The sequence below is a fragment of the Trematomus bernacchii genome, unplaced genomic scaffold, assembly GCF_902827165.1.
Source record: "Trematomus bernacchii unplaced genomic scaffold, fTreBer1.1, whole genome shotgun sequence".
In the NCBI taxonomy this organism is placed as follows: Eukaryota; Metazoa; Chordata; class Actinopteri; order Perciformes; family Nototheniidae; genus Trematomus; species Trematomus bernacchii.
Genome location: NW_022987803.1, coordinates 186,332 through 258,420, shown reverse-complemented (window position 1 = coordinate 258,420; position 72,089 = coordinate 186,332). Strand labels below are relative to the sequence as shown.

Genomic DNA, 72,089 nt, shown 5'->3' with positions numbered 1-72,089 from the left:
ATTATCCGTGATGTTCTGCTCAATGGCATCTATGACTCGGACATACGCCGCGAGACGCTGGGGACATCTGATGTCCTGGTCAAGCCAGTTAACGATGTAATTGCACTCGTCGAGAACAAAGAGATGGCCCGTAACGCTCTCCCGTCGTCCTCCCTATCAGCCATGTCGTCATTCCGGCGCCTGCAGACGACTCCACAGACGAGCCCCGCCCCGAGCCCTGCGGCCGGGGCTAAACGTGCCTCGTGCCCGGAATGTAAGAGCGTCTTCAACGTCTTCACGGAGGGGCCTCGCGGGTGGAATCCGAAGCCTCACCTGGTGTGCATCGGCTGCTACAGGGCCCGCCGACGACAGAGGCGTCCACAGCCGTCATCCGACAGTCAACATGCCGCCATGGGGTCGGAGCTGGTCTCCCAGGTCTCATCGGTGCGAGCTGGAGCCCGCCCTGGCCGACGTCACGGGAGCCATCGCCGACTCCGCGCCCCTACGTCGCACGGCTGTCTCAACAAGCCTGCACCTATCAGACTCGAGCACCACATCTTCTCCAAAGGCGAATGGAGACGAGCCAGGATGAGAGACCACCCCCGAGCATTGATAACCATCTCGATGGACTCGCCAGTCGGGCTGAGGGATGGCACCAGCAACCGGGGCTCGGCCGACGGAGCTCGGATATCCGCCGTCGCGGACACTGGCGCGCAGTCGGACCTTTGGTCTCTGGAGGAGTTCCTGGCCTGCGGTTTCGCGCGGGACGACTTGCGACCCGTCAGCCTGTCGGTCGCCAACCGCTCCCCTATAGCCATCGAGGGAGCGTTCTTCGCCAGGCTCTCGACGACCTGCAGCGGGGGGCGTGTTACATCCTGCCGTTCCATGGTATACGTGAGCAGCTCAGTCCGGGCCATGTACCTATCCTACGAGTCGTTGCTCAACCTCGGCCTCTTGCCCGTGGGCTTCCCATCGGACGACATTGCAGGGGGGCCCCAGGACGGGTGTGGCCCTGACACGGCTGACACGCCAGACCAGCCCTTATCCGTCAATGCGACGAGGTCAACCAACGGCGGCTGCGTGGGGCCAGGTGACCCCCAGGACGCCCAGTGCTCATGTCCTCAGCGCACGGTCCCCCCGGCGCGCCCCGCAGCTCTGCCGTTCCCTTGTACGCCAGAGAACAACAGCCGGATGAAAAGTTGGCTGCTCGGGAGATATGCCTCGTCGACATTCAATACTTGCCCCCATCGGGCACTACCATGCATGGAGGGGCCACCTATCGAGATGCACGTGGACCCCGCAGCTACGCCTAAGGCATGCCACACCGCGGCTACAGTGCCTCTACACTGGCAGCGGAGGGTCCACGATGACCTCCTGCGGGACGAAGCCCTCGGGGTCATTGAACGCGTACCATACGGCGAGCCAGTGGCGTGGTGCCATCGCATGGTAGTCACTCGGAAGCACGACGGTTCCCCCCGCAGGACCGTGGACCTCTCCCCCCTCAACAAGTTCTGCCAACGTGAGACCTTCGCCACTGAGTCCCCGTTCCACGCCGCGTCCCGAAGGGCACCTGGAAGACCGTCACGGATGCCTGGAACGGCTACCACAGCGTCCCCCTGCGTGAGTCGGATCGCCACCTCACTACCTTCATCACGCCCTTCGGCCGTTGGCGCTACACCAGGGCACCACAGGGTTTCCTGTCATCAGGGGATGGCTACAACCGTCGGTTTGACACCGTCCTCTCGGACTATGAACGCAAGGAACGTTGTGTGGATGACACCATCCACTATGACACCGACCTGGAGCAACACTGGTGGAGGACCATCGACTTCCTGACGCGTGTCGGCCGGTCGGGCATCGTGTTGAACCCGGACAAGCTTCAGTTCGCGGAGAGGTGCGTCGACTTCGCCGGCTTCAGGGTGTCGGAATCTACCATCGAACCGCTCCCTAAATACTTGGACGCCATCCGGGACTTCCCCACCCCAGGCTCCACGACGGACATCAGGAGTTGGTTTGGCCTCGTCAACCAGGTGGCTAACTACGCCCAGCTGCGTGACACGATGGCCCCATTTAAGCCGTTCCTCAGCCCGCGCTGTGTGTTCCTATGGTCCCCCGTTCTGGAGGAGGCCTTCCAGATGTCCAAGCAAGCCATAATGGAGGCCATCCGCGAGGGCGTGGAGATCTACGACATGCAGAAGCGTACCTGCCTCCGCCCTGACTGGTCCATGCGTGGCATTGGCTACTTCCTGCTCCAGCAACATTGTCACTGTGCCTCGGGCATACCGGACTGCTGTCCAGGAGGATGGAGGATCACCCTCGCGGGTTCGCGTTTCCTGTCCCCTGCGGAGCAGCGTTATGCGGCCGTCGAGGGAGAGGCCCTAGCTGTGGCCTGGGGTCTGGAACAGACGCGGTACTTCACGCAGGGGTCCGACAACCTCGTCGTGGTCACCGACCATAAGCCATTGGTGAAGATCTTTGGTGACCGTACGCTGGATGAGATAACAAACTCGCGTCTGTTTAGACTCAAGCAGCACACCCTCCCATGGCGCTTCGACATTGTGCATCTGCCTGGCAAGAGCAACTATGCCGCTGATGCCACGTCAAGGCATCCTTCCCCCTCGGGCTCAGCGAACGGCCTCTCACTGGGGCTGCCGAGCGGGCCTGACGCCGTGGAGTCAGCACTCATGGCCTCCATCCACGACGACGCACGGGAGCTCGGAGCCGTCTCTTGGCCCCTCCTCGCACGGGAGACAGCGGCTGACGGATGCCTCGGCCACCTCCAACTCATCGAGCAGGAGGGTGGGATTGACGTTAACGACCCTGCCCTGGCGAGTCTGTCATCGGTCTGTGAGTCCGTCTACGCACAGGACGGCGTCCTGCTCTATCGGGACCGCGTCGTGGTCCCCCCATCCCTCCGTGGGAGAGTCCTTCGGTATCTCCATGCCGCTCACCAGGGGACCTCAGCGATGGGGCAGCATGCCCGAGCCATAGTTTACTGGCCCGGGATGTCCGGGGACATTCAGGCCACCAGGGACGGGTGTGCAGACTGCAACCGCAATGCTCCGTCACAGGCGGCTACACCCCCCCTTCCGTCACCACCCCCGTCCACGCCATTCGAGGCGGTGTTTGCTGACTTCTTCGACTATGGGGGCCGCCACTACCTAGTTGTCGGGGATCGGCTTTCGGGCTGGGTAGAGGTCCTGAGTTCTACGGCGGGTACTGCCCTGGCGGGCTCAGCTGGCCTGGTCCAACACCTCCGCTCGTTCTTCGCTACCTTCGGCGTACCGGAGGAGCTCTCGAGCGACGGTGGTCCGGAATTCAAGGCGAGCCACACTGAGGACTTCCTCCGCTTATGGCACGTCAAACACCGTGTGTCCTCCGTTAGCTTTCCGCAGTCGAATGGGAGGGCGGAAGTTGCGGTTAAGACTGCTAAGCGCCTCCTGATGTCCAACACCGGCCCGTCGGGCAGCCTTGATCAGGACCGCTTCCTGCGTGCTATGCTGCAGTTGCGGAACACGCCTGACCCCGACTGCAACCTCTCGCCGGCGCAGATCATCTTCGGCCGCCCCCTTCGTGGCTCGCTCTCCTTCGTGAACCGCCTCGAGAAGTTCTCGAACCCGCATATCCGCCCGCTATGGCGCGAGGCATGGGCGGCGAAGGAGGACGCCCTTCGGACCCGTATGTCCCGTACCACCGAGTCTCTGGGGACTCACTCAAGACCGCTCCGCCCATTGGCACTCGGCGAAAGGGTATTCCTCCAGAACCAGCAAGGCCCGAGCCCCCGCAAATGGGACAGGTCAGGGATCGTGGTGGAGTCGCTGGACCATGACCAGTATCGGATCAGGGTTGACGGTTCGGGACGTCTGACACTGCGCAACCGACGGTTCCTCCGTGCCTACACGCCGGCCACACCCTGCGCCCATGAGCAGTCGGCCACGCCGTCGCCGCCGCCCGCTGCCCTGGGACATCAGCCCCCACCTATCCGCCCGGGCTGGGCGACGCCCCAGGGGCTTGCTCAGCGGCCGGCTGATGGTCCCCGCGACTCGGCTATGGGCGCTTCCCCACCGGCGCTTGATGAGGCGCTTGATGAGGCGTCCTCTGACCTCGCCGTTCCTACGGGTGCCTTCCTGGGCGCACCGCTCCCGGTGCCGCAGTCGCCGCCGGCGCTGCCCCAGCCCACTCGGCCGGGCCGCGTGAGGAAGCCGCCGGCACGCTACGAGCCCGAGTCCGGCAGCTGGATACGGGATTTAGACCGTTAATCTATTCCAGCCTATAGCTTTCCGGTCTGGGGGGGATGAAGAGTTTATCGCCGGCCACTAGAGGGCAGCGTGTCACTGCTGTCGCACAGGATATGCCGTGCTCTGACCCGGTAGTACTGAGCAGCCATTTTAGTTCAAACATTGTTCATTCACTCCGCCTCGTGTCGAGACGTTCATCCACTCACACATGTAAGACTGTTCCCACTATTGTTGGTGTATATATACGTGGTGTCGTAGCATATATTTGTGTTGTGTTAATGATGACATGCATGTATGTAATACTTTGTCAGCTTACCTCGCTGTATTACTCTGTTTCACGGTGTCGTCATCTTTGTCATTAAAACACTGAAACTGACATTGAGGAGTGTGTTTCTTCAAAACCGTTAGCAAGTAGCTATAGCTAGCCAGAGATATTAAATAAACACTTTGTCATACAATCTAAATGTAATGTTTTTTAGCGTTACCTGGTGATTTCAAAGAAAGCTCTCTGGGAAATGTTGACTTACTGGTCGACATGAAGCTAGAAGCTACCTTACAGTACACAGTTGATCCTGAGTCCTGTCAGTTAAAGTGTTTCATAGTTAGCTTAGCTAAGCATCAACCTAGCACTGAAATATATGGATGTTATGTGACAGTATTTCTGAGAAAAAGTCAGCTGAAATGGTGGCATAGTTGCCACTGCGTGTCAACAGCATGTTTGAACGTATTTGCAGCTGTAAATGTGGCTGTTTGGCCACTGACGTTGCCATAACAACACCTGAATTTAAATGGGCAACCTCTTTTTGTGACAGATTTTTGCATGAAATTATAATTCTTCTGAATGATCTTCCTATTGACAGCTAGTTTTTATGTGAATATTATGAGATGGACAGCCAGAGAGAATAAATGAAAAACAGTTATGAAGTACTATATGACAGTAAAACAAGAATAGAGTTTAAAAGGGGAGTGATTTGTAAAATATCCATAAAGAAAAAGAAAATCTGCTTCCAGTTCTGTTTCATATGGGTGTTGAGAGAGGTATCCATAGATCTCTTAATTTTGCTCTCAGTGCACCAGATTGATGCTTATAACTTCAATATTTAAAAAAAAATCTTCCCGGGGGAGCATCCCCCCGGACCCCCCTAGAGGAGGTGAGGTCCACCCCCCACTCAAAAAAATAGCACTTTACCCCTGCCTATATGCGGTGAGCTGATTATCGAGCCTTCATTGTAACAGTCGCGGGTGTACTATGTGTATGCGTGTGGGGAGTGTTGCAGTAAAAAATTCCACTGTAGCGCCGCGGCCGCCGCCACTGTGGGCTCAGCCCCGAATGTTTTCAGGTCCAGGCGACGCCCCTGGCTAGCTATGTAGCTAACTGTTAGGCTACATAGCTTGCATTGTTACAGTATGGATCTAAAGGTAGCAAAAGCTAACTTTCATAGCACAGCTTTACTTCTCACTTAACACAATAAAGAAACAGACCGTATAGTACAGCACAAACAACACAAGGGTCATTCCAGAATTGGAGGACAATTTAGACACCAACATTTTTGAAAAATGAACCTTTCATTTTATTATTTTTTGTTATGTATTTAGGAAAAACAGATAATAAACCATAAAAAAAAGTGATTTGCCCAGCTAAGGCATCAAATGTATATTTTCCAATGAAGAATTAACCCTGTTACTCTAATTATAGTAACAGGGTTGCAAGTAACAGGGTTGAAAATCAATGCTAATTTTAGCTTTTACCTCAGGAATTAATGCTAGCTACACAATGTAATGCTATTGTCAAGGAATGGACACACTTAGATATTTAACTAAAGAAAGATACATTTGAAATTAATTTGTTTTAGTCTCATAATTTGAGTAACAGGGTTGCGTTTGTATGAGTGCCACACTCCTTCAAGAGTGACAAGATTGGAAATATATTACAAATAAAAGAGAGGACTTAGTTTTGGTCTACCCATGGTAGTAGCACATGGCTTGCTGATGTCCTTTCCACTGTGTCATGCGACAAACAGTTTTTTCACTTCCTCTGCCAAGCTAAAAAGGTTTCGGTAACAGGCTTGCGCGCATGTTGAGGGACACACCTTCTGTGCAAAATTACTGTTATTTAAAATGTGTTTATGATTTAACAAATTGATTTTACCATTACAAGACACATATATCAATAGAATAATACCAAAAAAGTAAATAAAAACCCTATTTTAAATGTTATATTTGACATGCAAGTTGGTCACCAAGAAGCTGGGACAAGAGAAAAGGGCAATTTTAGGGGGTGTTCGAGAGCTATTTGATATTTTAAATAATATTTTGAAACCACTTTTTCTACAACTTGATATGCATCTTGTCTCAAGACAAGTATATTTAACACAACAAGTGCATGTCTTAGCTTTTTGGGCATGGATTATTAGATTTTATATATCGGGGACAAGAAATGTCCTCCAATTCTGGAATGACCCACAAATGATTAATACTTAAATATATTTTCACTTGTAGTATTATAATAATTGAAATGCTGGTTCTTCTGGAGGTGTTCTATCCACGCTCAGCTACCGCACCGCAGCTGCCTGCACTGTACAATCGCTGGAGGACTGGGCTGTCACTCAAAAACTGAGTAGCCAATGGGGACGCACCCCTGAAAGTCCCGCCCACCTGGGAGGTTTGTGTCAGAATCTCAAACAAAAAGTGAAGGAGCGCAAATGAGAAAGCTGCAGCGAGAGCAAAAGTCTGATCTTCGAGAAAGAAGCAAAGAGAACTGCAAACAAAAACCTATGTTAAAACAAAGAAAAAATACTTATAGTTTACATGATTACACAAATGATTTGTTTGCAACTTATAGTTTTATTTTTGAAATTTATTTTATTTTGCTTGACTCAGTTTTTTTCTTCTTTTAAACTCATAGTTTTGCTTTATTCTGAGAACGTGTTGCTTTATCTTTATGATACAAAACTAATCCCATGGTGGGGCAGTCAGATCTACACCAGTGTCGGCACTTCAGGTAGAGGTTGGAGAAATACCAATTTCTTTGAGGAGAAAACAGTTAATTGTTCATTACTGGGCAAATCTACTGGGCCATGAAGATACTCACCCTACTAAACAAACTGTAAAAACAAGTTGGGAAAGTAACAAAATTAAAAAAGAAAGTTTTTGTGTGTGTGTTTTGGAAATATGTAAGGAATTCAAAGTTAAAGAATGGAATATTAGTCCGACGGTGTTGATATCAGCTGTTCCACCATGGTTGCTACCTCAACCTATAGTAGATTTATCATTATTGAAACGGTTACATTCAATGAAAAATAAAATCAATGTGCAGGCTTATGTGAACACTGTTCTACATGAACAATATGGGCAGTTTATACAAATATTTACTGATGGATCCAAAAATCCAGAAAATGGTAAAACTAGTTGTGCATTTTATGTTCCTGAATTAAAGGTCAAAGTGGGAAAGCGAGCGAGTGATCACATCGCAGTGTACACAGTGGAGATGATGGCTATCTCACTAGCACTTCAGTGGGTAGAGGAAGTACAGCCAATGCGAGTGGTCATTTGCTCTGACTCCAGCGCAGCTTTGGAGAGTATAAATAACTTCTCATCAGTATGTCGTCAGGATATTCTACATGAAATTTTGTACATCATGTTTAGGTTAGTTCATCTGGGAATTGTTGTTCAATTTGTGTGGGTTCCAGCGCATGCAAAAAATGGATTGAAAGCAAACCAGATTGTTATAATAGTACCCATCAGTAGAGCAGAAGTCAAATCAGTTACGAAAGTTGTTATCAAGCAACAATGGCAAAGGTTATGGGACAGTAACACTAAAGGAAGACATTTATACAGATACAAAGGGAAGTAGGAACGGAAAGCACTTGGGGGAGTAATAGAAGAGAACAGAGCATTAACAGCAGGATCACATTGGGTCACTCTGGATTAAACTCTCCACTGCATCTGATTGGAAAACATCCAACTGGCAATTGTGATGGTTGCCAACAATCAGAGACAATACATATATATTTTTTAGCTGCCTGGAATATAACAGACAAAGACTAATTCTGAAAACTGCACTGGAACAACATAACATCAAGGACATGGATTTCAAGGCAATATTCGCAAGTAACTCAAGAAATGAGGTAAACAAGCTGATCTTCAAGTTTCTCAAAAACACTGGTCTGAGGACAAGGATTTGATATGAACATTTAAAACTAACTAACTAACATAACTTAAAACTGTGCAGATTGAATACCTGCACAGTTTGAAACAGTTGAATTTTTTTTTTTTTTTAATAACATACCCTACAGCAAATGAGGACTGGGCCAGCAAAAATACAGTCAGTGTAAACCAAAATAATAGTACAGTACAGTTCACGATATGCAAAGTTCAGTTCAAAGAAAAGATAATTGTTAAGATCCCAGATGTTTGTCGCAATCCCATTTTCCCCAGTGTTTATCCCCCTTCTCCTTTTGGAGTCGGAGAGTAAAAGTCATTTTCTCCATGGAGCGGATAGAGTTGATGATGGTGATTAGGAGAGCAATAGAGGGAGGGTTCCTCTGGAGCCAGCATTTTGTAATAGATGTTTTACTTGCAGCCATAATAACCTTCAAAAGGTATTCATCACTTTTACTAAGGCCTTCAGGGATTTGACCAAGGTAGAGAAGGGTAAAAGACAGGTCAGATTTTAGGTGTAGAATATTTAAGATGAAATGGTCTACCTCTTTCCAAAAGGGTTTAACATGTGCGCACAGGTCCAAAAAACATGTGTATGGTCTGCAGTAGACGATCCACACTCCCTCCAGCAAGGTTGTTGAGATCCACAGAATTTAGATTTTTGATTTGGAGTAATAAAGAAATGGGTAAGGTTTTTCCAGCAATAGACTCTCCAGAACAAAGAGTTAGTGGAAGTGGACTGGGTTTCCCATGCGTTTAGCCACATTTCTTCTGATATCACTATGTTTGTTTCCTTTTCCCAGCGCTGCTTTATGTAGCTAGTTGAGTTGTTACTCATTGAGAGGAGGCCCTTGTATAATTTGCCAATAATGCCTTTAGTGTTTTTTGAATTATAAGCATCAATAAATATCTGAGTAATTATTGAGGTTTCAGCAGAATCAGGGTCCCTTATTTCCTTATGAAATAAGTGGCGAAGCTGAAGGTAGCGGTAAAAATCCTCTTTACCCAGCTGGTAAGCCTGGCACAAGTCCTCAAAAAGATTAAGGTTCCCATTTTGTATTATTCGACAAAAGGCTGTAATACTTCACTTGGACCAGAATCAACTCCTGAACAACAACAAAAAAGCCAGCGTTTTATCCAGTTTGTACACAACGATGGAGAAACTTAACAAGCAGCAGTGGTCCACTGAAGAGACCAGCTAACTACTGGGAATCTGGTCTTCCGAAGAGGTACAGAGGCAGCTGGAGCACAATCGGCCATTGTTGTTGTTGTCGGTGTGAGCTGTTTCCGCGCGGTTTGGCTTTATGAAGCAGGCACGCAAACGGTTACGTCATGACGCAAACGATGACGCAATGACGCAGCACCAGTCGGACTCTGGGTGGTGTGAAAAGAGCCGGAGCTAAACCGAAGAACCGGTTCTGAACCTGAAAAGCTCTAGCACGGAGCTTGAACCGGAGTTGCGTTGGTGTGAATGAGGTATAACTCTGGTTGGGCAGCCCAACAGTGACTGTATAGGTGTGTCCATCAGAGATAACTCAATGTCTTTCCATCTGGCTTCATAGGTTGAGTCACACCAACACACAAGGGGCCTGAGCTGAGCAGACATGTAGTAGTCCTTAATGGGGCTTTCACACCAACGCGGTTCCAGGGCCGGTTCGGAACTAGAGCCTGAAAAGCACCGGTTTTTCCTGTTCACACTCTAAGCTCCGGAATCCGGTTCGTTTCAAGGACCAAAAATGTTTTGGTCTAGAAGCAAGAACTGCATACGTCACTCTTACGTCGGAGGGGGGCAAGATTAACCTGAGCTAACAGTTAAAGGCGAGTACGGCAAATAAAAGTTGTAACAAGCAGTAGCGCTGAGCAAAGTGACTAGAACGCAACCACACACTTATAAAAAAAACACACTTTATAAAGTCAGGCAACACTAACCAGGCTTCGTGTGATTCTGTTTATTTGTACCTTACTTTGACCATCCGTTCGCTGTTATTGATCATTGTGGAGAGCAGGCAGACGTTTTGTTTGTTATTATAGCAGCTATCGGATGGAATCAATACATGGGCTGCACAGGTTGTCATGTCCGACTTGTTACAGTATAACTTGAGTCATGACAACTGGCGGCATTCTATTATTTTCGTCACAGGAATCCGGGGCGTGTACAATGAGGACCCATTGTGGATTTACCAGGAAATAAACATGTCGATCGCCTCGTTTGTCGTTTACATTCATCTTTTGCTATATCTGCCTTCCTAAGATCACTTTGATGCACATTCAGTACTCCTATGTGAGGTTGTGGGTGAGAGGTTGATATCGTGACGCTTACAGGGAGGTATCGGAAATTACAAAGTAGGTGACTGTGTGGATGCCTGTTCAAAACATTGCAAACTTGAATAAATCATTTAAATTATATATTTGTGTCCGACTTTCATTTGTACATCGTTCTTAATGTGATGTATAGTAGCTTTGATAGCTGTCCATACCTTCAGACAGCCTAAAAGTAAAACACAAGTTGTTTATTCACAGCCCGAAAGCAGCATCGAGATGACTGGATCATCTGTGACAAGTTGTGATCAGCTCCGATTAAATTGTGATATCAATTCTGTAGCTATTCTTCAGCGAGCAAGTTTTTTTATGAAATACCTGTATCCCTCTCATCACAACAAGACTCTACGCTGTGCAGGAAAAACAATTACATACATGAAAATAACCTTGACTCATAGCTTGGAATGAAACAAACAATCTTCCATGGCTAATACTGATATGTCATAGTAACGGTAAACCACAGAAAAGTAAGTCCAGCGGGGCACAAGTTGAATCCATATAATACGGTAGTTCTATTATGCCTTTAAGCCTATACGTTTAACCTATAAGAACCCGGACCCATTTCTACTTTTGGGAAATTAAAGGGGAACGTCATTTAGACTAAATAGACCACCTTGAACACATTTCTGACAAGAAACCCCCCCTAGTGTCACATATCTGAAATGTGACATATTTCACATTGAGCTTTAATGGTAAATTAACTCTTATTTATAACTAAATTAATGAGGATGATTTTTTGGTTTACATTTGTTTGAACACACTTTGAATTGAATAATAAATAATAAATAATATATTAACTAAATTAATCCGTGTGTTCAGATACAAGTTTAAAGCAGGCAGAATTTGAGATCAATATTGCAACACCTATTTTCTTTCCTGTTCTATGTGATGAGAAAAATACATTTTTGTAGCCAAATTTCTTCAGTTCTTCGTGTTCTATGTCAGACAAATGTGTTTCTTGTAAAAAAAGCAATATTGATTTTTCTCCCGTTTTAATTTTGTAATTATTTTACTCCTTTTGATGGGATTATTTATGCCATTAACATCTAGTGACTGTATATTATAGTACTGTATGCTCATTAGTCACTCGAAGCAAGTATTTCTGAACCTGTGAGAGCCCAATCCTCAGAACACAAAACAGACATATTAGAACATTCATAACACTTTTAAACAAAACCATTATGGTATAGAACAGGGCTTCCAATCCAGAGGGTGCCTTGTCACCTCTCTGTATATGGAGGGGGAACTGCCACTAGGTGGGGCCCCTCAGCGGTGTAAAAGCAGGAGGGTTTGGTAAACAAACGAGAAAGGGGGTTGGGTGGCAAATTGTTCGTGCATAGTTTGCATCGGTTCATTAATATGGGCTGAATTTTGAGGGAAGCCACCTAAGTAGTAAGACAAAAATAAATCTGTGTAAAGTGTGCTCGGAAACAGTGCTGAGGGCTCCCCCCCGTCCGCCTATAGGCAGACAGAGAAGGTCCCCAGCCCTGTATGGGTTCACTATGCACCACCTCTCCCGAGTCACTAAGGAGCACGGGGAGAGCGCAAGTGCCCCCATGTCCCCCACACTCAGACACTGACCCCGTGCAGAGTGTGTGCAGACTATAGTGTGGAGGGCTCTCCCCTCCTGCCCCCAGGCAGGCGAGGCGAGCCCTCCAGCCCCGTAAGGGCCCAGTGCGCACTACGTCCCCCCGCGACCCTCCAGGGGCCCGGAAAAAAACGTAAGCGCATTTACGCCCGGGGAGGGGGTCAGATGCCCTCTGACCCACAGCCCCCCCCCCCTCCTCACCAGTCCTGTGTTGCCCCAGCAAGCACAGACGAGGAGAAAGAGCCAGACATGTCCAAGAGATAAAACTTTATGAAGGGGCCTGACCAAGACGCCGCCGTGCATATATCCTCCACACTCACACCGTCGAATAAAGCTGTTGACACAGCCACAGCCCGTGTGGAGTGCGCACGGACCCCCGCAGGGCAGGCTCTCCCCACCTGTCCGTAGGCGTGTGCAATGCCCTCGCAGAGCCAGCCTGCCAGGCGTGTCTTGGACAGAGCTTTCCCGGTCACCCCGCCCCCGAAGCACACAAACAGCTGTTCAGTGCGTCTAAGGGCAGCCGTGCGGTCCACATAACATGCTAGCGCACGCACCGGGCAGAGGAGGTGCAATTTAGCTTCTCTGGCCCCACTATGGGGTGGAAGACTAAAACCCCCTAACTGAATAGCCCTCGACCTGAACGCACTCCTTAGGCTCTCGGGCACAAAGGAGGGGTTCGGTCTGAGTGTCGCCCCGCTCCGGTCACCCCGAATCAACAAGCAACTCGGGTGCACCGACAGAGCGGTTAACTCGGACACTCTCTTGGCTGACGTTAAGGCAGCGTTTCTCAAAGTGTGGGGCGCGCCCCACTGGTGGGGCGCAGAGATGTAATAGGTGGGTCGCGAATGGACGCAATGAACGGGAGATTTTATTTTTTTAATAACATTTTTGGACCTCAGGCCGCAATCGAACCTGGGTCCTCGCGGGCGGTAGTGGACTGTTACAGCCGGAGACTCGCAACGGCGGTGGACTTTCACAGCGCCGCTGCGCCCGAGCCGCCGCCCACCGAAGGCAGCAGCCCAACGGGAAAAGTCCCGAATCTCCCGATGGCCAATCCGAGCCTGCTCACACACACACAACTGAAACCAAAATAATTTACAGACATATGTAAAAATCTTCCATACACACATGTGAAACACTCTCACTCACACACACACACACACACACACACACACACACACACACACACACACACACACACACACACAATCAATGGAGCGGAACCTCACCACTTCATACGGAGTTTAACCGTGACACTTTTCGAAATCCCGTTTGTGTCCCCCCACTTTACAAATAGGCCTATGTTTATTTTATTTTTTTAACGCAGCCGTCATCGCCACGGAGGAGCACACAGCCTCTGTGAGCGAGCAAGACAGAGAGAGAGAGTGATTAGTCAAATTAAATAATTAAATTGAATACATTTTATTTTAGTAAACACTGAAAACGGGCCAAACAGCACACAAAGGTTAAAGGTAAGCATATAATAATGTTAAAATGTGCTAAATATATACACTGCAAAAAAACAAAAAAAGAGGAGTAAAAGTAGCTCACGACTTGTTTTATTTTTTTAAAGTAGCCCTCATCCTAAAAAAGGTTGGAGACCCCTGTTATAGAACGATACATTTGACAACATTTGTTTAAGGCCTACCATTTTATTGGAGCGATGAGGAACAGGTGGGGCTTGAAAAGGCCCACCTGTTCAAAGTGGGGAATGACAGGAAAAGTTTGAGAACTACTGCGTTAAGGCAAGTAGCAATGCTGTCTTCCACGACAGTGCTATCAGGGAGGAGAGCTCCAGAGGCTCAAACGGTTCTGTGACCAGAGCCTCGAGCACCAACGGCAGGTCCCACTGCGGGGTGGAGGGGTGCACTACTGGGCGCAACCTCCTGAACCCCCGTAAAAACCGCGACATCAGTGGATGAGAAAAGGCTGACCTGCCATCAAATCCCTCATGGCAGGACGAGATGGCTGCTGCATACACTTTCACTGTAGAATGAGCAAGCCCTCTGTCCACCAGTAACCCCCGTGAGTGCCGGTACGCCGGTTCCACGGGGTGGGCCGAAGAGGTGGAGGGCGCTGCGGGCACGAGAGCTCCGTGCCGGCGCCTCTCCCTCTTTCTCACCGTCGCGCTGTCCTACATATCCAAGTCAAAGAATACATCGTAAGAGAATAAATACCAAATCCTAAGTAACAGGATCATCTTTCACAGTTCCAGATTTTTAACCAGATGCAAAGATCCTGCCAAGCTGACTGAACAAGATGTAAGTTATTTTATACGGAGCCCCTAAAGGTTCATGGAAAACAAAAAAGTAGGAAGTGGAGCGCACAGGAGACAACCGTTTCATTGCAGACTGATTGATTGATTGATTGAAAAGTTTATTAACAGCTTGTATATTGGGTACAGTACAGTACAGCTCAAAACATACAATTGTTAAGGGGATGCAGACCAGAGAAAGACTTTCGTCTTGTTTACATCAGGGTCCCCCATTTCCAATTCATCATATCATTTAAGACATATAAGACATATATGACATACAGATGGCTTATTTACAATTTACATACAGGTGGTTTTTTACATACAGATGGATTATTTACAATTTTCATTTTAGATTTCGTTCTAATACATCCTAACCGGACATTTAAGACATACCAAGTCTACAGATCTATGTTTATGTTTATGTTTATGTTTAACTGTTATGTTATGTTTATGTGGGGAAATGGCAGTGCATACATTATTTGAGATATATTTCAAACTCAGACTTCATTTTAGGGACATTTCGGCCAGGGGTGTAGAGCTATTTGTTTAAGCACCGGATTCGCAAAACAGGAGAGTCTGTAAACCAGTCTGCCTTGATCCATGAATTCATGTCCGTGACTCTCATGTGCACTAACAAACTAAAGACTAGGGTAAATAACTAATGTCGAATAAGTATGAACAAGCTGCTTCTGTGGAAGTCTGTCATATAGTTATTATATATACAGTGCTTGAATTGGGCCGGTACTCACCGGTACGCAGTACCGGTGTTATGCCGTAGATTGAAGCCTTGCCGTAGATTGAAGCCCTGTCCGCGGGGACGCGCACAGGTGACGTCATCGCCTGTATTGAGTTTCGCCGAGTTTTCAAAGCTTTTTTCTCTCTTTTGAATGATATATTTCACATCAGATTAAACAGCAAACGGCTGAATAAATAATGTGCATACAATTGCAAGGTTGCTCGTTTTAAGGAAAGGCAATGAAAGGATAAGATGTCATTTGTCAGTATAGTCCTATTTCTTAAAACCTTCGCTGTTGTTTAAGTGTCTGATACTTGATAACCACGAATAGTAAGCAATGATATAACAGTAATGATATAACATATATGATAATGTAAGACACTGTGTTATTTTCAATCAAGCCTAAAAGATAATTTGTTCAAACTAGCTCCACTCGCTTTGAATGTAATTTTCCTCTGTGGTTTCCTACTCAACACATTTTTGTATTGTAATGCCACTCATATTTTATTTTTTATTTTATTTTAAGGTGACATTGAATGTTTTGAAAGGTGCCCTAAAATAAAGTGTATTATTGATCTTATATCTGTGCCTATATCACACTATTAATGTTCCTTATTTTAGACTAGGTTAATCCTGGTGTCAATAGGGAAGATCTGCACTGTTCTCTACATAACATGTTCAGCAGAGCAGGTATTTCTCCTGCCAGATTTGGAACCCCCCCTATCATTTTGTCCAGGATGGTCATAGACTCACCAAAATCACACTGGTGTTTGCTGTTCCCCTCTAGTGTGTGCTCACAAAAGCATTTTACTCTGGGCCCAGCAGGTAAAAAACTAAAGAGGGGCTTCCAAATCCGGCAGACCAGGTGTTGTAGCTGCCGGATTTGGAAGCCCCCCTATATCTTTGTCCAGGATAGTCACAATTTCACCAAAATCACACTGGTGTTGCCTGTTCCCCTCTAGTTTGTGCTCACCAAAGCATTTTACTCTGGGCCCAGCAAGTGAAAAACTAAAGAGGGGCTTCCAAATCCGGCAGACCAGGTGCTGCCAGATATGGCACCCCCCCTACAACTTTGTCCAGGACAGTCACAACTTCACCAAAATCACATTGGTGTTTGCTGTTCCCCTCTAGTTTGTGCTCGCAAAAGCATTTTACTCTGGGCCCAGCAGGTAAAAAACTAAAGAGGGGCTTCCAAATCCGGCAGACCAGGTGTTGTAGCTGCCGGATTTGGAAGCCCCCCTATATCTTTGTCCAGGATAGTCACAATTTCCCCAAAATCACACTGGTGTTTGCTGTTCCCCTCTAGTTTGTGCTCGCAAAAGCATTTTACTCTGGGCCCAGCAAGTAAAAAACTAAAGAGGGGCTTCCAAATCCGGCAGACCAGGTGTTGTAGCTGCCGGATTTGGAAGCCCCTCTGTAGTTTTTCACCTGCTGGGCCCAGAGTGAAATGCTTTTGCGAGCACAAACTAGAGGGGAACAGCAAACACCAGTGTGATTTTGGTGAGTCTCTGACCATCCTGGACAAAATGATAAGGGGGCTTCCAAATCCGGCAGCTACAACACCTGGTCTGCCGGATTTGGAAGCCCCTCTTTAGTTTTTCACTTGCTGGGCCCAGAGTAAAATGCTTTGGTGAGCACAAACTAGAGGGGAACAGGCAACACCAGTGTGATTTTGGTGAAATTGTGACTATCCTGGACAAAGATATAGGGGGGCTTCCAAATCCGGCAGCTACAACACCTGGTCTGCCGGATTTGGAAGCCCCTCTTTAGTTTTTTACCTGCTGGGCCCAGAGTAAAATGCTTTTGTGAGCACACACTAGAGGGGAACAGCAAACACCAGTGTGCTTTTGGTGAGTCTATGACCATCCTGGACAAAATGATAGGGGGGGTTCCAAATCTGGCAGGAGAAATACCTGCTCTGCTGAACATGTTATGTAGAGAACAGTGCAGATCTTCCCTATTGACACCAGGATTAACCTAGTCTAAAATAAGGAACATTAATAGTGTGATATAGGCACAGATATAAGATCAATAATACACTTTATTTTAGGGCACATTTCAAAGCATTCAATGTCACCTTAAAATACAATAAAAAATAAAATATGAGTGGCATTACAATACAAACATGTGTTGAGTAGGAAACCACAGAGGAACATTACATTCAAAGGAGCAATTAAAGCGAGTGAAGCCAGTTTGAACACATTATAATCTTTTAGGCTTGATTGAAAATAACACAGTGTCTGACATATGTTATATAATTACTGTTATATCATTGCTTATATTCGTGGTTATCAGACACTTAAACAACAGAGAAGGTTTTAAAAAATAGGACTATACTGACAAATGACATATTATCCTGTCATTGTCTGTTCTGTAGGAAGGAGGAACATAACAGAGTGGACCATGGGCGTAGGAAGCATCCTGAATGTGGGGGGGACATTTTTAACGGGGGTGTGGGGGGGAAAAAAAATATAGATTTCCTGTATTCTGGTGCATTTTAACAGGTGGTTTGATACTTTTATGTGGCTATACTAGCATGAGGAAAATGATGGGTACATTTTGTAATTTCAGTAGTAAAGAAAGGAAACATATTTGATTATTAATTCAGAGCTGTCTTTGAATTAATAAAAAGCAGTTTAAATGCCCATTTTTTGTACATTTATATACAACAATAAATATTTGTGAGTGCATTGAGAGATATTGTTGTGGAGAGTCATTTATATATAAATCGCAAAATACATTTGTGAATCCTTCTGTGAGCATTTATTAATATTGAGACTGATCTGACTCCACACGGATGTTAAGTTCACCTAGGAATGGTATCATTGACTTAAATGTTCAAATAAATGTTGCTCTTCTGTCTATATTGGTCATATGATGCCCCTTGACTGAAATGTTTCCTGTTCAAGATCCCCACTGATTTCCTTAAAATCCTGGGATGAGAGTCCACATCACAATTTACTCTCAACTGTCATTTCCCTTTCATCACTCACCTCAGCAATGGACCTCTCTCCACTGTCCCTGTATTCTGCCTCTGACTCACTCTCAAGTGCCTAGATGTCAAGAGAGGTGGTGAAGTGATAATAAATACTGATAAATACTAGTAACCTGGCATTTCGATGCCTTTTCTCATCTAAACTATTCAGTATTTGTATCTCTCTATCATGACATAAAGACGAAACTCCTCTCCAGAAGTGAGACACCGCCATCACTGTTAACTGATTAACTGCTACCAGCTGATGACTTACTTTCCTCTTCTTTGAAAAAAATGTTCTTATGTCCATGTTGTCTGGGGGAGAAAACATATCAAACCAAGAGATCGTCAGCTTTGATTTTCGCTGTATTAACCATTTCCTGAACATTTGGTGTGTGTGCCTTACCTCCGCTACCGGCATCGCTTCATACAACAGATCTGAGCTGTCCAACTATGACATCACTCCTTGAACATGCGCGCGCTATGTGAGAATCTGCCTTGGTACAAAGTAGCAGTGAAAACATGGAACGGAGTTTCATTGATTTGGGCATTCTCTCAATAAGCAAGTGGAATGGATTTCATTTGATAGTGAAGCACTGACACAGCGCTCGACAAAGTGCAGCGAGTGGATAGACCGATTCACGGACTTTCCGCATAATAAAAGTGGGGGGGTCTAAACTAATCATTTGAAAAAGTGGGGGGGACTTGTCCCACCCTCATATAATGGCTGCGACGCCCATGGAGTGGACTCAAAAACGGAAGTTTGTTCCAATACGAAGATTGTGACAGATCTGAAAAGTGTCCTTAAAACGAGCCTCCACGCAATTGTATGCACATTATTTATTCAGCCGTTTGCTGTTTAATCTGATGGGAAATATATCATTCAAAAGAGAGAAAGTAAATAGTATCTTTCGTTTTTCCGCTTAGAAAACGAGGCGAACGCTCAATACAGGCGATGACGTCACTTTGCTCGTCCCCGCGAACAGGGCTTCAATCTACGGCAAGGCTTCAATCTACGGCATAACACCGGCACTTCTGATAAGATGCCGGTACTCAGCCGCTGGCATGACGCATGACAACAAATATGCCCAGCCGACTGCTAATACAGAAATGCTGTGCCTGTGTTAGAAATGTTGTCTGACGGGGAGCCTTCTCTGGTCGAGCCTCCTGCTCCAAGTTCTGTAGCACTAGCTCCCACAGAGCCTTCTCTCCCGTCTCTCATTGATTCCCTCTCTCCTTTCCTGCTGAAAGATGGTGAGTGTACTCAGGGACGAGGAGTCATTTAACCAGCCGCCAGTAGGAGTCAGGCTTTACTTTCTTTTATATCCATAAAGAAAAAGTAAATCTGTTTACAGTTCTGTTTCAGATGTTGAGAGGTATCCATATATCTCTTCATTTTGCTCTCAAAGTGCACCAGATTGATGCATTTAACTAAAAAATGCCACCTCAGATGCACCCTGAGTCATTTTCTTTAAAGCTCCCATGTCATGCTTTTCCGGTTATTACCCGTCCCCTTGTGTGTTATGAAGGTTTTTATGCATGTAAACGGTGTGCAGAGTCAAAACCCTCAAAGTACACCCTGTAGCGAGTAAAACTCTAACACAGAAAATACCTCCCCAAAACGCCTCATTGGAGATACGTCATTGTCCATTTGATTCTTCCATTTAGTTCCGGGTACGGCATGATGTCATGCGGTACCCGGAACGAAATGGACCAATCCCGAAGAGCTATGGCCACACCCAGCGGCGCTGGCCGCACCCTCTGCCAGCCTAACATTTACTGTTGGAAGCTCTGGTTCAGTTCACAATCGATCCAGTCATGCCAATGCCAAGGACCTGTTTCCTGAAATGTGAGGAGAAATCTGAGCTGTTTGTCCTACCGACGGAAGAACCACGACGAAGTCAGTGGTTGAAATGTCTTTTTAACACTGTTCCTTCAGAGGTTCGAAGAACGTTACTGTGTGCGCGGCATTTCACAGACGAAAGCTTCCAAAACATTGCCCAGTTTGAGGCCGGATATGCACAGCATTTGAAACTGAAGGACGATGCTATTCCTAGTTTGTTTGGACCGTTTGGAGCAGGGGAAGATTCGGGTACATAACCTGTAAGTTTGCATTGTTATTTGTGTATTTATCAAACAAGGTATCTACCACGACTGTTTAAATGTGTAAACATGTTTCGGACTGCTAAGCCAGTGCTAACTGTGCTAACTAAGTTGCTAGCGTTTCCATATCAACTCTAATATCAGCAGATGGCCTTATATACATGTATCTCATAGCAGGAGAATGTCTGCATTCACACACGAAATACTCATAGACAGTATACTCCAGGTGATTTACCGTACGGTCAGTCGCGAAACGTAATTACAATATAGCTGTCGTTTCTAGCGTGTATGCTACCGAGCTAAACAACAAGGCTACTAAGAGCTAGACATGAGTTTGCTCGGAAAAACATTTTTTTTATGCCAGCTACAATGAATGTAGCAGACTACCCATATAAAATTGCAATTGTAAACATGTGCTAGATAGCCTAATATGAACCACTATCTGTTGTTCATAGTATAGTATAGCATATTGAACAACTAGCAAACGTAGATTAGCATTGTAATCCAGCTGGCAAGCTGACGAACATCAAACAACTAAGTTTATTTCACACTTCCAGCAGAGACAACGGGGAAATCCCCTCTCTTTGCCCGCTCACAGACCCCCAAAGGACGGCCTAGAGACCTCCAAGAGGTGTCCCTGAAATGGGGACTCTGTTTATTTCACACTTCCAGCAGAGACAACGGGGAAATCCCCTCTCTTTGCCCGCTCACAGACCCCCAAAGGACGGTACATTACAGTTAGCTTTCCTCCGACGCTGATAGCATGTATAGCTAACGAGGCTAGCTATACATGCTAGCGGGAAACATTGTATGACCGAATGTAGCAGACTACCCGTATAAGATTGCAATTATAAACACGTTATTGCTAGCCTAATATGAACCACTAGCTTTTGTTCATAGTAGTTTTATTACACTCCATTATAGTTGCCGTTCCTCCGAGCTAACGTTCATATCGTGTTTGCTAAGGTAAACAAGAAAGCTAGGTTAGCATATTAGCTGGCAAGTTTACTGTGTTGATTATATAGATGGATTAGATAGATCCACACTCCTACCACAACTACTACTAACGAATCTAAAACAACTAAGTTTCTCTAATATTTTGTGATTTGCATTTAATTTCGTCCAGCCAGATCCTGGCGGAAAATACATCACGGGGACGGGACTACCACACTGATGCCTCGTCCTAAAAAGCCCCGGCTGCGCCCAGGCAAGATGCCGACAACGGGGAGGAATGGATGATATACCGTGTATATATGTATATTTATGTTCATTTTGTACATTTCTAAAAATAAAGTTTGATGGAAATACTTAGTAGGCCTATCCTTTCTTCCCTGAATTATTTGCTCCTATAACATATCATTCATATATAGCAAACCATGATTTGATTTCTCATCAAACAGTAGTAGTTTATTACAGGTAAAAATAACTTACTCTTCTATAACAACAGTTGTAGGTACAGTTCGGTTAGTTAGCGTATAAAATATACGGCTGTACCGACGCCATTATAAGACTGATGTTCTGAGAGCGAGCCGAAAAAAGCACTGTTAGACATGGGCGGAGCCTCTCTGGTGGTTGACTAATCAGAACAGAGTGGCCAAGCTGACCAATCGGAGCACACTAGGCTCACAGGGAGGGGGGGGCAAGAGCTCCAACGAGTCGTTTAGTGGAGAGAGTGAATACTGCTGAATACACATACTTTACAGAAATGCTGTATGCGAAACCAATGTGAGTTTGGAAAATTGCACAGTATAAATCTATTTTAGTATACCTCAACAATGTAATTATGATCAGTGGAAATGGCCATGACATGGGCCCTTTAAGTACAGTGAGCCTTTCTAAAATATACAGTAAAGAGACAAACCCACCAGCATTATAGGATACTATGTGACTTTGAGCCTTGTTTTTGGGCTGTATAAATAAATTGACTTGAAACAGTTGCTGATTTAGAGTACTGGCACCTTTTTTATTCCAATTCAAGCACTGTATATATCAGCGACGTGCAGTCAGTGGAGGCAGGGGAGGCAGAGCCTCACCTGTCATACTCCAATGTAACGGAAAAACAATTAAAGAAAAACTAAATAATAATAATAATAAAATGTCTCCACTGATCTTGTGTAAATGTGATTTCTGTATGATTCCAATCGCATTTTATAGTCAAAATCAGCAAATTTGCCGAGCTCCGCTACGGGAGCGATGAGAAGTGAGGCAGGCACGAGCTCTGCCTCTCGTAAGCCCACAGTAACTTGCTGGAGCGCGGGCACTAATTTAGCGCGGCCACTTATTTTGTGAGCGCGCTCAAGCCATTTACTGTGGGGTAGGTGAGGCACAGATGAGATCTGCCTCACTTCAGAATGCGTCACCCCACAGAAACTGGCTGGAAAGCGAACCCTAAGCGCATGCCTGTTCCCATCTCACTGTAGGTCACCAATGTAATGTTTGTAGATCCCTTTATTACATTTATCCTCGCCATCCATAGTCTCTAAATAACTTATTTCACGTATATATGATATTTAGGCTCGCTACACATATACAACGGCAATGAAAAAATCACAAGGGGAGGCAGCCATAACCTCTGCCGCACTGAAGGGGGCGCACGTGAGCCCACAGGTTCTTGTTGCTACTGTTATTCTACCGCAAACAACAAACTCGACTTTTGAAACTACAGGAAGATAAGGACGACTTTTACAAAACAGTAATAGAGATTGTTGTCCAGAAGGATAGCATGGACTTCTATTCATCTTCAAGTCAAGGTAAGACCACAACTGTAATGAAAATGGGATCTTACTTAGAAAGAACAATCCAATATTTAGATTTTGGGTATCCTTTTGTTGATCGGTCTGTTTAAAATTAATCATAGCATCAGACTAAAAAAGCTTTTGAAAATAACAGAATATTTCGATTAAGGTCAAAATAGGCTATAATATTTGTAAATCTGACTCTGAAAGAGTCAGTGCCTCACCAGCCATGAACCTCACTGCACGTCACTGGTATATATATAGATATACATATCTATATATACAGTATAAGAAGGACCCCCCAAAAACCCACTGAACAGCCTGTGGGACATGCAGCGGCCTGGGGGGGGCAGCAGAGCGCTGCTGTGCATATTACACAGAGAAACAGAAGAAGAAGAAGAAGAAGAAGAAGAAGAAGAAGAAGCAGGAGACGGAGACGGAGACGGAGACGCATCATCCACATCTGAGAGATCCGCAGCACCATCTCACAGCAGAACACACCGCGGGCATCATGGGAGCCGTGCTGGGACTGTGCTCTATGGCGAGCTGGGTGAGAGGGGGGTGGTGGTGCTGTGTCTGGCTGCTGATGGTGTCATGACTGCGCAATAACAAAGGCCCAGCCTGTGTGTGTGTGTGTGTGTGTGTGTGTGTGTGTGTGTGTGTGTGTGTGTGTGTGTGTGTGTGTGTGTGTGTGTGTGTGTGTGTGGTGTGTGTGTGTGTGTGTGTGTGTGTGGTGTGTGTGTGTGTGTGTGTGTGTGTGTGTGTGTGTGTGTGTGTGTGTGTGTGTGTGTGTGTGTGTGTGTGTGTGTGTGTGTGTGTGTGTGTGTGTGTGTGTGGGTGTGTGTGTGTGTGGTGTGTGTGTGTGTGTGTGTGTGCGTGCGTTATGGAGCTCTCTGTATGGGCCTGCCTTTGTTTGGAAAACAGCTCTTACGTAACGTCTGCGTTAAATAACACACACACACACACATATATTTTTTTATCTGGCATGCATATCATGTAAACAAACACACGGATGACGTCACCAGAGCAGCTGGTGTAACGTTGAAATCAGGACACCGTGTAAACAGGTCGGTGTCACTTATTGCGAAACACACCAACACACACACTTGTCTATCTGCCTGGCTATGAGAGTAATGACGTGTGTGTGTGTGTAGGTCCCCTGCCTGTGTGGCAGTGCCCCCTGCCTGCTGAGTCGCTGTTGTCCCAGTGGGAACAACTCCACAGTGACCCGCCTGATCTACGCCTTCTTCCTGCTGCTGGGTGTAGCTGTGGCCTGCATCATGCTGATGCCCGGCATGGAGGGCCAGCTGAAGAAGGTACAGGAGAGAGCTTGTGATCACAGTGCAGGACATATGAAGGACTCTGTGTTTCCTCACAACATCTTCCCATGAGTTAATCTGTGCTCACTTTCTCTGAGAAGCCACACCTTTGCATGATAGAAACAGCAGTATTCCAGGGGGGGTTTGTATAACTGGTCATGAAGGCTAACCCTGCTGTGTGCTGCTGCAGATTCCAGGTTTCTGTGAAGGGGGGATGGGCTCCTCCATCCCTGGTGTGGAGGGGCATGTGAACTGTGATGTGCTGGTTGGCTATAAGGCTGTGTACCGCGTCTGCTTCGGCATGGCCATGTTCTTCCTGCTCTTCTCCCTGCTCATGGTCAAAGTCAGGAGCAGTCAGGACCCCCGAGCCGCACTGCACAACGGGTGAGCCCAAATCCATCCATCCATCATTAAATCATCCCTCCAGGCCTCCATCATTATGTATACAGAGTCACCTGATGAATGTTGTGGTGATGATTCAGCAGTACTGATCTCAGACCTGTTGTTGCAGGTTCTGGTTCTTTAAGTTTGCTGCAGCAGCTGCCATCACCATTGGATCATTCTTCATCTCAGAAGGCCCCTTCACTACGGGTAACAGTTCTCTCACATGTCCTTTCCCCTTGAAAGAAATGCAACAACAAAGCATGCAAGTGTGTGCACAGTATAAACATATTGTAACACCACACATCTCAAAATGTCAGGAACAGGTGAGAGTAACTGTTGACAGTGTTTATGAAGATTGCTCAGTCCTGTAGTCCTTTTCTTGTTTGTGTCCTGGCGCCTGCTGGCCTCAGAGCAGGTATGGGGAGGGTGGTGTCTTCATGCAGTGTAAGGGGTACTACATGATCTCTGTGTGACGATGTAGTGACGTCTTCTCGCTCCGTTCTCCTCAGTGTGGTTCTACATCGGCATGGCCGGAGCCTTCTGCTTCATCCTGATCCAGCTGGTGTTACTCATTGACTTTGCCCACTCCTGGAACGAGTCCTGGGTGGAGAAAATGGAGGAGGGCAACTCTCGCTGCTGGTATGCAGGTATGGTGTTGTTACACATGGATAACCCCGCTGTGATAAACTGCACCTACATGTTCAAATGGAAACCCTTTACTGCAGTCATTCATGTGTATTGATGTGTGTAATGCAGTTGTATTGTGTCCACAGCTCTGCTCTCGGTCACCACTCTAAACTACGTGATGTCTCTGGTGTCTGTGGTCCTGTTCTACGTCTACTACACCCACTCTAACGGCTGCACGGAGAACAAAGTGTTCATCAGCATCAACATGCTGCTGTGCCTGGGCTCCTCCGTGCTCTCCATCCTGCCGCACATCCAGGTGACCTCTTGCTCATGCACTTCCCACACCATGTTTAATTCAAAAGATTATGGACTTCCTATAAACATTTCAACTTTTTATTGAGGTAAGATCTGATGCTGTGGTTCCGTATTCTGTTTCTTCAAAATGATGTTTTCATTACCCATCTGATGATCAAAAAAAGGATAATATATAACTGATAACTGAGCACCAGTGTGAGACATTGCATGACATCGCATGCAGTGTCTTTCTTTCTGTATTGTCTGTCCACTCAGTACATACATAATACAAAATACATCACGTTAGAGTTTGGAGGAGAAGCAGCTTTCAGACAGAAACTGTCCTAACAAAGAGCGAAAGCCATTTTATTTGACTGGATCCTCCGGACACTGTTGCTGCCAGTGAGTGTGTGACTTTTCTCTCCATACAGATTGTCTTTCTTGCTCTACGGCACTGAAGCACAATCAGACAAAATGTGAGAGCAAGCATCTCCTGGTTGCTTGTAATGATGAAAACCTATTCCATCTTAATTTAAAGTAGGGACGAAACGGGTCTGTACATCGGTGGAGAAACATTATCAAGATATCATTGTCATAGACACAATAAAAATAATGATGCAGCGCTAGGAGGAGGCTCTCTGGCGACACAGGCACTTATATTCCAGTGAGTGAGTGTGTGGGTGGTGTTGGTGAAGCCTGCTCTCTGCTGCAGGAGTCCCAGCCCCGGTCCGGCCTGCTGCAGTCCTCCCTGGTGACCCTCTACACCATGTACCTCACCTGGTCCGCCATGACTAACGAGCCTGGTAGGTGTGTGTGTGTGTGTGTGTGTGTGTGTGTGTGTGTGTGTGTGTGTGTGTGTGTGTGTGTGTGTGTGTGTGTTGTTATGTGTGCTGTGTGTGTGTGTGTTGTGTGTGTGTGTTGTGTGTGTGTGTGTGTGTGTTGTGTGTGGTGTGTGTGTGTGTGTGTGTGTGTGTGTGTGTGTGTGTGTGTGTTGTGTGTGTGGTGTGTGCTGTGTGTGTGTGTGTGTGTGTGTGTGTGTGTGTGTGTGTGTGTGTGTGTGTTAAATAACACACATATATTTGTATCTGGCATGCATATCATGTAAACAAACACACGGATGACGTCACCAGAGCAGCTGGTGTAACGTTGAAATCAGGACACCGTGTAAACAGGTCGGTGTCACTTATTGCGAAACACACACCAACACATGTGTGTGTTAGCTTCAGAGCAGGAAGTGAAAATATTTTGTTGTTGCTCACAGATAGGAAGTGTAACCCGAGCCTTCTGGGCATCATCGGACTGAACAGCACCAGCCCCGCGGGGCAGGACCATGTGGTGCAGTGGTGGGACGCCCAGGGGATTGTGGGATTGATCCTTTTCCTCATGTGTGTCCTGTACTCCAGGTGAGGAGGTCCTTTAGAGATCTTTCATAAAGTCCCACATTAGTGAACCTGTCTGTCCAGCTAACAGCTCCATTTCCTCTGTCTGTCCGCCGTCTGTCCCTCAGTATCCGTAACTCGTCCAACGCTCAGGTGAACAAGCTGACCCTCACCAGTGATGAGTCGGCCCTGATCGAGGACGGGCCGCAGGCTGACAGCTTTGAGGAGGGGGGAGTGAACAGGGCTGTGGACAACGAGAAGGATGGAGTCACGTACTCCTACTCCTTCTTCCACTTCATGCTGTTCCTGGCCTCCCTCTACATCATGATGACGCTCACCAACTGGTACAGGTAGGTGTCCGCTCACTGACTGTAGAACTGACTGCTCATGCTTCCTTCAGTCTGCTAGATCAGGGCTTTCAAACTTATTTTAATCGCGGGCCACATTAGCATTTTAGTTGCTTTCAAAGGGCCGGTTGTAAGTTTAAGACTACTATATATAAAATAATAGGTTTTAGTAATAACTGAAAGGGGACCTATCATGCAAAATGCACTTTTGTACGTCTTTTCTACATGAATATGTGTCCCCGGTGTTCCAGGGAACTCACAAAGTGTCAGAAAACACAACCCTCTCTATTTTCCTCCATACCCAAATCTCTAAAAAAGGGGCTGCAACGGATCTGATAAAAACTGATCCAGATTTGAACACTGTCCTGACGTCAGGACGGTGGCGCTACGGCTATTGGGCCAACTCCACCAATCAGGAGGAGACAACCACGGCATTGCCGTTCGAAAGCGCTGGAGACGTTGTAGTACATATGCCAGGCCTCTAGATGGTGCTGTTCTCACAGAATCAGCCCTTGCAAAAGCAGAGCTAACATTTTTCAAATTGAGCGAAATGAGGCATGGCTAAAATGCATGATCTGTTTGGTATTTTGAAAGAAAAAAAGTATAAATATGCCTTATATAGGTATGGTCCTACACTATATTATTCAAATATAGCATGATAGGTCCACTTTAAATAATATCCAAGCAAATATTTGATTTGAGTGTGACACCTGTGTTCTAAATAAACATGTTTGTAGTTATCATCGTCTTCTGACTGGCCATAAAAAGCGTGACCACATCACCCCAATTCTGGCCTCACTACACTGGCTTCCAGTTCGGTTCAGAATTGATTTTAAAATCCTTTTATTTGTTTTTAAAGCACTAAATGGGCTGGCTCCGGCCTATATAGCTGAACTCCTCCAGCGCTACACCCCAACAAGAGCTTTAAGGTCTGCTGACCAGCTGCTGCTGGTAGTGCCCAAGACCAGGCTCAAAACCCGAGGGCACCGAGCCTTCGCAGCAGCTGGCCCTAGGCTCTGGAACACTCTGCCCCTCCATGTGAGGTCGGCCCAGACCCTAGGGGTTTTTAAATCTACACTAAAAACACACTTCTTCTCCCTGGCCTTCTAGCCTGTGTTTTTGTTTTTTATATTTCTGTTGTAAATTATTGTCTTTTATTGTGATTGTAGTAATGTGTTTTTATTACACGTACAGCACTTTGGCTCGACCAAAAATCGCTTTTAAATGTGCTTTATAAATAAATCTTGATTTGATTTGATCATTGGTGAAGTCATGTTTATATTAGCGAGTTGCCCTCATGCGTTTCACATTTCTGCGTCACTGAGGTTTAATCTTGTTGTATCGAGTTGTGCTCTTTAAGTGAGTCATGTGATGTGTTCTCTCTGCAGTCCTGACTCTAACTACGAGGCCATGACCAGCAAGTGGCCCTCAGTGTGGGTGAAGATCTCCTCCAGCTGGATCTGCATCGCCCTCTATGTGTGGACGCTGGTGGCTCCTCTGGTCCTGGTCAACAGAGACTTTGACTGAAGCAGCCACTGCACTGCCCCCCCCGAAACCCCCACCATGCCCTGCTTCAGTGTTAGTTCAGTAGGACAGTAGGTAGTCCAGCATGCATCAGTGCAGCTGGGGGGGCTCCTCTGCTGACCCACGCTCTGATGTACTGCTCCCCATGCTGTTGCCATTGTAAAGTTTTCAGAGCTGCATGCGTTTCCTTTAAAGCTGATGTGACATTAACAGTAGCTGTCTGTGTGTAACAGTGAACTCTGACTGCAGTATTACTAATGGGAATGCCACTACATGTAAACCAAGTTAGATGGTGGTGTGTATGAGCAGAACTCCAGCTGTGGATCTCTGTAGCTAACTTGCACATCACCATGCGCAGTGTTGTGTGTGTGTCTGCAGCTTGTACAATCACAACAAAGGCATTCCTGCTTCCTTTGCTTCGTGTTACATTTTGACTTTAAATGTAAAATAGAAATTGGTTGTTTGAAATTTTCTCTAAGTTATTTGGTAGTGTTAGCATTAGCATGTCGTTTCTCATGTACCTAGCAGGCACATTGTGTATGATTGTCTCACCTGTGCTTTTATCCTAATATAATTTTTCTCTTGACATGTAAAAGTATATTGTATGCAGTTTAATAAAACTGAGTAAAAGCAGTGCGTTTCATTTCTAAAAAGACCTGCATTGTTAGACCTACAACAGAAAGAAAAAAATGTCGAACTACCCTTACCACTGACAGAAGCTGAGTCTCGGGGACTAGGGATTACTTCAGCAGTTCTATTGAAAAATCTTCATTGTGTCCTGTGAATTAATATTAGGAGGCAGGAATAGAAGCATACAAATCTGTGAAGAGTTGAACATTCTTACATATGAATGAAGGTATGCAGAAGTAGCAGCTGTTTCCGTCTATGGGGAACCACAGGGCCCTCTTATGTGGCCCCTATTGTGAATCCAGCAATATCCAGGCCGGAGAAGCTGTGTGTGTGTGTTTGTACCTTACTGTTAAGGAGACCAATAAGAAAGGGCTGCCTATATGGTAAGTTGTTTTTTCTTTTGAGCGTCACAACACTTTATGTTCGCAGGTGTACCAAGGTGGAGCAAATAGCTGGCAACGCAGAGGAAATCACACAATAAGTCTCTGCACATGGTTATAGAATAATAGAAGCAGGGACACATGTACATTGTAGCATTTGCTTTATTGTAACAGCAACAATGACAGACAGCTGGCAGGATGTGGGCGGGTCTCAGAGACATGGCCATGCAGTGAACTATAAACAGTCTGCCGTGTGAAGTATGGCTAGATAAGAAGGGACACTTCTATCAGTGAACAGCAGAGGAAACTGCACTACATGAGCGTACTGAGGGACACTATTTACAGCTCTGAGATCAGCCCCCCCACTCTGTCTTTCTCACCTCAACTAAAGGAACAGGGAGTTCGGAGGAGATTTAGGAATTTCTTACTTTAAAATAAATGTTTTCATGGTTTAAGCTGCTTCCTTATTTGGACAACCGGGACAGGTGTCGTCAAACTGAGAATAACAGATGAACTTACTACACAGAAAAGTTTACCCAAATATTTTATTCGCCGGCATTAACTGGTTTATGTTCAGTCTTTATTTCGATTAACTGTTATCCCAGTTCTGCAAAATGTTGCTGAGGTCCCGCAGCTTGAGCACGACACTATCTGAATATTTTTGGACAGAACGTAGCAAAAGATAAAAAACAATGTGAATAAATATATTTCAGAGTACAAACAAGGTCCAGCTTCTTCGCTGACCAGATGCTAAAGATACTGGAGCGGTGTCCTGTTCCCACAGGAGCCACACTTTTCAGGGCATTGCGTTGAAGAAAACACTGGTAATAATAAGTAGTGTTCATAGTAATAATAATGTATTTCGATGAACAAGTTGCAGCAATATTACACTGATGCTATAAGTAGCAGCCCTTGTTAATTCATATTTATTTATTCTTGCGGTTTTAGAGTTCACTGCAGTATTTTTATTAAGTAAGTCTATTGTCTGTGTTGTTTGTCAAATGTGTTGTTCGTAATGCACGGTAACAAAGAAAAACTAAAAACCGAATAAGGTCAGCTGTACTAATTTTACTTAGATTAGAATGTTTTGTGTTTTGAAACTACACTTCCCATCATGCTTTGGGTGATTAAAAGATTTGTTAAACTATAATTATAACTTTTGATGGAAATGTGGCCTATTTCTGGAACTCAAATGTTATCTTCAATGCAAAAATGTGCACAGGGTACAAACTGCTGCTTGTCACGGTGGCCCCCAGGTGGAAGTGAGGGCCACTAAGAGGGTGTGGAGCCTGCTCACACTCTGTCCTGCAGAGCCTCCCCCTCCGCTGCAGCAGGACTCAGCTCACACAGGTAGAAGAGTGTCTCGGCGCTGGCCTCCGCCTCCGTCAGAGGCTCCAGGCGGATCAGGGAGCTGCGGGCCGTTGGCTTGGACTCCACACTGGAGTCTAGCAGCTCTAAGGGGGGCTCCACCCCCACACCAGCTGGGGGGCTGGAGGAGAGCCGAGGGCTGTTAAAGGAGGAGCTGCTGCTGCTGCTGCTGACGTCCTGCTCTGCATGAGGGAGGCAGCCATCCAGGAAGGCCAGTAGGGGGCATGATGTGTATTGGACCAGCTGCTTATCTGAACACAAGAACACAAGAGTCCAGTAAAACAAATCTGCCTGTGTCCAACCTGAAACATCATCCTCCATGTATTTACTCCCTATGAACCATTTTTATTATTTGTTGTCCAGAGAACAGCTGCACTCCAGAACTCCACACACACACACACACACACACACACACACACACACACACACACACACACACACACACACACACAACACCACCACACACACACACACACACACACACACACACACACACACACACCACACCACACACACACCACACACACACACACACACACACACACACACACACACACACCACACACACACACACACACCACACACACACACACACACACACACACCACACACACACACACACACCAACACACACACACACACACACACACCTGTGTTTGCTTCCTCCGCCCTGCCTCTGCTGAGCTGTGTCGTGCTCGACAAACTCTCCTGAAAACACACACAGTGAACAGGATTCACAAAGGGAACCATAACATGTGGATGATTAAAGGACAGAAAACAACACGGACATGGCCATGTGTCTTCACTGTTCTCACAGTGCTCTAAAGTTTAGTAAAACAGTCAGTCTGTGACACTGACACATTAATATTAACCCTTTGAGTTATCTATTACCAAGCTACTTTTATATACTTATATATATAGGAAATATGTGAAAACGGTCATATTGTCAACAGCGCGTACACAGTGCTTAAATTAAACCATTCAGAGATGTCGTTTGAAGTATATTTTCTGTGCTTTTGTTTGCAAGAGATGTCAATTTACCTCGAGGGACTCAAAATCCACACCAAACTGTTTTCCATACAGCATGGCCTGGAAGTCCTCCAGACTGCAGTCGATGCTGTCCAGATAGTCCATCAGCTCCATCCTGAGGACACATTCACATTTACAACATCAGAGACTTCCTTTATTATACATTGGTTGCTAGTTTATTCAGATCCACAAGAAGGTGGTGAATTGAGAGGGAGGGAGGGTAGGGGATTGATTTGGGGGATATTTGTCCTTATAGTCACAGTTATGTTGTGAAAGAAGGCTGCAAAATCCTCACACTTGATATCGGATTAATGTTCTTGGGTTATCTAAAATGGTATCTATAGTGGAAAAGAGTTCATCTGGGTTGTGTGTATTATTTCCTATTATATTCATTTGTAATATGATGGCCTTGCTTTTCTCATTTCTGAGTTTTAAGTCATTAACAGATTTATACAGTATTGTGTTGACTGTGTGTTCCTTGTTCCATTTGCACAGACCATTCTTCCGTTCAAATGATGAACACCTTAAAAATACATATGAAAGCAGAGGTTGCACTTGCTTGCCCAGCAGGTTGATGTTCTGTGAGATGGCGCCACTCTCGTTCAGTATGGAGTCCATCATCTTGATGGGGTCCTCCAGACTCAGGCTGCTCGCTTTGTTGAGCTGCAGGGCTCCGCTGGGGGCTCCGCTGGGGGCTCCGCTGGGGGCTCCGCTGGGGGCTCCGCTGGGGGCTCCGCTGGAGGCTCCGGTGCAGTCTGACGTGCTGCTCCTCTGACTGTCCTCTGCTGCCGAAGACACCCCCACCTCCGTTGGTCTGGGGCTGTGGTATGTGCAGCTGTCCAGCTCCACCTCCACGATCTCTACATCCCTAATAGTTTCCACAGCATTTCATTAACAAACTGGCTGCTGACACTTTAAGTTCAACTCAGTGTAGTTAGGATTTCCTCAACGCTATTGCATGTTAGACTCCTATTGAATCAGGAAATCAAACAAACCTTTATGTTAAGTTGTTTTTCTCAGAAACTCTTTCTCTAATGAAGTTTTGTTGAAGCCAACATGCTACTTCGATGAGAATGTCACGGCATCATAAAAGTTGTATTCAATAGGCGCATTCACACTGCAGTACTTTTCCCACAAAGGTTCATCAGAACTTAGCTCATGAGAACTCTTTAGTTCTCATGAGCTAAGTACAGATCGCGTTCACACCGGAATAAGTCCCTGAGGGAGGATTAGGCAAATGAAGCCGCTGACGTCACTTCTTCTTCTTCTGCTTTGGGTTTACTGGCAGGCCGCAAACAACTTCACGGCGTATACTGCCACCCGAAGTCCCCGGCCGGAGGTCCCCGGAGTTGGGGACTGGCTTCAGTAGAAGCTGCTGGGACTCCCAGCAGCTTCTACTGAAGCCTTCAGAGTGAATCACCAGAACGCCGACACCTCATCTCCACCGCTCCCATGTTTTCTTTTGTGTTGCCATAAGTTAGTCTCTCTGCGTTTGTGCGCTGGGCTAATGCTAATAATGCTAATGCGAGGATAATAAAATGGCGGCTTCACAAAACTTTTTGGGAGTTTTGCGGGGCGTGGTTTGCAATCCGCCCAGCCAATCAGACATAGGAACCTGTTTCTCACACGAAAAACTCGGAAAAGGGGGTAAAAAAGGTTCTGATGAACTAATTTTTGTTCCGGCTCTTTTTGGTGTGAACGCGACATTTCAGAACTATATCGGAACTAAAGTGGGAAAAGTACTGCGGTGTGAACGCGGCTAATACAAAACTCAGCAAAATTCCTACATTGGTGTACTGATTTAACAAATGTGTTTAATCAGTACACCACAGAAGGAATATCTTTAGCTTCTGGATGATCAATGCCAGAAGTGAATGCACATCTAGACTTACTAGGAGTAATCCAGTTTAACAACCTGCCATTTTACTAGTCCCCAAACCCGTACAGACCCCCGCAGACCCTGCTGTCAGACATGTGGCAGTGTGAAGGTCTCACCCCGTCTCGTAGGCTCTGGGCGAGCCCTCTGTGATCTCAGCCGCCAACTCAGCATCACTCTCAGTTAAGTCACAAATGATGACGTCATCCGATATGTCCGAGCTCTTCGAGCCATTCAAACTGCTGACGGACGACTAAACAGGACACAAAACTTTTCTTATAGAACATCACATATTCAATATCCACCATGAAAGAAGTGAAACACTCACTGATTCACTTCATCTCTCTGTGGACTGCTTTTCACTGACCTGCTCCACACACACTTTGTCATCATAGATCTGGTGAATGTATTTGGGCTTCTTCCCACTGCTGCTCATGAGAGGTGGCCTGTCAAAGGACACACACATGTCTTCAGTTCATACACTGTTTCCTACTTCATAATAAACACATGGGCCAAACACTCAAGGACACACTGAGCTTTCTGAGCAGCTTCAGAACAGAAGGGCTCCAACCAAAAGGTTTTGATACCAAATTGTGTTTTCATTTAGTTTAATGAAAGGAATTAAAAAAGATGTTTAAGTGGTTAAATTGGGCACTGTTCTGTCTACTAAATGGTATTAAGCTGAAACTAGCCTCAATGTCGAATAAGACATAATTGAGGTAGGGGAAGGTCATCATATTCTGCCATCATAATGTTCTTAGCCATTTTGCAATTTCACAGTTTATTTGAGATAATAATTCAATCATTTTATTCTCATTTGTAACTAGAACTCTTTGACACACTGTGCTCCTTCCTTTCCTCACCTTTTGCGTTTTAGGTTCAGGATGCGGTTGTTCTGTACCAATGTGACGATGAAGTGTATCAGCTGAAAGAAAACACATTTGCAGTAGTCAGTGATGATTAGAAAAGCTGCTTGTTGTAGGTGCATTACATTACCTTCTCTGAACAAATACATGTAATACATGTAATACCAAAAACATGTTAGCATGACGCTGCTGTATAAAACATACATTTCTAATATCATCCCCAAGCTGCTCATACTTTAACACTGCCTTAATCAGAACATACTGCTGCTGGAGTTTCTGAACACAGAGCTAAAGATAACATGGCTCTCCTGTGAAGGATGCAACATGAACAACTGTGACTGAAAATAAGTGAGTGCTCACCTTTTTGATGAGCTGCTGTTGGTGGGCATGTATCTTCCTCAGATCTGCGATCTCCCTCCACAGAGCTTCATTCTCCCTATACAACACAACACTTCAGTTTCATCCACGTTAAGTGCTACCGCAGCTTCATTCTGATGTTAAATAAATGACAATATTCAGAGCTGAAGCAGGAATGAGCTGCAAAGAGCTTCACTCTCACCTTTTGAGTGTTGCCAGCCTGAGGTCGATGCTCTCCTGCTCGCTGTGGACACTGTGAACACTCGCCAAGATTTTGGTCAGGTCTTCCTGTCGGATCTTGTTGTCTTCTGGCCGAGTGTTGGAAACCTGTAAGACAGCAGTTATATTCAGGCATGCACGATGCATCGGCCAATGTTCGCCCTACTTACTGCCGTCAGCACATCGGTAAAAAAGGTGACATTCGCTAATGGTTATACATTTTGCTGGGCTGTGTGTGACTTGGCACTGTAGAAGAGGACTAAAGGCATAATCTACAGTCTGACTAAGAGTGATCTGCAGAATCTTTAATGTCATTGGCGGTGCAGTTCTCCCCCCCCGCTCTACGCAGATCTGCCAGGCAGCTGCAGGATTTCTGCACCGTGTAGAAACTTTTGTTGTTATTGCAAATGAAATCCTGCGTTCAGAGTCTTCTGGACTCTTGATCACTTCCCTGGGAGAAATCAGTCTGAGATAAACTAACAACTGAGAGTCGTTTGTCCAAGGCAAACAAACAAAAACTCATTTAGTAAAAAGACATTGTTCATTTGGCTGTGTATACATAAATTGACTGCAGTCACGTGACCTCCTCTGTCACTGCTGGATACAAGTCTCTCATCTGCTGAGGGAAATATGTCTGCTGACATGAAAAGTGAGCATGGCCTCTGTTCATCTGTATTTTCCATTCGTATAACTAAAAGCTTGTTCGCTATATTTTCTATTAAACAACTCATTAGAATGAATGTCAATTTAATGTTATTAGTGCGCATGCTGTGCCACAGCATTCCACTATAGTACTTCAATTCTTTATTCTTCCCCTTATTATTATTATTATTATTTCAACCATACTTTGGCTCTCCATAACTTCAACTTACTTTCAGCTACAGAAACAATTCAAATATCAAACTATTCAGCCTGTTCAGGAATCGATGGGAAACCTTCAACTTTTTAAAAATATGTTATACTTTTTGAAATATTCAGCTTTTTAAAGTCTTTTTTTAAACATTGAAGTCAATGGGAGATGCCTTCAAATCCTCTTTTCCTACACTTTGCGCCAAATGCTACTCCTTCCACATACTTTCAGCTAGACACTTTATTCCAACTTTCAAATGATCACAAGACCTTCAGCTATTCAAATCTTATTCAGATTTTTGATATCTTTTACGGTTTTTGACTTATCAACGTTTAAGTTTTGGTAAATGCTGTTTTATGTTTTTTTTTAGTGCGTGACATCATCACTTAGAGTGTAGAGCAGGGCTATTCAATTGGCGGCCCGCGGGCCAAATCCGGCCCCGGGGTGATATTTACTGGCCCTTTGAGTATAATGTTAAAAAGTAATCAATTTTTTTTTTTTAAGATTTTTTTTTTTTTTTTGTGCCATAGTGCCTTTATTCCAGAGAGGGTGTTACATTGAGAGATAGAGGGGTAGACAATGCCTGAAAACTTCGACGGGCTCGGGTTTCGAACCCACCTACTATACTGTAGTGACAACTCCTGTCATTGATTGCATCTCTGCGTGAATGATTAGATCATTTCACCTAAATGAAATCAAATGAAACATGTAGGCCTACTGAGTTCTGAACTTGCCATTTAGATCTATAAAGGCCTTGGAGCTATGTTGTTTGATTGAATTAAACACAATATATGCACTCCACTATGCTGTTGTAGTATTTACTGTATCTGAAGCTCTTAAATATGATTGCTCATATTTCAAGCCATCTTTTTCCCGGCCCCTTGCTTTGGATCATTTTCATCAACCGGCCCCCATTCCAAACTAATTGAATAGCCCTGGTGTAGAGGGTCTTAAAAATCTTTGGAAAAAATATTTTAAAACTGCTCTCAGAGCCAAAATATACAATCTATTCAAATAATTTCAAAAGATTTCAGGAGCATTATTAGTCTGGCCTGCTCAATTGCCTTCATCATATCAAACGGACACACCGTTCTGGCCCAATAGTGATCAGAGTGACAAAAAGTCCACCTAGCTCCCAATAGACTCCCATGTTAAATTTGACCGGAACTTTCTTCAGAACAGAGAGAAGTCAACTTTAGACAAACTGCTCCCATCTTCACATTTGACACCCCAAAAAAACCATATATCAGTTCATTGGGGTTCCCTGATGCTCACGGTCTGGTCATTTTTTTATAGGAGCAGTGGCGGCGCCAGAGCATTTTTGTTGGGTAATCTATGGTAGGGCTAACCCATACAGTGGTGGTGCTCAAGTCAGTATTTGCAATGTAATTACATACACGCTATATCGGCCCCCGTGAAACACCACGCGTGAGGTTTAGATTATTTCCCTGTCTCAATCAAAATGGAACTGTATGAAATAAAACGGCACATTTGTCTCATAGTAAATAAAAAGGGATCACTGTGAACGTGACGTATGATAGTACACGTTGAAGATCCAATGGGGATACTGAATGGCAGTTTCGATTGATCTCAATCAGTAAGGCATGACGCAGACCCAACGTTTCGTTGCTCTGATTGGCTGTAGGTCTATTCAAATTGCATTCGGAGGCATTTTGATCTGACCGCGGCCGCGCTGATATAACGCCAGAGAATTTCCACACCTTTAGTGTATAAAACTCCCCCACTACTTAGACTATTCCTTGCACCCCTCTTATAGCATAAGCCCAAATGGTCTCAACCATATTGCATCAGTAACGTGCACTTGTTGTTACAGCAGGATCAGTTTGTGTGCTGTGGACACGACCCGTATATTTTCGCAATCCGTGTTCTCAACATTTAGCATTTCGCTTATTATTTAATTGAATTTGCATCACTTTTCATGGTGGGGCTAAGGTGGGGCTAAGCCATTTCTTGGTATGGCTGTAGCCTACCCCAGCCATACCCTGGCGCCGCCACTGTATAGGAGCCATCGTTTTTGAACAGGTGGCAAAATTGTTAGATATACTTCTCAATGCATTCTTATGGGACTCAGTGCTGCAGTTGGTTGTCATGGTGTTGCTGGGCAGATTGGAGCCACACACACACCTGAGTGACATCATCTAATCAGAACAGACACCATGGAAACCTTTGATCTCTGGACACACACACACAGTTGTTATGATTGGGTGTTATGAGTAGGTGCTCAGGAAGAAACAAACACTGACAGACTGGACTTTAACAGACTGTCTCAGCCTATTCTTTTCTGTCTGATGGAGACTTCATACTGACTTCAACAGGTTCCACATATTTTATACATTATTGGTGACGTATGGTTTTAGTCGAAAAGTTTGCAGTCAAAATATTCTGCTGCTTTCCCAAGCCTTTTTACTTTCTTTTCTCTTCCTAATACAAATTCATTCACTGCTACTTACATCTGATATGTAACTCCTTCAGCCTATTTTCAGCTGCAGAAACCATTCAACTATTACATTATTCAGCTATTTCAGGACATCAAGGCTATACATGTTTATACCTTTTTTTTTTTTAAACCTTTTCTTTTAAATATTAAGCTTTTTCTGCATTTTTGTAGCTAGAAGCAGCTACCATTCAGCTAATAACATATTCAGCTTTTTCTGCATTTTCAGCTAAATTCAGCCACAAAGGTTCACAGTTTACAGCATTCGCACGCATTTTCTGCAGGAAATGCATTTTCTAGTTAAATGTGTCTTTAACTGGTAATAATGGATTATGACTATAATTATATATATAAATAATGATAGTCTTCTCATTGAGCAGATAGGAGTTTAGCAGGCTCAATTAATTTTTGCTCATTCAGAGTTAGTTTGATGATGGCTTTTTTTTTTTAAATAAAAAATATGTATTTGTAAAAAAGGAAAAGAAACCAACATAAAAAGAAACAGCAAAATACCGGCTGGGTACTTTAACATGGGTGCATCCCTAGTTACAATCAAATGTACACACTAACAATCAAACAAGTGAGTTAGTGACCTTCCTCTTGATGTTCTCCAGCAGGCTGTCCTGGCCATGTTTGAAGTGGGGGTGCTGAAACTCCACCGGACCGTCTCTCTCCTGTTTCACAATGCCTGTGTCAATGTGCATCACTTTGCGAAATCCATCTGCGCGCACACATAAACAGAGTGGGGGTAAATAAATAAAAATATATATAAATAAACATTGAAATGTGTTGAGGTATCTGGGTACTCTCATGATAATGTAGAGCAGTTTTCATGGGACTCTTTTATTGTCTTTTACTTGGTCTCCCAGATGCTTTTTGTCTACAAATAAAATAACAAAGTTTAGTATATTGCAACATTACAACCAAAACTGGTCTTACTTTCAACAATAACTGCAAGTGCTTTGAAGCACATGGAATTACATGGTAACATTTATTATCTGTATGTAGTCATTAGACTTCTCCTTCAGGTACTACATTCACAGGATCATCTAAAAACAGACACTTCTGTCTAGTTGGTTTGCAAATGATTACAGGCTTACACATGTTCAGCTGCCTGATGAAGCTGGCCATGTTGTTGTGCTTGAAGAACTTGGGGAGGATCTCCTTGGCAAAGTGCTGCTCGTCCAACACCAGAAAACTGTTGCCCTCCTACACACACACACACACACACACACACACACACACACACACACACACACACACACACACACACACACACACACACACACACACACACACACACACACACACACACACACACACACACACACATTACTGTGTTGGCATGACGCACACATTTGACTTGACTCCGTATGCTAGCTGACGATCAGAAAACGTTAACAGTAGATGTTAGCTTCAGCAAGAGGCCATTGTTATCAGCGTGGTGTTTGAGATGCTACATTTGCGGCTAACCTCAGTGGCTAGCTAACATTAGCTTTAACAGCTAGCTGCTAGCGGTTGGTCGTTACCTGACTCCAGCAGATAAACTCGTTGGTGTCTGCATCCTCCACCAGCGTCCACAGCTTGGTGAGGAAAGCAGGGACGTTAGAGTTGTGTTTCATCTCGTTAATCTCGCACACAGCCCCAGAGAAGCTGCTCAGTCTGTGCCTTCACAAAACAAGGACGTCGAAAGATGACAACTTCCGGTGCTGGCGAAGACGAGCTGATTGGTCGAAACGTTTTTGACGTGAAACTCCGTACTGGAAGCCCAATCAGACCAAAAGAGAACACATCATAATAATCATTATTCATATTAACCTGATATTAACACGTCCTGTTATAATGAATCAGGAGGACTTTATTTACTGTTTTTCACCAACCTTAATAATATGTTCAAAATGTTGATGTAATTGTACTTGAGTATTTATACTATTTTATTTTTATACCCCAGTACCAAGGGCGCCGGAAGCGGGGGGGCCAGGGGGCCATTGGCCCCCCCACTTTTCAGCCCTGCCCCACATTTTCGCAGCGGCGGATGCCGTGGAACACTGTACAAATCCCGTTTCAATAATTCCCCTCTACTCTAAAGTCGCATCTAAAACGCGATCTGATATAGCTGTGTATATTTTGTTATGTTTGATTGTTATATTCAATCTCATTAGCTACAGGCATTTTTGAAGCTTGTAAAGCTTTCACTCGCCACTCTGCTATTCCACAGCGCCGCTTCCCCTCCCTCTGCTGAAATTATGATTGTAAGGCGTATAGTAATCATAGATAACACGGCAGGGTCCGTTACAGTTTGTGTTTATCTGATTTCAAATAAACAAAGTCTTGGCTTTCAGAATATTAAACTTGTTTTGGCAAATTCAGATGATAAATACAACTTTGAAGCTTGTAGCGGCATAATTACAAGCAACGGAGTAACTTTACGTCACTGCAGGCATAACAGCCGGTGTTTCTCGTGAGTGTTTTCCCGGGGAAACAAACACAACACACACAAACGCAAAAATACACAAACACACACGTATACACACACACACTCGCGGGCTTCCCCTATCTTCCCTTCGTACTATTTTGATCATTTGCTCCGCTAATAATCAATCAGATCGATCCAGAGAAGAGGAAACTTTAAAGGCCTTTTTCTCAAAATGATGACTCTGTGACAGTCATTATATAATGTGACATATTTTGCTTAATATTTGGAGTAGCGTACAACAACAATCCTGATATCATTAGAAAGTTATGAATCTCCTCTTTCCAACAGTGTATACAACTCAAAATGTGTCTTCGGGTCAATGCGACTGATTTCGATGGAGCAGGTCACTTTGCATTAGGTAAAATAAAGCAGGCAGACATAACAGGAAGAATATGTACATTTTAACCCAATCAAATAGGACATTGTCACACCATTCAAATGTATCCATGTAAATTACAACCAATAAAAAAGCTTAGATTTGTTTATTCGTTACGTTGTTTACTTTATTTGTTACGTTGTTCTGTGTGTGTCAGCCGTTAACCTAGATAGAAAAAATATACACTTGCAAACACGTCAGAAGAACCAGCGCAGAAGAAAACTATACAGTCAATCTAAACTTAAACTGGAAGGTCACATCCCTGACATCCACGTCTCCGGAGCCTGGACCTTCATCAATCATAGAAACAGCGAAGCCAGATGAACCCAAAAGCAGCAGCTCTGCGGCCGCAGAGACTGTCAAAACCGCCGCCACCGCCGTCGTTGAACCGAAACAGGCTGGTTCCGACTGCATGGAGGTTTGTTGTCGGGACATTGAGACGGGTAAAGCTGCAGCTAACTGACCGCTAGATCGTCTGGGCAAAGAGAAAGGTACTTCAACGCAGAATGGTACAAAAACAGAGAGTGGTTAATTCTTTGCAAAACCACTAAACGGGCCTTCTGTGAAATATGCAGATTTGCTGCTGTCAAACGGCTTGTAACTTTCTCAAAATGTGGAGATGATTGTTAATATCGGAGTTAATAACTGGAAAAAGTGCCCAAGCCTCCTGGACAGCCACGAAAAGTCTAATTTCCACAGAGAGTGTATTAAAAAAAAGTGCGCTTTCTTCAGTCAAACACCAGTCAACATACAGCTTGTCAAACAACAGCGTATTGAGCAGGAAAAAAGAAGAGATGGAATGATGGAGCAACTGCGCTGTCTGCAGTTTCTAACCCGACAGGGCCTAGCAATCAGGGGGCATGCGGATAAGGAGAGCAATTTCCAAAATAACTCGTAGCTGAGAAAAACCCCACTCTGAAAAGCTTCATGCTCACTGGGAAATATGCATCATGAGACAATTAATGAACTTATAAATCTAATGTATCGGGAGTCTCTCACCACTATATTAACTGAAATGTAAAAGCAATGCAAAACATGCAGTTATTGTGCTTCCAGCAAACATCCACTGATAAACTGCGATGTTAACAACCTCATGATCAGTGGCGAGCCGTCAGGGCCCTCTAGGCCCTCTGTGAGGGCCTAAGATATTCCAAAAAATAATATTTAAAAACATTAAAAATATATATATTTTTTTTAAATATATATTTTTTTAATATTATTTTTGTTATATTTTTCATTAGTTTTACCGAAAAAAAACTTGATTTAATAAAATAACATTTCCAAAGAAATAAATCCTTCGAATCTGCCTGTTCAGTCTCTGTTTGAATGTCAGTTACTATAGCGGGCCTCTCTGCTGCGGCTTTCACACCGGTGTCAGTACCATATGTGTTCGGCCTACCATATGTGTTCGGGGTCCGTCGCTTACCAATGACGTCACGCATTGTGATTGGCTGTACGGTATGGACATGCTTTTATTTTGAAGGAGAGTTAGCGCAGTTGACAGGAAGTTGTTGTTGCTTTGGAAACAACGTGACAGAGTTTAACGGAGAAAAGTAATATCTACATATAAATACGGAGAAAGTAAACGATAACGTTTATGGTTAAGTGTTAGCACCCCCCGAAGAGGCACAAGCTCTTACGTTGATATTGGAGATTTCAATAAATTCAATTTGAAAAAAAACGGGGAAAAAACAAACAAAACGAATATCCGAATAACGAAATTGAAACCCGAAATAGTACACCAACGAACGGATATTCGGGTACAGTAGGGCTGTACCCGAATACTATAATAAAGTTATAGTAAATAATAACAAACTCCAGTGTTAGAATTCCATAATTCCATATTCATAAATAAAATGAAATGCAAATAACATTTTCTTGGCTGTGGACTTGTAGGCCTACTCTCCATAATTATGTTGAGCTCATGGTAATCTAATTCAATAAACAATAACTGCAATGAACATATAGCATTTTCTGACTCGTAAAATGATTGGATATAGTGTAATTTGGTAAATGATTCTGTGTTGAAAAATGTATATCTTTAAAAACTGCGTTGGTGTATTAGGGCGGGCCATACTATTTTTTTTTGTTGTAAATCGATCGAGAGGGGTGTTCAAATAACGTATTTTGGTGTGTAGAACACACATCTATTTAGATTTATTTATTTTGAAGTTGTTGCTATGGAAACAACATGACGGAGAAAAAAGTAATATCTTCTACATATAATAACGGACAAAGTAAAGAATGAAGTGTATGTTTAAATGTTAGCACCCCCCGAAGAGGCTCAAGCTCTTACGTTGAGTCTGGAGTTTCAATACATTCGGAATTTGACCGTGTAAAATGTCCTCTTGGGTTACCGTACAGCCAATGCGTGACGTCATTGGTAAGCGTAACGGACCCCGAACACATCTGGTAGGCCGAACACATATGGTACCTACACCGGCGCTTTTCACTTTCTAGCTCCTCGCGAGAGCTTTTCTGGTTCAGCTCCCGTTTCCCTTTTCAGCTCCCGCTCTGTTCACACTGCCCAGAGCTGCCGCTGCTGCGTCATAGTTTACGTCGCTGATTTTCTCCCACAACAACAACGGGCCGGGGACTGCGTCGGGTCGATGATCGTGTTGCTTTTAATCATACGAAGCCAGCTTAAATTAAATAACGACTTCTCCAACCTTATACTTTTCTCCAGAGTGCCGTGGTTCATTGTTTATTAATGTGTTTCAGCGGCATTTAGCGACCGCTGCAGTGCTGGCTGCTCTTCCACGGGAGTTTATTCTCCCGTTAGCTCCGGGTTAGCTCACACGGCTCTAAAGTATTCACTGTCTGACTGTCACACAAGCAGCTGATACATATCCCCAGTTCCCCTTAAGTGAATGTGTGTCAGTCTGAATTGACGCTGTTTGGCATCACAACGCTGTTATGAAAGTTTCTCTGGTATAACATGGGTGATGTTAGCATAGCAACCGAAGCTAAACTGACTACTTGCTAAGCCGTTTTCTATAGGCACATTTTACCGGCGTATTTTTCATTATGATTCTACTTCTGATAGTCGGACATGACAACCTGTATAGCCCATGTATCTCCACAATGATCAATAACAGCGAACGGATGGTCAAAGTAAGGTTTCCCGCACGCCTCGACGTAAGAGACGTAAGCGACGCCGCGTCATAGCTCCGAAGCTCTTGCCTCTGGACCGACAATTTTTTGGAGCTGGAAGTGAACCGCATTCCGGAGCTATGACGCGCCGCCGCTGCGGTGTGAACAGGAAAAACCGGCGCTTTTCAGGCTCTAGCTCCCAGCAGGAGCTGGAAAAGCGCTGGTGTGAAAGGGGTATGCGATTCACAGAGGGCCCGCTATAGTAACTGAACGAGAGAGTAATGTCAAATGACACAACAATTGACCAATCATATCTTCCCTCTAAATGGGTGGGTTTTATTATCGCGGACTTTATGACGAGTTCCGCCCGCTGTGAAACGTTTCTTGTTTCCATAGCAACAACAACTTCCTGTCAACAGCGTGAACTCGCCTTCAAAATAAAAGCATGCCAAATTACATTTAAGACATACAACTGCAACGAAAGTAACAAACACAATGCAATATCATTTTCAATGTCAAAGAACACAAATTGGGTTCACAGGTGTTGTTTTGTGTGGTAGAGGGTCGCTGTCATTGATGCGTTTTGCACCCTGGGCCGTTGTTTTGATATTCCGCTGAAGTATACGCTGTGACGTAATAACTCTTTTTTTTTCTTTTTTTCGAGGAAAGGGGTGGGGGTCAGAGGGCCTAGGTATAAAGCTCACGGCTCGCCACTGCTCATGATAACCTCATATTTTTTCAACTGAGGATCTACCTGTGTTTAGTCTAGAAAAAGGTAAATGTGTGCATTTTATTATAAAGTTGTGTATATTTACAGACTGTTGCAAAAACTAAGAAACTTATAAACATCAGGTTTAAAACTAAAAGAGCTTTACAAAAAAGTAACACAATTAGAGATGTTTGGAGTTTTATTTTAGTTATTAATTTACATTTTTTGTCAAAGAGATGCTGATTTGATACCGTTGATACAGTTACGGCATTTCCTGTTTCTGCCGGAGAGAGGGGAGTTTGTCCCAAAGCTTGCCACTGTATTTACTCCCTCCATCTGACAGGAGGGAGCCTCATGTGTCACTCCACGGAGTTCACTCCATCACGGAGGGGGAGTGGGTAGGGTGTAGGGCGTGGTTTGGGATTGGGCCATACACACGCACTTTTTTGGCCCCCCCACTTCTAAAATGAATCCGGCGCGCCTGCCCAGTACAACTCAGAGGTAAATGGTGTACTTTTCCTCCACTACATGTATGTAATACCTTTAGTTACTTTACAGATGTGGATGAATGATGTGAAATATAATCAAGTGTTAAATCAGACTTTAGTTCCACCTGGAGTAAATCCACAAGCTACCCTGCAGTATACAAAGTCATTCAAACTAGCTGCACCTTTACCAGCTTTGAGAACACTTTCATGATCAATCATTATAAAACATATCATATATATTATTCTGAAATGGACCAATCTGCACAATCACTACTTTTACTGTCGCTACTTTAAGTTTATTTTGATGCAGGACTTTTACTTGTAACCAAGTATTCCTACACTTTGGTACTTCTACTTTAACTCAAGTTCAAAATCTGAGTACTTTTTCCACCACTGTCTATAGCTTTTCCTTAACATTTATCTTAGTTTGTGTGATGGAAACTTCTGAAGCAATGGAGACAGGACTCAGATACCCCATTCACACCAACGGTGTTTCGGGGCCGGTTCGGTGCTGGTGCTTGAAAAGCACCGGGTTTTCCTGTTCACACCGCAGCGGAGCAGCCTCTAAGCTCCGGAATCCGGTTCGTTTCGAGCACCAAAAAGTTGTCCGTGTAGAAGCAAGAACCGCTTACGTCGGAGGGGGGCGAGATTAACCTGAGATAACAGTTAAGGCGAGTACGGCAAATAAAAGTTGTAACCAGCAGTAGTGCTGAGCAAAGTGACTAGAACGCAACCACACACTTGTAAAAAAAAAACACGCTTTATAAAGTCAGGCAACACTAACCAGGCTTCGTGTGATTCTGTTTATTTGTACCTTACTTTGACCATCCGTTCGCTGTTATTGATCATTGTGGAGAGCAGGCAGACGTTTTGTTTGTTATTATAGCAGCTATCGGATGGAATCAATACATGGGCTGCACAGGTTGTCATGTCCGACTATCACAAGTAGAATCATAATGAAAAATACGCCGGTAAAAAGTGCCTGTATAAAACGGCTTAGCAAGTAGTCAGTTTAGCTTCGGTTGCTATGCTAACATCACCCATGTTATACCAGAGAAACTTTCATAACAGCGTTGTGATGCCAAACAGCGTCAATTCAGACTGACACCAAACAGCGTCAATTCAGACTGACAAACATTCACTTAAGGGGAACTGGGGATATGTATCAGCTGCTTGTGTGACAGTCAGACAGTGAATACTTTAGAGCCGTGTGAGCTAACCCGGAGCTAACGGGAGAATACACTCGTGGAAGAGCAGCCGGCCAGCACTGCAGCGGTCGGTAAATGCCGCTGAAACACATTAATAAACAATGAACCACGGCACTCTGGAGAAAAGTATAAGGTTGGAGAAGTCGTTATTTAATTTAATCTGGCTTCGTATGATTAAAAGCAACGCAGTCCCCGGCCCGTTGTTGTTGTGAGGTGAGCTCCGTTGGGGAGAAAATCAGCGACGTAAACTGTGACGTCATGACGCAGCAGCGGCAGCACCAGTCGGTCTCTGAGCGGTGTGAAAAGAGCCGGAGCTAAACCGAAGTACCGGTTCCGAACCTGAAAAGCTCTAGCACGGAGCTTGAACCGGAGTTGCGTTGGTGTGAAAGGGGTATCAGAGAAGAATCAACATGCTGCATAACAAGATAAAACAGGCAAAGCACAATAACTCCTCTATCAGCTGACGCCAACAGGCAGGAACTCAGAACCATAACACCTCTATCAGCTGACGCCAACAGGCAGGAACTCAGAACCATAACACTTCTATCAGCTGACGCCAACAGACAGGAACATAGAACCATAACACCTCTATCAGCTGACGCCAACAGACAGGAACACAGAACCATAACACCTCTATCAGCTGACGCCAACAGGCAGGAACTCAGAACCATAACACCTCTATCAGCTGACGCCAACAGGCAGGAACTCAGAACCATAACACTTCTATCAGCTGACGCCAACAGACAGGAACATAGAACCATAACACCTCTATCAGCTGACGCCAACAGACAGGAACACAGAACCATAACACCTCTATCAGCTGACGCCAACAGACAGGAACATAGAACCATAACACCTCTATCAGCTGACGCCAACAGACAGGAACTCAGAACCATAACACCTCTATCAGCTGACGCCAACAGGCAGGAACTCAGAACCATAACACTTCTATCAGCTGACGCCAACAGACAGGAACATAGAACCATAACACTTCTATCAGCTGACGCCAACAGGCAGGAACATAGAACCATAACACCTCTATCAGCTGACGCCAACAGACAGGAACATAGAACCATAACACCTCTATCAGCTGACGCCAACAGACAGGAACATAGAACCATAACACCTCTATCAGCTGACGCCAACAGACAGGAACTCAGAACCATAACACCTCTATCAGCTGACGCCAACAGGCAGGAACTCAGAACCATAACACCTCTATCAGCTGACGCCAACAGGCAGGAACTCAGAACCATAACACCTCTATCAGCTGACGCCAACAGGCAGGAACTCAGAACCATAACACTTCTATCAGCTGACGCCAACAGACAGGAACATAGAACCATAACACTTCTATCAGCTGACGCCAACAGGCAGGAACTCAGAACCATAACACTTCTATCAGCTGACGCCAACAGACAGGAACATAGAACCATAACACCTCTATCAGCTGACGCCAACAGACAGGAACATAGAACCATAACACTTCTATCAGCTGACGCCAACAGACAGGAACTCAGAACCATAACACTTCTATCAGCTGACGCCAACAGGCAGGAACTCAGAACCATAACACTTCTATCAGCTGACGCCAACAGACAGGAACATAGAACCATAACACCTCTATCAGCTGACGCCAACAGACAGGAACTCAGAACCATAACACCTCTATCAGCTGACGCCAACAGGCAGGAACACAGAACCATAACACTTCTATCAGCTGACGCCAACAGGCAGGAACTCAGAACCATAACACTTCTATCAGCTGACGCCAACAGACAGGAACATAGAACCATAACACCTCTATCAGCTGACGCCAACAGACAGGAACTCAGAACCATAACACCTCTATCAGCTGACGCCAACAGGCAGGAACTCAGAACCATAACACTTCTATCAGCTGACGCCAACAGACAGGAACATAGAACCATAACACTTCTATCAGCTGACGCCAACAGGCAGGAACTCAGAACCATAACACTTTTATCAGCTGACGCCAACAGACAGGAACATAGAACCATAACACCTCTATCAGCTGACGCCAACAGACAGGAACACAGAACCATAACACCTCTATCAGCTGACGCCAACAGACAGGAACATAGAACCATAACACCTCTATCAGCTGACGCCAACAGACAGGAACTCAGAACCATAACACCTCTATCAGCTGACGCCAACAGGCAGGAACTCAGAACCATAACACTTCTATCAGCTGACGCCAACAGACAGGAACATAGAACCATAACACTTCTATCAGCTGACGCCAACAGGCAGGAACATAGAACCATAACACCTCTATCAGCTGACGCCAACAGACAGGAACATAGAACCATAACACCTCTATCAGCTGACGCCAACAGACAGGAACATAGAACCATAACACCTCTATCAGCTGACGCCAACAGACAGGAACTCAGAACCATAACACCTCTATCAGCTGACGCCAACAGGCAGGAACTCAGAACCATAACACCTCTATCAGCTGACGCCAACAGGCAGGAACTCAGAACCATAACACCTCTATCAGCTGACGCCAACAGGCAGGAACTCAGAACCATAACACTTCTATCAGCTGACGCCAACAGACAGGAACATAGAACCATAACACTTCTATCAGCTGACGCCAACAGGCAGGAACTCAGAACCATAACACTTCTATCAGCTGACGCCAACAGACAGGAACATAGAACCATAACACCTCTATCAGCTGACGCCAACAGACAGGAACATAGAACCATAACACTTCTATCAGCTGACGCCAACAGACAGGAACTCAGAACCATAACACTTCTATCAGCTGACGCCAACAGGCAGGAACTCAGAACCATAACACTTCTATCAGCTGACGCCAACAGACAGGAACATAGAACCATAACACCTCTATCAGCTGACGCCAACAGACAGGAACTCAGAACCATAACACCTCTATCAGCTGACGCCAACAGGCAGGAACACAGAACCATAACACTTCTATCAGCTGACGCCAACAGGCAGGAACTCAGAACCATAACACTTCTATCAGCTGACGCCAACAGACAGGAACATAGAACCATAACACCTCTATCAGCTGACGCCAACAGACAGGAACTCAGAACCATCACACCTCTATCAGCTGACGCCAACAGGCAGGAACTCAGAACCATAACACTTCTATCAGCTGACGCCAACAGACAGGAACATAGAACCATAACACTTCTATCAGCTGACGCCAACAGGCAGGAACTCAGAACCATAACACTTTTATCAGCTGACGCCAACAGACAGGAACATAGAACCATAACACCTCTATCAGCTGACGCCAACAGACAGGAACTCAGAACCATAACACCTCTATCAGCTGACGCCAACAGACAGGAACTCAGAACCATAACACCTCTATCAGCTGACGCCAACAGGCAGGAACACAGAACCATAACACTTCTATCAGCTGACGCCAACAGACAGGAACATAGAACCATAAAACCTCTATCAGCTGACGCCAACAGACAGGAACTCAGAACCATAACACCTCTATCAGCTGACGCCAACAGGCAGGAACTCAGAACCATAACACTTCTATCAGCTGACGCCAACAGACAGGAACATAGAACCATAACACTTCTATCAGCTGACGCCAACAGGCAGGAACACAGAACCATAACACCTCTATCAGCTGACGCCAACAGGCAGGAACTCAGAACCATAACACTTCTATCAGCTGACGCCAACAGACAGGAACATAGAACCATAACACCTCTATCAGCTGATGCCAACAGACAGGAACTCAGAACCATAACACTTCTATCAGCTGACGCCAACAGACAGGAACATAGAACCATAACACCTCTATCAGCTGACGCCAACAGGCAGGAACTCAGAACCATAACACTTCTATCAGCTGACGCCAACAGACAGGAACATAGAACCATAACACCTCTATCAGCTGACGCCAACAGGCAGGAACATAGAACCATAACACCTCTATCAGCTGACGCCAACAGACAGGAACATAGAACCATAACACCTCTATCAGCTGACGCCAACAGACAGGAAAATAGAACCATAACACCTCTATCAGCTGACGCCAACAGACAGGAACACCTCTATCAGCTGACGCCAACAGGCAGGAACATAGAACCATAACACTTCTATCAGCTGACGCCAACAGGCAGGAACAGAGAACCATAACACCTCTATCAGCTGACGCCAACAGACAGGAACATAGAACCATAACACCTCTATCAGCTGACGCCAACAGACAGGAACATAGAACCATAACACCTCTATCAGCTGACGCCAACAGACAGGAAAATAGAACCATAACACCTCTATCAGCTGACGCCAACAGACAGGAAAATAGAACCATAACACCTCTATCAGCTGACGCCAACAGACAGGAACACCTCTATCAGCTGACGCCAACAGGCAGGAACATAGAACCATAACACCTCTATCAGCTGATCCAACAGGCAGGAACATAGAACCATAACACCTCTATCAGCTGACGCCAACAGGCAGGAACATAGAACCATAACACCTCTATCAGCTGACGCCAACAGGCAGGAACATAGAACCATAACACTTCTATCAGCTGACGCCAACAGGCAGGAACAGAGAACCATAACACCTCTATCAGCTGATCCAACAGGCAGGAACATAGAACCATAACACCTCTATCAGCTGATCCAACAGGCAGGAACAGAGAACCATAACACCTCTATCAGCTGATCCAACAGGCAGGAACATAGAACCATAACACCTCTATCAGCTGACGCCAACAGGCAGGAACACAGCAGCAAGGCTACAGGTGCCTGAGCTCAGTGAGGGCAGTACAAACTGATACACCCAGTGTATCATACACTGGGTCAAAGTTATGGGCCTAGGACAATATAATATTAATAATAAGATTTGAAAAATATTTGACAAGGTGCTCTCTTGGAAAATTGTTTCTTACAATTCCTCACTTAGCTTATTATTTAAGGGCAGGATGCTTTAAATGACATGTTACTTGTTAGATGCTTTTATCCAAAGCGACTTACATACTCAATAGAGTGGACAATCCCCACAGGAGCAATTTGGGGTGAAGTGTCTTGCCCAGGGACACAACGACATGCTGACTGCAGTGGGGTTTGAACCTGTGACCCCCTGATCCCAACACCAAGGCTCTATCCACTGCACCACACGCCTCCCCAAAAAAAAAAAGATGAATAAAACCAGGAGTCCAGCTGACACTCGTGTGGAGACTCACATGTGCTTTTTATTTGTAGTGATGCTTTCTCCGGTCCCTCTCTGCTTAGCCTACGTTCCCGAACAACTTTGCAAAGGACCTTCATTGAAAACCTATTCATAATATATAAAATAGGGAACTTTATGTCTTTTTGTCTATTTTAAAAGTGTACACAGATATCAAAGCTAATTATTTTTTCTAGTAGAAAAAGGACCTCGATGTAAACTGTTGAAATGCTGTTATGTAACTTTATCTGGTAAGCACCTTTTTATTTCTATTGACACCATACTATGTAAAACGCTTGAGTGGGTTTATTTTCGAACTCTGATTTTACTTAATGCCTAAATCATTTTTTGTTGGTGTTATTAAATGTAATGGCAACACAATCAAAGAACATTATGATACTGATACATAAATGTTTAATTTGACATGTATACATGTAGACATGTAGCCTCATGGTGTGGGTTAATCCGGTCTAAAGAATGTTATTATTCTTAAAAACATTTATACATGTACAGTATGTTATCACGTGGCCACTAGATGGAGTACTAAACTCACTGCAAAACCTGTCCGTTTTCAATTCGAGTTAACCAGTACTGCTGTCTGTGTACTCTGCTGCTCTGTAGTCAGTATATATATAGAGAGATTCATCTTAGAACATTTTATATCAAATATGGCCATAATTTGTGAACAGGCTAGACATCTGAATTGTTCCCGATCACATGTATATGTGAATCTATTATAAGGACCCTCCCTGTTTCCTGGTCTTTATATTTCTGTTATCCTTTAGGACCTCACACACAGAAGTAGGTGCCTCCTCCTGTATCTGCGTGTCTGATGGCTGGCCTATGTGGTAGGTTCTCAGTAAATGCTGGGCACAAACATTTATATCCAGCCTTTTCAGAAACCTCATTGACACATAAACACAATGAAGAGAGGGTAGTTCCTCAGCAGAGACCAGCTGCAGTGAGTTTGAAAGAAGCATTATGTGGCAGGGCCTAACTTCAGCCTCGCAGCCATGACTGCTGAGTGAGGTTGACAAGTGTTGGCCTAATTGGATTGGAGGGTAACATGACATCAAAAGACGTCACCCGCTCCTTTAAAATGGCTGTAATTAGGACATTCTTTTACTCTGACACAGGGGAGATTAGGGAGGAGCAGGAATCAGAGCACATTACAACCACCCAGGTGACACATTCATTTCATACTGCACAAGAGAAATATTGCTAATAATTCACTAATTCACAGTTAAACTTACATCCTGTTCGTTTGAATATAAATTGGGACACCAGTTCATTGTATAAAACATTCATGAAACAAATGGATGCAAGTTTCAGGGCAATTTGAAACAAAAGGTTTGAAAATACATGCTACATGGTCAGAACTATTCTTATGAGTTTTTTGCAGGTTTAGCTATTATTCTGGTTTTACTTTGTAGAGACATGAAAACCCCATAAACCATTGATTAAATGCATTTGATACTATTAATTGCAACGTTCATTATTTATAGAGTTTTTCAATCATTGTCTTTAAAAACAACTAAACCACACGTTGTGCCTCTCAAAGCGACCCATATTAGGCTTTTCTCTGGTGATAGGCTGGACTCACTGCCATGCAGGTTGCAAAACTAGACCTTAAAATATGCTGTCTGCAGGTGAGGTGTTAAAGGTCCCATGTCATGGCCATTTCTACTGATCATATTTCCATTGTTGAGGTCTACTAGAATAGATTTAAATTGTGCAATGTTCCAAACTCACATTGGTTTCTCATACAGCATCTCTGTATAATATGTGTATTCACTCTCTGTCCTAAACGGCTTGTTGGAGCTCCTGCCCCCCCTCCCTGTGAGCCCAGTGTGCTTTGATTGGTCGGGACGTTGCAATGCTCGTTGCGATGCTCGTTGCGAGGCTCGTTGCGAGGCTCGTTGCTGCTCGCCACTGCTGCGAGCTGCTGCGAGGAGCGGACAGGTTTCCGGGTCGGCGATACAGCGAGACACAACGAAACTCATCCTGAGCACACACAAACACTCACAGCCGAAGTAAAAACAATAAGTGTGGCTTGATATTGAGTAAGAAAAAGGTTTATAACGCTGTGAGAATGGGTCTGCGGAGAGCATTTCTCCGCCATCCCAACTCGTCTATTACCAGCGTTCAGGGAGCTCTATGCAAGTCAATGGGACTCCCTGTTAGTTAGCCAAGGGATCCTGGTGTGTGAGGTGCTCCGCGGATTGGTCCATTTGGGCCAATCCGGTCATTTGTTGTTGATTTGGGTGTTCACACGTCACAGAACCCAGGAAGCAAACAATGGAAAAAGATAAATGTCCAACGAGGCGTTCTGGGGCAGCATAGACAGGTCTTTTCTGTGTTAGAGTTTTACTCGCTACAGGGTGTACTTTGAGGGTTTGTGACTCTGCAGACCGTTTACATGCATAAAAACCTTCATAACACACAAGGGGACGGGTAATAACCGGAAAAGCATGACATGGTCCAGAGTTACCTGCAGGCTAAAGAAAGTTATTCTTTGTTAATGAAACAAGTAATTATTTGATATTTTAAGATAGTCAGTCAAAATCAAACCTTAATTTCTTCCCTGTCAACCTCACTTGGCTAGCTTTGAATTACAACCAATCGTCCCATAATACATCTGAATTAGGCCAGTCTGTGGACCGAAAATTGGCAAAATTAAAAAGTGGAACTTCAGGAATAACAGTAGGAAAGCAGAAACTAAGGTTGAACTTAGTAGCTTCTACTTGACCAAGGTTTTTTTCCTGCCTCTACTACTGTATGAAAGTAATAACCATGTTGAGAACTTCAAGTTAAAGATTCTCTCTTTGGAATTCAGAGCATTTGTTACATTATGGGAGTGCGTTCACATGGCTCTCAAGAAGATGATGGCTCAACATGCGGCTAGCAGCTAATTATGCTAATATTGCTTACTGTATTAGGAGGGAAACTGTTAAGTCAAACATACATCACACAATTAGTCGGTTTCATTTGGTTCAATATGACTACAGTTTTACAAAATGTTGTAAATCAAATATCTTTCAGTGTTGCAAATGCCACCTCAGAAATACAACAAATGTTGTGTAGCGTAAAACCTCACAAGAATGATTTTCTTCTTTAACAAATAGTAAGATTTAACAATAATAATTAGCAATAATAAGTGACCATATAATACCCTGACCTTTGACCCTGACCTCAACACAGTTCATCCTGCTATTCCGTAAATCTGTGACATGTAACAGTTATGTCAGGAAGGTATTGGTCAGAAATAACTAATACACAAACCTGGTGTGTGTGTGTGTGTGTGTGTGTGTGTGTGTGTGTGTGTGTGTGTGTGTGTGTGTGTGTGCGTGTGTGCCTGAGTTTGTGCATGCGTTTGTGTGTGCGTGCGTGCATGAGTGTGTGTGTGTGTGTGTGTGTGTGTGTGTGTGAGTGTGTGCGTGTGTGCCTGAGTGTGTGCATGCATTTGTGTGTGCGTGCGTGCATGAGTGTGTGTGTGGTTTTAGAGCAGGTACGCGGCTGTATACTAAAATGTGCTGTGGAGTTGGAACACACACTGGTTGGAAAGAACAGACATTTTCCGTTGGATGGAGAACTTGGACATTGGTTTTATAGTTGTTGTTTTCTCTCATTACTTAATTAATATTGAAGTCTAACATGGCAAAAAGGCCCAGAAGAAGAAGAAAAAATAGAGCAGCATTACTGCTGACCTTGGCAGATTTCTGTTTTTGCCTAATGAATAATATGTTTCGGAGTTGGCCAAGCGGGTATTAAGAGCCCTAGTCTGCCAAAGCATGAATTTTACTGCACTTTCAAACACTGTTTGATTAAGTGTAGCTCAATAGGTATGCCTTTTTCTATAAAGCGGTGCTGTATTTCAATCCCCCCCCCCCCAAAAAAAACACTAAATTGAAAATAAATGATCTCACCAAAAATGTGGTCATTTTTAAAACCTTTCTATCATAGTGTAATAATAAGACACACCTCCCCAGTTTTCACAGTGTCTGTATTTTCCAAACATTATAAAACTCATTTAATCTAGTCTTTGCTTCTCTGTACTTTCAGGAAGTTCCAGAGAACATATCAAATATTTCTTTAGAGAACTGAAAAGGATTTCAATCTACCTATAAGCCAGGATGATGCAAAAAACACAACCCATGTTTTATCGAGTCCTAGCTGGCCTTAGAGATCATCGCAAGGCTAGCTGCAGGACAACACTGACCATGTAAGCCACCAAAGCAAAGTAAACTGAACAAATCACAGCTATCATTTGAGCTCAGATTGAATAATGGAGTGCTAGTGCCTCAGCAGGGTCTGTCTCCGTCCTACACCAGACAGATCAACATGTTCAATGTCACCAAATGCACAAATGCACAAATGCTAATTCCTAGATCTCTCATCTAGTGCCACCACTGCAACAATATTTAAACTCAGGTTTGTGAAATATTAAAATACCAGGCCCCTTTTGAAATAATCTCAAAACATGAAATATTTGGATTTCAGGCATTTAGGCATTTTTTTGTTAGGTCAAATCATGATCAAAGATATCTCACAGTCTAATTGCTGCTGTTAAATGGTGTGTGCACATTAGGTCCCCCAAACTGATCTTGTGGCCTTGGATTGGAGAGAAACATTCAGACAACATTAGCAGAAGCAGTAAAGAAGATTCAAGACGGCAGCGAGGGCCCTTTACATAAACCCAAAGAAAGTGATCAGTGACAATGAGGGCCAAAATGTGTTTTATATTTCCACAGTGGAAATGTAAAACTTCACATAAAGGTTTACTGTTCCACATGATATCCTTGAACTCATCCCACTGCCACAGGCATGCACCAGTCTAACGTATGTCTCCATTCTCCCTTTCCATTGTGAACTCAAAGTGAAGCTGTGAGACTCCTTACCAGCTCCAACCATCCTTGTAAACTTGTTATAGTGCTAGAACACAATACAAAAAGTCATAGCCATAAAATCTTAATACGATTGCTTTAAAACCTGTGTGCCAGCTGCCTCACACTTTTTATTGTTTGCATATTCATTTTGTTTTGACTAATGCTGTGTGCAGTAACAGGGCCCTGGGAGACAGAGACAGTGTAACAACCTCATTTGGCCAGGGCTGCATTTTTAGACAAGTAGCTCATCCTCTGGAAAGGATGTTGGAGGTATTTGTAGGACATAGAGGTGTGAAGGTTATATAATGCCTTATAACTTCTTCATGTGCAGTGCATGCATGTGCCTTTTATTGTGTGTATGGACGTATGTGTGTGTGTGTGTCAGGTGGGATGCATGCGTGGGTGAAAGTAGCAGAGCAAAACCATATGGAAGCACCAAAATGTACCATTCTCTCATCTGCCAATTGAAAGTAAGTCAGGGGGAGAACTACAAAGACAGGATATCATTAGTGAGGGCTGAAGTCACACTGCATGAAATGAGGTCAGTCCTGTAAGCAGATGCTGGGAGAGGAGTTAACAATTAAAAACAAATACGAACCAGAAAGAACTATCCATCAAAGAAAGCTTCTTGTAATCTGTCCAAAACACTCACTGGAGTTAGCATTCAATCGACCATGCTGCAGATTATACTCAACGATGACATTTCAACCATCACTGCTAATGTTATTCTTTAATTATCCTAATAAACATCTGTGAACGACAACTACAGCATATTTTAAGGAAACTTTCCACATTTTGGTAAAATGGAGAAACTCATTTCCAATGTGTGAAATAAAATGATTATAGACAGGGAAATAAAACAATTCCTCCATTAAAACCATAGACTGTATATATAAATGGACCAACCTGGTCTCACCAGAATGCGTGACTCCACCACGACTCCTTAACTCCGCAGTGCGTGGTGGAGTCACGAACTTTGCTACATTTACGTGTCTGCACCACGCAAACAACCCCAATGTAAATTGAATGAGGCTCCTTTGTCGTGGTGCACACACGCATTTCTACAACGTCCCGCAGTGAGCTTTTATTCTATAAAACGTTTTTAAAATCTACTTTATAGCTTGTAGTAACTCACGGGAGGCTTCTTTTATTTTATTTGTATTCATAATCATTTTTATTTTTCGTCAGAATGTATTATGGTGCATTATTTACCAATTTTTGTTCTCAAAAAACAGTGCATTGTGTGTAATACAACTGTGATTTTTATTAAATGAGTTCGTTTTTAAGGAAGGCCAGAGCTTCAGCTGTGTCAAATAGATTGTTCCCTTTAGTTAATGCTATTTAAAAGATAATTATATTCCTATTTGATCATGTCCCCTTTATTATATTACGGACGCAGAGAGCAATGTGAGCGCCCATTCCCATTGGATAATTGTTAATTACACAACATTGATTGGTTTAAATTGTGTACAATGCTTTTGTAATTTTCTCCTTCGATTCGGAGAAACAAATATTTGTTCAGAGTTTAGGATGGCCGAAGACACTACACTACCCAGAATCCTCAGCTATTGTTCCGCTTTGCCTCAAGCTCTGTGATTGGTTGACCTCCAACTGCATTCCATATGAAAAAAAACGTTTCGTAAAAGATAAAATCATACTTTATTCAGCAGTGCTTGCTTTACTCTTTGAAAGTCATCACATGAATGCATTGTAATGAATGGTTTGGCTGCATTAAATATTACACATCTGTCGTAGTTCTTTATTTATCTACAGAGATCGGGCCTCAGAATAGACCGGAAACTATTCTTTTACCGTTCTGTTTTAATTTCACTATAAAGTTAGTAGTAATAATTAGTTTTGATATTATTGTTTTTTATTAATTACTAGACCGCTGGGTCATGTTAAGACCATCTTTTCTGTGTTGCTGTGGGTTTTTTACATCGCTTTTGTGTTACAAATATCAAAACAATAACAGAATATATCCGTCGTAAACTAAACCAGAAACAGCAGTATATTTTATTTTGTTAACACTGTAAACTTGACAGCTTTTTAACCCGCACCTCCTACTGGTTAAAGCACGTTATTACACGTTTAGAGTCATTGCAATGCAGGTAGATTGTGTTGCTTTTTAATGACTGTTTTAACATGCCTTTTTCTTAATGTCTTTCATTTTTGTAAAGCACTTTTGAATGTGTTATATTTGATGAAAACATTTAAATATTAAGAGTACATACTCTTAATATAGTGGGAAAGTGGAAGGTCAATGATATAAATAATATAGAATAGAAAATATCAAGAAGATACTGTAAGTGATCTCTACAATAAAACAGTTTAGTGCCTGATAGGAGGATGTGCAAAACAGACAAACTAATAAGGCTTTATTTAAACATTAAAGAATACTTTAGGTTAAGGCAGGGGTCGGCAAACTTTTTGATATGAGGTGCCATTAAAAAAAAAAATTGTTATCAGCGTGCCAACGATCGAGAATTATCAACGGGGGGGGGGGGGGGTTTGGGGAGCTTGACGCTCGTGAACTATCAACAGGAGGGCGGGGGGGCCTCGTTGCGGGGAAGCAGTGTGTGGACCTGTCAGCGCAACTTACATGATACCGAATTTAACAAACACATTTAAATAATTGGTTTAAACGGCATAATAATAAGGACGATCGTCCGTTCTGTGATTCTCCAGAACACACATGTTATGATATTAGGGTCATGCAGAGTGAGATGAGATCGCTGTCCCTTTAAGAGAGAGAGAGAGGGGTGTGGCGTGTGCATGTGTGTGTGTGGATGGTAGAGCGAGAGTGAGCGAGCGTGTGTATGTTTCTGGAAGTGAAACGAGGCAGCAGAAAAACAGAGGTCTGTGATGTATTTTGTGAAACAGAAGAACAGCTAAATAAATGCAACGGCCTCCCCAGAAGAGCTCGCCTCTCTCCAGTCATTTAAGCTAAAGTGGGTTATTGAACCTGAAGCTTGTTGCTTCTGCCCTCCTCGACTACGGTCTGGGAGCCGAAAGGAAAGTTCAACACACAGATGGCCAGTCCTCCCCTTTGCATATTATTTCAATGAGAGATGAGCAGATCGCCACTGGGCTTTCAACTAAAGACACAGCCACGCAAAAACTGCGGCATTTGTAAAGCTCCTTACTGCAATTTGTGAAGTGCTTTCCTCTGTGGGGAAACGATCAGCCCTGCACCACGGAGGAAAGCGGCAGAAAGTCACCTGGAGTTAAACAGAGCGGGGCTGCGTTGCGTGCATTAGTGATGGGAATTATGGCTCTTTGAAGGGAGCCGGATCTTATGGCTCCGTTCCTTTCAAAGAGCCGTTCAAAAGAGCCGTTCAAAAGAGCCGTTTTTTTAAAAAGGGGGCGGGGTTACTAGGTTTATCTGCGAAATAATCACCAGGATAATGATTGACTGCATTGCCAGACCTAATGTCAATAATCTGCATTGTAAACATGACACAAGGTGGCGCCATATCCATGTCATTCATGTCAGTGAATGTACTTTGAATTTACCCTCTGCATGTTAAGTAAATAAAGTTGCCTTGCCTTGAATGAAATTCACGCAACTCTTAATATTAGTAGTGTGTTTTTAAGTGGCGATGGAGATTATTTGTTGACCCTGCTTTAAAGGATATTTTGCCTTTACAAATGGTGCGCTTTATCACTGCCTGGGTTTTGGTTGAAGTGCATCCAAATGCTGCTGCGTTTTCGCGTTTGGCTCATTTTACATCCGAAAAACACGTCGTCTATCTGTCCAGTACCACTTGTTATGACTTCTCTCTCTCGCGTATTCCGTTAAGACCCACCCCACCTAACTCCTCGTGCTGAAACCTACAAATCAGAGTAGGGGCGGGTCTTCACAGAATACGTTTGGGGAACAAAATCAAGCTTTTTAAAAGGCGAGTGAATTTTGGCAGGCAGTGAGTGCGGACCAACTTTGATTGAACGATAAGAAGAACGGCTCTCACCAAGTACGACTCGGTTCCCCTCGTTCGTACCAAAGAGCCGTTGAAAAGAATCGGCTCGTTCGCGACCGACACATCACTAGCGTGCATGGCTTCCTTCTGCAGGTAACGGGGAGACGCGCTCTGGCGGGGGTCTCGTTCAGGATCCGAAAATACAATTTAAATATTTTGCACAGTTATTCGACTTATTCCTAGTGTGCCACTGGTTACGGTGACGCGTGCCAGCATTGCCAGGGGTTGCCGACCCCTGGGTTAAGGTCTTCTTTTAAAGGGGAACTATCATGCAAAATGCACTTTTGTACGTCTTTTATACATGAATATGTGTCCCTGGTGTTCCAGGGAACTCACCAAGTGTCAGAAAACACAACCCTCTCTATTTTCCTCCATACCCAAATCTCTAAAAAAGGGGCTGCAACGGATCTGATCAAAACTGATCCAGATTTGAACACTGTCCTGACGTCAGGACGGTGGCGCTACGGCTATTGGGCCAACTCCACCAATCAGGAGGAGACAGCCATGGCCATTGCCGTTCGAAAGCGCTGGAGACGCTGTAGTACATATGCCAGGCCAGTAGATGGTGCTGTTCTCACTGAATCAGCCCTTGCAGAGCAGAGCTAAAAAAAAAGTGCAAATTGAGCGAAATGAGGCATGGCTAAAATGCATGATCTGTTTGGTATTTTGAAAACAGAAACATATAAATATACCTTATATAGGTATGGCCCTACAATATATCATTTAAATATACCATGATAGGTCCACTTTAAATAAGAAAAAAGCTTTGGGGGTATCTACAGATATTAAGCCTGACAAAGTACTTAACGTCTAATATATTGCATGGTTTGTTTTGGAACTTGACAATCAACTTTCCTGCAATGTTAACTATGTTGAAGCACTTATTTTAACTGATATTATACATATTAATTATACTCTTATAAGATGTATGTAGATAGTATAAGAAATGTGAAGAATATGTTTAATGGTGGAGGTACACAGATATCGATAGATGTGGGAAAAATGCGTGTGTCAGAGCGAGAGTTAACAGCTCATCTAGTTGCATCTGTACTGTAGCTAGTAGCCTAGTTTCACCTACCGGGGTGGCATAGGGTGGCAGTTGCCACCCCAGTTGGCAGCTTTGTTTTGAAAGAAAAGTTGTGGCTCATCGGACATTGATGAGAGAAAGTCTCTAATGTCCGAGTGCAAGTGAATGCAGCACAAGACGCACGTCTTGTAACCCCTCCCCCGTCCCTGATTTCATTTGAACGGGACGGCGCAAAACGAGAAGCATTCGGACCCAAGTACTGAAGGAATGAGGTATTTGCGGTCTACAATGACAGAGAAGAGACTGTCAGTGTGGCTGTACTCAGCATTGAATCAAAACGCACTAAAGCTGTTGATCTTAATAAGTTTGTGAGGCGTTTTGCTGAACAAAATGGTAATCGCCGCATTCAGCTGTAATAGACATGTCAACTTGATGCTCTGCTCACGGATGAGCATACAAAACTGTTAAGATGATGACCTTACGTGTGTAAATATATATTTTTCTTTGTGTTTCTGCCCCCAAAAAACAGTTTTAAGTCCTGAGAAAGTCAAATAAGACGGTGTGTAAAACTACACTGCCCAGCCAAAAAAAAGTAACCACTTTGATTAAACTAGGCCAGTAGGTAAGGGCATTCCACTGGATAATAACTGGAGTATAAAAGAATGCATGACTGAAGTGATGGAGACCATGTTTGAAGGCAAACAAAAAGAGGAAATAACAGGTCAAATCAAGCAAATCCCCCTCTCAGATTCCACAGCAACCAGAAGAACATAAATACTGGCTGGTGATTTGATGAATCAGCTTTGTGATGGAATAAAAAATGCACAGTGCATTTCCTTAGCTGTGGATGAGTCCACTGACACCACTGACAATGCTCAGTTGCTGGTGTTTGTGAGTTTTTATGATGAGGCAAAGGGGGAGTTTGTTGAAGATGTGTTGGGCCTGACGAACCTCAGTGGACACACAAGGGGGCAAGACATTTATAAAGCAATAATGGGAATGCTGAATGAAAGAGGGTGCAGCTGCCTTTATTCATAACTGTGCAGCTCTTACACTGCGACTCTGAGGGATCAAGCACAGACACAATAACAATGAAAACTGCTGCATACAGATTATTTTTGTTTTTGCAACCTCGTGTTAAGAATCTTGTTGCAATTGTTTAAAAGTTTGAATGACCGTAATAAACGGACCTTTGGCTTATTGAAACATTTTTTTTGGATCTTTAAGATTTGTATTTGAGTACCCCTGTAATATATCATATTCCAATCACTTGTATATAGACTCTTATTGCACTATTTCACTTTTTACTATTTTTCTTTTTGTATTTACTTGCACTATTTTTTCTGTGTATCTGTTTTATTGTGTTGCACTGTTGGAGCACATGGTGTAGTCCCATAGCTGAGGATTCTGGGTAGTGTAGTGTCTTCTGCCATCCAAAAACTCAGAAAAAATATTTGTTTCTCCGAATCGAAGGGGAAAATACAAAAGTATTGTACACAATTTAAACCAATCAATGTTGTGTAATTAACAAGGATAATCTGGTGTTTTTGAGTTGATGAGTAGTGCAGATATCACTGTAAAGTCAATCGACAGTAAGGAGAATACTTACTTCCGGGTGTAAAATCCTCCGTTATCCAATGGGAATGGACGCTCACATTGCTCTTTGGGTCCGTAATACAATAAAGGGGACATGATCAAATAGGAATATAATTATCTTTTAAATAACGTTAACTAAAGGGAACAATCTCTTTGACACAGCTGAAGCTCTGGCCTTCCTTAAAAACTAACTAATTTAATAAAAATCACAGTTGTATTACACACAATGCACTGTTTTTTGAGAACAAAAATTGGTAAATAATGCACCATAATACATTCTGACGAAAAATAAAAATGATTATGAATACAAATAAAATAAAAGAAGCCTCCCGTGAGTTACTACAAGCTATAAAGTAGATTTTAAAAACGTTTTATAGAATAAAAGCTCACTGTGGGACGTTGTAGAAATGCGTGTGTGCACCACGACAAAGGAGCCTCATTCACTTTACATTGGGGTTGTTTGCGTGGTGCAGACTGTTGGAGTAGAACACTTTTCTGGTGGCTGAATAGCCCCCCTCTCCGCGCCGTTCGTTGGATGAGGCTGGATCTCTATTAAATTAAGAAAGGAATTGAAAACACCGGAATCAAAGTTATAACAAATTATCTGAGTTTACTTCTAGTAGGAAACCAAACACATATACAAGTTATACAGAGTACTCAAGTACTCCGGGCTTCAGGTTTGTGACGCGGTTTACAGGTAGACAGACCAGCCTTCAGGAAACGAGAAGTACAGACTTCAGGTTTGGGATGCGGTTTACACGTCTCTAGACCTGCCTTCAGCAAACCAGAAGCATTTTACACTCAAAAACATCAGTATTTCTATCTATTTTTGGGGCGGAGATGGGTCATCTCTTCCTTCCCACTTTTCTCCCAAGCGAATCAGAGTTCTCTGAGGAGGAGCTGTGTAAGCTGATCACCTCCCCCAAGTGTCTTGACTGGCTGGATTCCCTTCTGGTCTAGTTCAATCACAGTTCAAACCATAAAGTTCCATAAGGTCAAAAGTCAACCTCTATCTGTGATTAGAATCTTAACTTAATTTCTTCCCATGAGTTCTCCACCTATTTAACGATGTATTTTAACGACTTAAAAACAGCATCTGGCTTTTAGAGGTGATAAGGAGCGATGTTGGTGTGTGAGACACAGAATCTCTGGATCAGTGAGTTGTGATTACATAAAACAGTTCAAACAATACATGTTCACTAAAATATAATTCAAAATAATACATGTTTACTTCAATACAGTGTAGAATCATATCTTTTTACTTCAATCCCTCTTTTGATCTCACCTCACGAGATCAACATATAGCATTTGAAACATTACCACTGTCATTCTTTTTTCTTACTGTGTCTGTCCCAACATTTATATAAACCCATCAGAAGCTGGGATATAGAGCACTTTAAACCTTTAGGAACAGTCCACAACAACAACTTATTATGACAGTGGAGGGAGAATAAAATATGTCTAAAAAGCAAAGTCCTTGTCAGCTGAGTCATCTTTACTCTTCCCTCAATGGTGGAACTGATGAGTCTAACACACAATGAGCAGATACAAGGCACACAACAACAACCACATGTCACCAAAATGGTAATATGGTAACCACAGAAATTAGAAAAGACATTATCAAACTTTTCCCTCTTTTGGTAACACATAGTTCTGTAGAATAAAAAATACAAATCCCTTTTTATGGGATATAAAAATAAAGTTGAAAGTTCCTCCAAAAAATGGATTGTTCAGACAAAGTTCCACACCGGCTATATCAACCTGTTTCAGCGGGAAATGGAGTTCCCTGTGCCGTATTGGTTTGCCATGTCTTCGTCCCCCCAGCCCGCTGACGGCGGCTTCTGGGGTGCCTGCTAGAGAGATGTGGCCTGATTGTCCTCCCCCGGCCCGCTGATGGCGGCTTCCGGGTCGATGCTGGAGAGATGTCCTGATCCTCCTCCTCCGGCCCGCTGATGGCGGCTTCCGGGTCGACTGCTGGAGAGATGTCCTCCCGATCCTCCTTCTCCGGTCTGCTGATGGCGCCTCCTGGGTCGACTGCCTTGACAAGAGCCAGATCTGTTCTGATGTCGTCTAGGGTCCTCGCGACGAGGGCCAACTCTTTCCTGATGTCGTCTAGGGTCCTCGCAGGTGTTTTTCCCGACCGCACACTGGCTCCAGTGGTACCAGTTGTCTCCCTTTCCATCTGGGCGGACGGCATGGGAGGTCCCCTCCAACCAGACGTAATCTGCTGTGTTGGCCTTGTGTTTCTCGGGTCCCCCTTTTGGCGTCAGCAGCCTGTGTGGAGAAGTCTCATACCAAGCCCTTAAGTTGCTGGAAATATGGTTTTGAAATCATCTCAAAAAATCAAAATAAAAAATAAAAAAATCAAAAATCAAAATAAAAATAAAAAATAGAACAAAAATAAAAATAAAACAAAAAAGGAACAAACTAACAAAACAAAAAATAACCAAAGCTAGATTATTTTAAATGTATCAATTTCTCTTAAAAGCAACAAACAAAACAAAAAATACCAAAACTAGTATTTTAAATTGATAAATTTCTCCTAAAAACGTAATAATCTCACATACATATTGTCTGATGTATATCCTATCCTTTTCCCCCTTTTTCTGAAATAGAACGCCGTTAACGGTGTTCTTATTTTCAGAAATATCGAGCCTTATACATCAGTTATTTAATATCAGCTATATATTTATTATTACTATTACTTATATATCAGGCATTAAATGTCAGCCTTCTTCCATGATTGACCTCGTCTATATTATCTGACTTATATTGATACGTGTTCGTTTGTATTTATTTAATATACTGGGCAATTTATTGATAACTTTTTGAATCTCCCTCTTTTCTTAACAACTGGAGCTATGACTATATTGAAATCTGACTTGGTTAAGAGATGATTTGTTTATTGGTGAGAGCAAAACTCTTCCCCTTGTTCTGGGGTGGGGGTGCGTAGTTTGGGAGAGTTCCTTACAATCTCCAGATCTTCCTCTCTGTGTTGAGGCCATAAAACCTTTTAATGGGCTCTGTGGTCTGTTCAGATTTAGATTGTCTTCCTCTCCAGAGGTCATGCCTGTCTTTGACCCTGTGTGCTGCTGTGATTCTGCAGCACCTCAGGAGCAGAGAAAGGGGGAGATCTCTTCCCAAAAGTGTAAGCTCCCGCATGAGCAACATAGCAACACATTAAACTCTCCCTTACTTGTTTGTAAAGCGTTCTTTAAGGCCTGAATTGAGTCTTCCGTTGTGTAACGGAAAATCCCATTTCCAAAAAGGGGTCAGTTTAATAGTCCTTATCATATTATCGCTCTGTTTTAGCTCCATATTAGCAGGGTTCACTAACATGGTTGGTTGATCCAGTTTAAGATTTTCAATATCTGCCATTACTATTTCCAACATTCCTTTTCCCTGAATATCAGGTCTAACAATGTGTTTTCTTTTAGGAGTATTAGATGGGATACTCATAAGTGGCATTTGTGAGCTATCATCTCCGTAGGGTGGAGGTAGGGTCTCAGACATTATACCACCTGCTTGTTGCTCTCTATCTCTATTTCTTCTGCAATTCTTTACCCACAGTTCTTCTTACTGGATTTTTCTCTCAAGTATTACACAGATTTGACTTAAAAAAATCACACAGAGCTTTTCATACCTTATCATATCACAGTCAGGCAAATTTTTATTGTGCGATGTTTATTTCAACAGATAGCGTGACTTCCAGAAGCAAGCTTTTACAATCCCCTCACGGCGATTGCGACTTCAGGCCAGGAGTTAAAACTCAGTCAACAAAATCTCTTTATCGTCACGTTTAATGAGCCTGATTATCCCCACAACAGTTTTGTGATGAGATACGGTCGTTCCAAATAATTAGTTGGAGGTCGCGTCTCTCTCCTCCTCTATCACCCACCATATAACAATTACAGAAATGTTATACATTTAAAGCACCACAAAAGGTAACCGCATTAATCAATCTTATCATGATCTGCGGGGAATTTAACCCTTTTTTACACCTTTTGCAGCCTTTAATAGACGCACTGCAAGCTAACCGCATTAATCAATGTTATTTTGACTTGCGGGGAATTTAACCCATACATCTTTTACAGCGTTGCAGCGTTCGTATTTAGTGAGTGAAGGGCTGGGACTAACCTACCCGTTTCTCTCAAACACTATTCTTGCTCTAGGTCCAGGACTGAATACCCTTCTCTAAGCACTTCCCCAATATCCCCAGCTTGTAATATGTATTGTATTTCCCACCGTGACTAAGAACACTGAGAACGCTGCTGACAACTCTAAATTTTTTAGTATAATCAATCACAGATTTTTGATAGTCAAAACAGGCATCTGCTCACCTTTTGTATATTGCCATGGTCTTAGTTGTCACCAGTATCTCTGTGTCCTCCCCCTGGACTGGATTCTGTCCCCTGGCTATCGGTGTTCCTTTCTAGAGATCAGCACTCCACGTCGGGAAAGTCACCACTTGTTGGAGTAGAACACTTTTCTGGTGGCTGAATAGCCCCCCTCTCCGCGCCGTTCGTTGGATGAGGCTGGATCTCTATTAAATTAAGAAAGGAATTGAAAACACCGGAATCAAAGTTATAACAAATTATCTGAGTTTACTTCTAGTAGGAAACCAAACACATATACAAGTTATACAGAGTACTCAAGTACAGGTTTGTGACGCGGTTTACAGGTAGACAGACCAGCCTTCAGGAAACGAGAAGTACAGACTTCAGGTTTGGGATGCGGTTTACACGTCTCTAGACCTGCCTTCAGCAAACCAGAAGCATTTTACACTCAAAAACATCAGTATTTCTATCTATTTTTGGGGCGGAGATGGGTCATCTCTTCCTTCCCACTTTTCTCCCAAGCGAATCAGAGTTCTCTGAGGAGGAGCTGTGTAAGCTGATCACCTCCCCCAAGTGTCTTGACTGGCTGGATTCCCTTCTGGTCTAGTTCAATCACAGTTCAAACCATAAAGTTCCATAAGGTCAAAAGTCAACCTCTATCTGTGATTAGAATCTTAACTTAATTTCTTCCCATGAGTTCTCCACCTATTTAACGATGTATTTTAACGACTTAAAAACAGCATCTGGCTTTTAGAGGTGATAAGGAGCGATGTTGGTGTGTGAGACACAGAATCTCTGGATCAGTGAGTTGTGATTACATAAAACAGTTCAAACAATACATGTTCACTAAAATATAATTCAAAATAATACATGTTTACTTCAATACAGTGTAGAATCATATCTTTTTACTTCAAGACACGTAAATGTAGCAGAGTGCGTGACTCCACCACGCACTGCGGTGTTAAGGAGTCGTGGTGGAGTCACGCATTCTGGTGAGACCAGGTTGAAATGGACGTAGTGTCCGTGACGTCACCCATAGGATTCTGCAGAGTTGCCGAGAAGCCTAAAGTAGGCGGTGTCGGCCACTAACGTCTCGAGCTGGAAGTTCCAGAGCTAGCTGAGGCTAACAAGCTAAGCTAACATGCTCAGCAGTGCTGCTCTGTGATGCTAGCCAGCTAACCTACGTCTATTGCTCCCGGTCTGCACATTTTACGTTGCTTAAGACAAAATCAACTAAATGTATTGAAATAACAATCTTCATTTTAGGTGCCTCTTCTTCTTTTAAATTAAACTTTCAGACGTGAGATATTGAAATACAGTAATAGTATTGTTTATTTAAAAAAACTGAGCCACTCCTTACAGTTAACTTCATATTTCTTATTGTCTAAAGCATTTATCACACACATGTTCCCCTCTCATATTCACAGTGTGGATCAACTGAGACAGCGTGGTGTCCAGAGAGCTGCAGAGACTTTGGGAGAAACCTCAGCGTGACGGATGTCCTGTCTGTGGGTTTGGCTGGAGAGGACTGAGGTGGAGCGGTCTTTCTCTGGGAGGAGGACCAGGCCTGATGAAGAAACCACCTAACTACATCTGTGAGCCCATACTGGGCACAGCTGTCACAAATAAGTTATGGTCCTGTTTGACTACACACTATTCAGTGTGCAGATCTTTGTGTTCACAATAAAAGTGTAGTTTCTTAGTGAATGTCTTGTATTGGTCTTCAATCTCATATCAGCTTTTCATTTTCTTCTTGCCCCTCAGAGAAAACGGTGAGGCAGTTGTGTCCTTCAGGTATGTCCTTTCCTAACAGAAATGACAAGAAACATAAAACATATGACATTATTGCAGAGTAAGTGTGTTATTTATGAAAGAGGTGTGTTAGAGGGCTGTAGAAATAAATACAAAATTATTTGAATGTGTTTTTTTAATTCATCACTTTGTACTACAAAGATAATCAGATTATGAATGAACAGTCTGCAGTTAATCAACATTCAAATATATGTTATTATTAAAATAATATTCAACTGTTATCAGAACTTACGGCCCCTACACACGGCGGCGTGCGTTGACGCTTCAACGCTTCTGCCCATTCACTTTGAATGGGGTGACGTCACGATTCGCCGAACTGCATTCTGGGAGCAAAGCGTAGCTTTTCTCGCGGTGCTCGCTGCAAAAGTAGAGCAATGTTCTACTTTTGAAGCTGAGGCAGAGGCGTCAGCCAATCAAATCCCGCGTATGCAAATCTGACAGTTCAAGCGCTAGCCAATCAAACCGCGTGTATGCTGAGAGAGCCAGACCGCAGTTCATTTCCTCATATGCCAAAAAATGGAGGAGAAAATAATCGTAACGGTAGGGAATCACCCGGTGCTTTCAGTCCCTGTTCACCTACCGGGATACAAACCGGAGGAGCCAGGCATGGAGGGAGGTGGCAGAGACAGTGGGTGAAACTGGTAGGTTTTCGCCTGTTTGGGGCAAGGGCGCCGGAAGCGGGGGGGCCAGGGGGCCATTGGCCCCCCCACTTTTCAGCCCTGCCCCACATTTTCGCAGCGGCGGATGCCGTGGAACACTGTACAAATCCCGTTTCAATAATTCCCCTCTACTCTAAAGTCGCATCTAAAACGCGATCTGATATAGCTGTGTATATTTTGTTATGTTTGATTGTTATATTCAATCTCATTAGCTACAGGCATTTTTGAAGCTTGTAAAGCTTTCACTCGCCACTCTGCTATTCCACAGCGCCGCTTCCCCTCCCTCTGCTGAAATTATGATTGTAAGGCGTATAGTAATCATAGATAACACGGCAGGGTCTGTTACAGTTTGTGTTTATCTGATTTCAAATAAACAAAGTCTTGGCTTTCAGAATATTAAACTTGTTTTGGCAAATTCAGATGATAAATACAACTTTGAAGCTTGTAGCGGCATAATTACAAGCAACGGAGTAACTTTACGTCACTGCAGGCATAACAGCCGGTGTTTCTCGTGAGTGTTTTCCCGGGGAAACAAACACAACACACACAAACGCAAAAATACACAAAAATACACAAACACACACACACTCGCGGGCTTCCCCTATCTTCCCTTCGTACTATTTTGATCATTTGCTCCGCTAATAATCAATCAGATCGATCCAGAGAAGAGGAAACTTTAAAGGCCTTTTTCTCAAAATGATGACTCTGTAACAGTCATTATATAATGTGACATATTTTGCTTAATATTTGGAGTAGCCTACAACAACAATCCTGATATCATTAGAAAGTTATGAATCTCCTCTTTCCAACAGTGTATACAACTCAAAATGTGTCTTCGGGTCAATGCGACTGATTTCGATGGAGCAGGTCACTTTGCATTAGGTAAAATAAAGCAGGCAGACATAACAGGAAGAATATGTACATTTTAACCCAATCAAATAGGACATTGTCACACCATTCAAATGTATCCATGTAAATTACAACCAATAAAAAAGCTTAGATTTGTTTATTCGTTACGTTGTTTACTTTATTTGTTACGTTGTTCTGTGTGTGTCAGCCGTTAACCTAGATAGAAAAAATATACACTTGCAAACACGTCAGAAGAACCAGCGCAGAAGAAAACTATACAGTCAATCTAAACTTAAACTGGAAGGTCACATCCCTGACATCCACGTCTCCGGAGCCTGGACCTTCATCAATCATAGAAACAGCGAAGCCAGATGAACCCAAAAGC

General features: G+C 43.8%; 2 protein-coding genes across 3 annotated transcripts; one reads left to right on the top strand and one right to left on the bottom strand.

Annotated features, from left to right (window-relative positions):
• Window positions 1-23,425: 23,425 nt before the first annotated feature.
• serinc1 (serine incorporator 1) lies at window positions 23,426-29,597 on the top strand. Its single transcript, XM_034150483.1, has 10 exons — window positions 23,426-23,640; window positions 24,245-24,406; window positions 24,600-24,793; window positions 24,921-25,000; window positions 25,303-25,440; window positions 25,567-25,736; window positions 26,427-26,517; window positions 26,976-27,117; window positions 27,222-27,443; window positions 28,829-29,597. Exons 1-10 carry the CDS (start codon window positions 23,602-23,604, stop codon window positions 28,965-28,967), a joined length of 1,377 nt encoding a protein of 458 aa, XP_034006374.1. The 5' UTR covers window positions 23,426-23,601; the 3' UTR covers window positions 28,968-29,597.
• A 521-nt stretch (window positions 29,598-30,118) lies between these two features.
• hsf2 (heat shock transcription factor 2) lies at window positions 30,119-40,739 on the bottom strand. 2 transcript variants are annotated; one of them, XM_034150666.1, is made up of 12 exons: window positions 40,524-40,739; window positions 40,095-40,203; window positions 39,588-39,715; window positions 35,673-35,797; window positions 35,474-35,549; window positions 35,111-35,172; window positions 34,615-34,693; window positions 34,367-34,500; window positions 32,931-33,239; window positions 32,384-32,486; window positions 31,993-32,050; window positions 30,119-31,593 (listed from the first exon to the last, which is right to left on the bottom strand). In XM_034150666.1, the coding sequence occupies exons 1-12, from the start codon at window positions 40,614-40,616 to the stop codon at window positions 31,268-31,270; spliced, it is 1,602 nt and encodes a 533-aa protein (XP_034006557.1). In that variant the 5' UTR covers window positions 40,617-40,739; the 3' UTR covers window positions 30,119-31,267. The 2 variants fall into 2 exon arrangements, 1 of the variants encoding a protein (XP_034006557.1); XR_004557584.1 differs by lacking the exon at window positions 30,119-31,593 and having other exon boundaries at window positions 32,935-33,239.
• Between the last annotated feature and the right edge of the window lie 31,350 nt (window positions 40,740-72,089).

Excerpts from the sequence above, each read along its gene's own strand:
- serinc1 (XM_034150483.1), top strand. The coding sequence starts at position 23,602 with ATGGGAGCCGTGCTGGGACTGTGCTCTATGGCGAGCTGG. Across the intron at positions 23,641-24,244 it reads TGTGCTCTATGGCGAGCTGG|GTCCCCTGCCTGTGTGGCAG; the intron begins GTGAGAGGGGGG and ends GTGTGTGTGTAG. Across the intron at positions 27,444-28,828 it reads ACGCTCACCAACTGGTACAG|TCCTGACTCTAACTACGAGG; the intron begins GTAGGTGTCCGC and ends TTCTCTCTGCAG.
- hsf2 (XM_034150666.1), bottom strand. The coding sequence starts at position 40,616 with ATGAAACACAACTCTAACGTCCCTGCTTTCCTCACCAAGCTGTGGACG. Across the intron at positions 39,716-40,094 it reads CATCAGGCAGCTGAACATGT|ATGGATTTCGCAAAGTGATG; the intron begins GTAAGCCTGTAA and ends GTGTGCGCGCAG. Across the intron at positions 32,487-32,930 it reads AACATCAACCTGCTGGGCAA|GATGGAGCTGATGGACTATC; the intron begins GCAAGTGCAACC and ends ATGTGTCCTCAG.